At 37.7% G+C, this 69,347-nt stretch overlaps 5 protein-coding genes and 1 pseudogene across 5 annotated transcripts; 2 read left to right on the top strand and 4 right to left on the bottom strand.

Annotated features, from left to right (window-relative positions):
- Positions 1–12,832: 12,832 nt before the first annotated feature.
- crhbp (corticotropin releasing hormone binding protein) lies at positions 12,833–17,250 on the top strand. Its single transcript, XM_062434842.1, has 7 exons — positions 12,833–12,922; positions 13,037–13,130; positions 14,050–14,207; positions 14,703–14,913; positions 15,699–15,844; positions 16,885–17,002; positions 17,096–17,250. The coding sequence occupies exons 1-7, from the start codon at positions 12,833–12,835 to the stop codon at positions 17,248–17,250; spliced, it is 972 nt and encodes a 323-aa protein (XP_062290826.1).
- Positions 17,251–29,581: 12,331 nt separating this feature from the next.
- On the bottom strand, positions 29,582–32,050 carry s100z (S100 calcium binding protein Z). The gene is made up of 2 exons (XM_062435177.1): positions 31,907–32,050; positions 29,582–29,737 (listed from the first exon to the last, which is right to left on the bottom strand). Exons 1-2 carry the CDS (start codon positions 32,045–32,047, stop codon positions 29,582–29,584), a joined length of 297 nt encoding a protein of 98 aa, XP_062291161.1. The 5' UTR covers positions 32,048–32,050.
- A 9,807-nt stretch (positions 32,051–41,857) lies between these two features.
- On the top strand, positions 41,858–42,712 carry ch25hl2 (cholesterol 25-hydroxylase like 2). The gene has a single exon (XM_062435068.1). It carries the CDS (start codon positions 41,858–41,860, stop codon positions 42,710–42,712), a length of 855 nt encoding a protein of 284 aa, XP_062291052.1.
- A 5,562-nt stretch (positions 42,713–48,274) lies between these two features.
- LOC133995496 (proteinase-activated receptor 2-like) lies at positions 48,275–50,840 on the bottom strand. The gene is made up of 2 exons (XM_062434905.1): positions 50,673–50,840; positions 48,275–49,365 (listed from the first exon to the last, which is right to left on the bottom strand). Exons 1-2 carry the CDS (start codon positions 50,740–50,742, stop codon positions 48,275–48,277), a joined length of 1,161 nt encoding a protein of 386 aa, XP_062290889.1. The 5' UTR covers positions 50,743–50,840.
- A 3,767-nt stretch (positions 50,841–54,607) lies between these two features.
- Positions 54,608–58,438, bottom strand: LOC133995705 (proteinase-activated receptor 2-like). Its single transcript, XM_062435176.1, has 2 exons — positions 58,411–58,438; positions 54,608–55,668 (listed from the first exon to the last, which is right to left on the bottom strand). The coding sequence occupies exons 1-2, from the start codon at positions 58,436–58,438 to the stop codon at positions 54,608–54,610; spliced, it is 1,089 nt and encodes a 362-aa protein (XP_062291160.1).
- A 3,937-nt stretch (positions 58,439–62,375) lies between these two features.
- LOC133995704 (proteinase-activated receptor 2-like) lies at positions 62,376–63,429 on the bottom strand (annotated as a pseudogene).
- Positions 63,430–69,347: the final 5,918 nt, after the last annotated feature.

Below are 69,347 nucleotides of genomic sequence, written 5' to 3'. Positions count from 1 at the left end.
CCAGTTAGCCACACCCACCTCATCAACCACCTGTTCACCTGGGCACTCAGGTGTTCCCCATTAGCAATCAAACCACTATTTAAGCCTCTCCTGCGCACTCACTCACTCTTTGCCAGATTATTGTTCTTCACTCCTCATGCAAGACTCTCCAGCACTCACCAGTCACCATCAGATTGACTTCCCGGTTACGACTCTGCACTAATGAACTGAACTTTGCTGCATTCCTCTTGTTATCCTTTATACCTGCTATTATCTGCAATACATGTCATTACCAGCTCTACCTGGTGGTGTTTTTGTGCTGCAACTGCGTCCTACTTACCCTACTGTTACAAATTCTCCCTAGAAATACTAAGTCAGTCGTGTCTTTCTTGTCTCAAACACTAAATTTAGGCCCTCTAATAAGAGTGCTGGTGACTATGTTGGAAATGATTGGTCTGTTACTAAGATTTGTAGACTTATAGTAGCTTGATGTCTGTTGTGTGGATGTTGATTGAGAGTTGGCTCACCTGCTGGACTCGCACTGAGCTGGACAATTGTTCCAATATTTCAGTAAGTTTAACATCGCTTGATTATGCTACCTGCCCTGTTTTAGTGCAATTTAACTGAAGTAGTAAATGTTAGCCCAAGGGTGAACCAGTAAGTTACTGTTAGCTTTGTGTCAAGAGTGTGACAGGCAACAGGGTTAGGGAAAAGATGGTGCTGACAATAAGCAGCAACTTTGTCCTTCAAACTGGCTCCAATGCAAACCAAGGCATCTTTGTTTACAGTCTGTGGTTGTGTATGAAAATAGAGCTATTGAAGGCAGATGGAGAGAACCAAAATGAGCTGAAAGATGCTGAAATGGCTCCATTGAGTGGTGGGGAAACTGCAGACTTGCTGATGATTCTCTGTGGGTTCATCACTACAAGAGACTCCTTTTGATATAAAAGTCATGTGATCTAATAAAATTAAAAATTGATTACAGTAGCTTTAAGTTTTCCTGTGAAGCCTTTAAGAGAGACATTGAATAGAAGTACTGAGACTTCTCCGGAAGGCAAATTATTTACATCCACTTGCACTATTTTTGATTCATAAACGAGTCCAGGACACATATGTATGTATAAACAACATTATTGCTTGGCTGTAGAGAAAAATGGGTGGTTTTGTACTTCATGGACAAGATTCATGGTTTCTGTACCAGCAGAGAGAAGTCACCAACATCATCTGATGGGGCACGGAGTGCATCGATTAGTCTCAAGGCATCGAGGCCAGTGTCTTGTTGAGGTTAACCAATAGTGAAGCCTGTTCGTGGAATATGCACGTATTCATAGAATAAAGTATGAGGATGAAGGGGTTGGATTTCTATAAATACATCTATACTTGAGAAGCTGCTTCAAAGCTTTTCTTGGGAAATCTGAAAAGCTATTTCACCGCACAGGAAAGAAGTGTTACTTTTAAATCTGGACCATGACAGATGTCAGTGATGTTTCACAGCAAAAATGATAAAGCCTTTGATTCTGATTTTTCCAGATTATGTCTCATTTTTACATTTTCCTGGAAGAAGGTTTCCAAGAAATGTGGATCCTGGCTGAATGTCATTCACAAGAGATGAAAGGATTGTCATATTTTATGGTCACTGTCAACACAGCAAAACCAGGGCGAGCTGTCAGCTGCCTGTGTAATTGAATTGGTTCTTAATCCTTCAATATGCCCCAGATATATAATCGGTGTGCTTCCCTCGGGTTGTAGATGCAAAGATAAAGAGGACTGAAATATACTCCTGATGTGACCCATTAAACATGCAACTTTTTCACTTTTTTTAGCCTCGCTAGCAAAAGTGTCGTTCATTGAGTCGACAGCATTGGTCCGGACTTGCCATGAAATTTTGTGCAGACATTCATGATCTCCAGAGGATGAATCCTACTGACATTTCCATAGTGCTACCACAAGATTCACCCTTGTGGTTTTGAGTGAAATATTCCAACAATTCTTAGATATATTGCCATGAAATTTGGTACAGATATCCATGTCCACCTCAGGGTGAAATCTGATCTGTAGTGGCAACATCAGCTCTGAATTTCAATGTATTCAATATCTTGGTTTATGACTAAATACCTGCAAAACTCATAACATCCCCAGCAGCCTCAGCTTTACTTTATGTTTAGTTCTCATTAGCAATTGCCAGCATGCTACTCTTTAAGTTGTTGAACATTGTATCTTCTTTAAAAGCAGTGCAGTGCTTTTACAGCAACACATTCCCTTTCTTTCCTTTAAGATCCACTCTACACTGTCAGCATGATTCTTTACTATATACAATATGTGGTCTCTACATCTGTGAATGTTACTGTATGAGAATAGATCAATCATCTCCCTCTTGTGGTCGCTGAGGGAGACCTACACCCATGGATTCGCACTATGCATACAGCACATTAGCCAGCAGGGCTCCAGGTTATGGTAGTTAATGTAACACTTGCAAACTGGTTAATCCTAATCATAACTAATAGCAGCCTTAAATTGTGTATTTTCTGTTGTTTTCGGCAAGATTGTGTATAAGCACAATCTTGTTTTCTAGTCTTTCTGCTGTTGATGGCTCACTGGTTTTAAAGTAATTTTAATATATGTGATGTGGTAGAAAATCCTGCATCCTTGCTCTTTATGAAAAACACAACACAAAAGCCGTTTAAAAAATATATATATATTTCGAAGGTCCTTATATGTGTAATCACAGACTGCTACAGTGGTGGGATAGTGACTCAGAAATGTGAATTAATAGAAGAAAAAAAACGTATTTTGTCTAACACAGAATCACTAGCTTCAGCTAAGCTTTGTAATGCCTTTTTGCACAGGGTGATGACTTTGTGCCTCATCTCTTACAGTGGAATAACTTTAGGAAGGGATCTCATTATGGCTGGCATGAACAGAAGAAATGTTCCGGTTATGATATGAACCAGTGTGTGATTCATTTTGTGATTCAGCATCTGTTCATTTGGAGAGACGAAGTTACAGATTGTTCAAGACAGGACATATATCTATTTTGCTGAGTTTGACACTTCAGTTTTTAACCTAAGAAACAGCTGTTTACTAAACTGTCATTCCAGGTCCACTTACTCGCTTGCTCTTGACTGGACTTTTGAACTATATCACATGGCCTTCATCAGCAGACAGGGTTCGTTAAGTTATCACAGAACAATTAGCTGTTAAAACTTTCCATGACTCTGAGCACTTGCAGTACTTTTCATCCATAAATTGAGCTTGACAGTTCCTGGAAAACAGCAGTTGACAAAACAATCTCAACATAAGGTCCATTTAACTGCAGTAATTTGGTCCCTTTTATATGTAGGCCTACTGTAAATACCCATCAAATTACTCTTCACACTTATCGTGATCCATGAAATAAAAAAATAAAAAGATATATAAATAGTCATATTCATGGAATAGTATTTCACGATAAAAACTGTAAAATTATATTAAAGAAAATATAGCAATGTCCGCTCTTATTCGGACATGCCGGTCAAGTGTGAAGAGTAATTTGATGGGAACCAAGTGTCGTCCCACTTGGTTCAATTCAAGTGGAACAAAAATAGAATGCACCACCACATGCACCACTACTGTGAAGGTCTGTGATATAATATTTGTGCTTGTATTGTATAAACAATGGGGTTTTAGGTCTCAATTTGAGAAAAGGTCATTTTTGCACTGTCCTCAGCAGCCAGCAGAGGGCATGAGAGGTACAGTAGGTAAGATTTGACCTCTAAACAGCCTGAGCTTTGGGCTGTTTTTTTTGTGTGTTTTTTCTTTTAACAACTTGTCTGTTATCAGAGAACAGTATGTGTGGAAGGAAGTAAGAAAACACAGTGAAGACCTATTTTTTCCCCAGGCATCAAAGGCATCAAGCTCCAATCACAACAAAAGGAAGCAACTTGTAATAATGAAATGAAAAACAAAAGAATATTTAATGTGGCTTCCTCTTGTCCTGTTTCATTCATATTGGTTACTCATTATATAACAAAGTTAATGAAATAACAATACATTTCATATAATGTAAAATGTACATTAAAACAGCTGGGTAGGCCAATGCCCAAACAAAGGGGAAACACAGCTATGAGTTATAAGTGCTATATTTTTCTAATGACTGAATGATTTTTTTTACAAAGGTAAAAGCATTTCTTGGAAGAGACATAAAAGCTAAAGATGCTGAATGTGCTCTCATCCTGTTTCCAGGAAGCTGGATTTCAGTCTCTTCTGCTCAACTTGCAAGAATGTGTAGCTTACCCTGTTATGACATAAGCAGGCCTTTGTTTCCCTAAATCTGAATTATGCATGGCTGAACTGAATCCGTCTTACACACACACACACACACACACACACACGCACACACACACACACACACACACACACACACACACACACACACACACACACACCACACACACACACACACACACACACACACACACACACACACACACACACACACGGTACAGGCTGCTTATGTTACACTTTGATGCATGAAGGAGGCTTACACAGTTGTTTGAGTGTGCATATGATTGTCCATACATGCATGTGTGAATACATACAGGTCTGAGGTCATGAGTCTGTCACAGACCTTTCAGCTGTGAATCGGGGTAAACGCTGTCATCATTTTCCTTAGAAAGTATCCAGGAGACTGTGTGTTTTTTTAAAAAAAAAGCATGAATGTTTTGATGAATGATTTGTAGGTGGATGAGACAATTTTGAAGACAGTATAATAATATTTCCCCTGTTATCAGAGAAAAGAGACGTGTGTTATTTATGTTACAGATGAGGGCAGCGTAAAAATTGATACTAATACAATTTGAGGACATTTAAGGACTCATTTATTATAATTTGTGCTCACTCATTTGCAAGATTGTTCTTTTCATTATCAGCAGGCTTGTTTTTCTCTAACAAACATACATATCTGTGTACAACAATGAAAGAATATTTTTTCAGAGTCTAATGAGGAAATATGCAATATTTATTTGTTTTTACTTGCGTACTGTTACTGTTGATTTTACACTATTGTAATAATAACAATATTACATTTTTATGGTCAGTAAAACTGGCTCTACACATTCAAATATTTTAACCAAGAACATATATTACTCTCATCCTCACACCCTTGGAGATCCAGCAACCTTTCAATGGACCTCAGTCATAATTCATTTTTCTATGGTTTTGTACAATTTAATGAGCCTTTAATAACATCGACTACTATCAGTGATCAGTGAAGTTTATTTAATTTGCACATTTCATACACGCGGAATCTCAAAGTTCTTTACATAATGCACAAGAATATAAGAAGAACAATAAATAAGACTAAAAGTGGTCAAATTAAAAGAACAGTAAAATACATGGGTTTAAATAAAAAGTAAAGAAACATTAAAAATTCAGCATACAGGATAAAAAATATGAAGTGCAACAAGTCTGAATCTGAAAGCACACCAAGATTTCTAACCTGGTTATTATTCTGGGAGAGGCTGTCAAGGTGGTGCCAAAACAATTTTAGTTTTATCCTTTTTTACCTGAAGGAAATTTTGGCACATCCAATTATTGATTTTATGTAGATTTGGAAGCATGTAGAGATTAAATAATATATAGTAGGTCCAAGAATTGACCCCTGTGGAACTCCTTAAGTTCTGACTCGCTCTGATGTACAATTGATGCAAAGTAGGCCCTACCCTTTTAGAGATAGGACCTGAATGTAGCTGTAAAAGTAGCAGGTTCATTGTGTGGTTATTTGTTTTTCATAACACTTTTTTATGTTTGTGCTCCTTCCTGCATAATGTAATTTTTTTTTCTGTACTTATGTGACATACAATATTAGAGCTTGTACCCAAAATGTGATTTCTTTCATATCCTGAACAAAAAAACCTGCAACTTTTTTTCTAATCCACCGACACAGCTGGATGTCATGGCAAAGATTGTTATTGCAGGCATGGTGCTGGAGCTTAGTGACAAGCCCACCGAGATACGATCAAACCTGGACCCCTTTTTGCTCCTGTCTTACCTCTGCCATCCTTTATATTAGTCTGAGCATCAAAATGTATCGACAGGAGACTATCAGTGAGGTGTGACAGTTCATCTTGTGATAAGAAGTGCAATTTTCTTATTACTGTAAGTATAGAAACACCTGAAGAATTGAAATTTTGCAAAAGATTTAAGTTTTCATTTAACATGTAATTTCTGCTGAATGTGAGGGCTGTTTATCAGTGTCAGTGGGAGCAGATACAAGGCAATCTCACAGTCAAGTCACAGCATCTCAGTCACAGTGTTTGGCTCACGACCCTGCGAGGCAGCATGTTCAGAATTTATATCGGCATGTCTGGTGCTGTTAACTACTTTATGTTTATATGTTTCAATTTTTTAAATACATTTTTGATACTTAAACATTTAGAAAGATGTGTACCAAGTTGTGGCCAATTTGAAAAAGTAGTCAGAGTATATTTATTTGGCTTTGGTCTAAACAAATGTCAGGCACAGACGGAGGAAACGTCAAAAACAAAAACATTGGTGAAATGTCAGTAGCACAAAGCTCCAGGCTTTCTGTCTGACCTTTCATTATAAGAGGTAAGGGTCAGATTTATGTCGACAGGTGGAGGGTATGCGTGGGTCAAGATGCAAGATTTCAAGCTCCCATAACTGATGATTCATTATTATCTGAATGTTTTGTTTTTATTTTTTTTAATGAGGCTCAAATTGTTTCAAAGAGGCCACAGTTTTATGAGAAATTATGCTAAAAAAAAGGAATACATTTGTGCTATTATTTAAAGAAGCCTAATTAAGGATTAATTCAACCCCAATATCCAACCCAAAAGAGCTGAAACTCATGCACATGTGAATCTTTCAGTCCACAATAGCAAAAGCATATCTCGTTTGCTTAAGTGGACATTAATTATGTCAGAGTCCACTCCACTAAAAGATAATGTACATAATTTGCATAAAGGACACAATGGGGAGCATCTGATTTGATGGAGCCTAATGAAGCTTCATCACCAGCACTTAATGGATTCTACTATTCAGTCTGAGCTCTCAGGGCTAAATGAGAAACTACAGATTCCCTCGAGAGGTCGGCATCTCTGCAGATTCACTCAAAAACCAAATAAAACTCCCTCCGCACATTGCATCAAAGGGGTAGAAAATAGGTTCAATGACTGCTCAGATCGAAAAAGTCTGCATGCAAATTTTAAAGTACCTCAAATTAGTGTACATAATGAAAAGTGTGTGCATGGTTTAACAAATACATACCGCTCACATTTGAGTATAATAGAGACACCATACAATATAAACTGCTATATTTGCTGTAATGGAAAAGCCATACATAGAAATAATACACATAAACAAAAAAAGATATTGAAGCCTGCACAGAGCAAATGTTAGGTTTACTTTTTCTTTGTAGAGACAATTATTCCTCCAACCTGGTGAGTGGTTTCTAAACCTTTCCTGTTTACTGACGTACATTCATGCTTTTGCATCCAATGATAACATGAATGAAAGATGACGATTTAATTTGGTTTCCATAAGGAATACATTTTCATTACAAGTATGGACCTTGCCTCTCTGAGACTGACTTAACTAAAGCCTTGCGACCCCACTTGGCCATAAGCCACCAACAAATACTCTCCAGGCATCGCAGTCCTGTGGCCAATTTCTCCAGCTGTCTCCAAATGTGACCGGTTCTCTTCATATCTGCCTCCAGGTCAGCGTGTCAGGTGTTTCTTGGTCTGCCTCTTTTCCTTTTTCCTTGTGGACTCCAAAAGATGTCTTATGTTGTTGAATGCAGGCTTATGAAGAGTGTGACCAAGTGTGCAATATGTATTCCTCCTCTTAACTGTTTGACACAATCATACTGTAATTTTCTTAGATGTTTATTGAGTTTTTTAGGCTGCTTTTTAATTTGCTCTTACCTTCGTTTTTTAACTTCAAGGTATTTGTATATATTTATTTATTTATTTGTGTGTGTGTGTGTGAGCTACTGGATAACAGAAATTCTCCAAGGGGATGAATGACGTATCTATCTAGCCACTCCAGCGTCTTCGGCGTCTGCATTATAATCTGCATGATAATATCTGGCTAGATATTATCAGCCTCTCCAATGGGGCTACATCGAAAGTCATCACCTTTGATCATAAACTGCATCTTTTAAAATCTCTCTACATAGTGTGTGGCTACAAATATTTGAACTGAATTAAACTATTCAACTCTGCAAAGTGACTCATAATTCACACCCTTACCTGAACCAGACAATCTGACAATCACATCCACTTCACATAGCGATTGGCCAAATGTGCAGATATTAGAAAGTATGCAGGATTGGAAGGTTTCTCTTAAGCTGTCAGTGCATTCTGACTCACATTTTTCTACTTTTTACTTTTAGTACATGCTGCAGCTGCCCTTACAAAGTACTGCTGCATGCAGTATACATAAGTGGGTCATACTGCTTCACACACTACTTCAGCTACCATTGTGGCACCTGTCATTGCACTGGCTTCTATCACCAGTCTATGCTTTCTCAGCAGCTCAGTGGATGTGATGTATATATGTACACACATAGACTGAGATACACACCTTATCTTGGACAAACAAACATTTTTTTGTACCATTCTCCACCCAGAGGAAGGATTACACTGAGGCCCAATATCTGCATTTGAATGGGCTGGACTTTTAAACAGCCTGAGGCACCTGCGGACCTTAGGGAATGAGCTCAGACAGGTGAAAGATGAGTACTTTGTGTCCTTAACTTAAATAACGTCGGAGAAACCAACTTAAAACTTTGCGGCAATCAAGTATTTTGCTCCTAGCTCATTTAATTTAACTGTTAATTTGTTTTTCAGTTCCCATAAACAAGCAAATTATGCTTTTACAGATGCTGCAATGTAATTTTGAAAGAGGAGCCAGATGTGTGATAGAAACTTGTAATCTGGTAAACACTATTTTGCATGATGAGATAAATTACTCTTTATGTTTTCCAGTTCATAACCAACGACTGATTATGTGTACAATTTGGGATGCAACATGTTTAGTATTATGACATAATTGGTACACTTCATTCACATTCACATTTCATTTTAAACTCTCCTTGGTACAAACGTCATGGGACATTCTTTCAGAAAACAAAAACAAAACAGATAGTGTTGGTTTTTTTACACCCAGGTATTCATCAGAGACTTCTCACCACACCAAAATGAGCCAGACTACAGCAGTGAAGGGTCCAGGGTTTGTTAGGACCGGGACTGCTCATTGGTTTGAAGGTCCATCCGAAACTCCCGGCCTTACTTCTTTCCAAATTTCCGTTAACATGCTGCTTGATGTGACAGATCTGGGTTACCCTTTTAAAATGATCATTTACACGTCAAAATACACTAAAATATTAAGGGCAGAAATTTCAGGCACGGTGTGTATTTTCAGAGCAACAGGCCTTTGGGGCAGTGGGTTTATGTTTTTGGGATAAAGGACTAATGGGCTTCCAGTCCAATGCGAAGTTTTTCAAACTGTTGCCGTTTAAAATAATGGGCTGTCGGACCAGTTACATGGCATCGTCACACAAGGCAGCTGTGAAAGAAACATAGTGAATGTACTCTGGGTATAAATCACAACAGGTTGTTACATGAGTTAGATGTGACATATACACCAATCATCCAGGCAATATGAGAGAATGGACTTAATGGATATGGCTGGTGATTTTCAATATTTTCTTATTGTCATTGGCAGAGCTAAACCAACAACAGATTGATCTACTTACAAGTATTGTGTGTGTATCCAAAGCCTGATATATGTAATTCCTCTGTGCTTTAGACCTCCATTGCTATTAAAAATCCATCAGTGATCCACAGCGATGCACTAGGTGACATGTTCCTTCACCCCTAAGGCAATGGTAGCTGTAGTTTGTTTGGAAATGGCTTCAAACAACTATCATGTTTTCAGTCTCCAGATAGCAGTTCCATGTACGACTGGGCACATGTAGAAACATGGGTCTGTTTACAGTGCTTTATTAGCTTGCTGTGCTATCACACTTTGTACTGCAATGTTAATTTCTCAAATAACTACATCACAAAGTCAAGAGGTTGTGATATGTAGTACAATAAACTAACAAATGATGAACTGTGTTCCTGCACATGCAATCTGTCTTACATGGAACTACTCCCTGGAGCCTGAAAGCGTGATCGCCATTTGGAGCCATAATCTTCGGGATGAAGGAACATGTTGCTGAGTGTCATGATGCAGCTCACTGATGCCGGGTTTGATTCTTGTGTGGGACGGCTCATGACTCTTCCAGCGACAACTCTTCTGACCAATCAGCGGCCAGCAGTGTGTTGACGTCACATTTTAGTACTGGCTTGGCTCGCTTGGAACCTCACCAGAGCAGGTACTAAAAAAGTACCAGGTACCAGGTACTTTCCCTAGTGGAAATGCAAAAAGAACCGAGGCGAGGCGAGTCGTGCTGGAACTGTGTATTGGAAAAGCGCCAATAATAGATCAATTCATGGTTGGTTTGGCTCTGCACATGAGATTTGTTGACAATAAGAAACATACAGAAAATTGCTGCAAGAGGTTCCACTTCATGATGTTTGATGGTGAAATTGTGCATTTTTTTTATCACACTGCTGCAATAGCATACCAAAGAATTAAATACATTACGTGTATGAGAAATGTAAACTCATTCAGGTGGCACGTACTGGAACATAGGAAAAATAGCAACCAAATGAAGCCAATCCGTTTTTATATGTCAAACATCTGGTAACTCCTTGATGGGGCTACTGTAAATCTATTCTGATTCTTGGTTTATAGTCCCATCTCACACCACCTTAGTGCTAAAGCCAACTTCATTGTGATTTTGGTTTATACAAATAAAAGTGACTTGATCTAACTATTTAATTTTGAATCTTTCATGTTCAGTTGCAGCTTTTTGTATCATGTTTTAGTTCATGGTAGCCCTAAAGACAGTTTTATTTCACTGTATACTTTATGTTGTATGTTTACAAAAGGAGGGAATGACAGTATAGTCTACCTTGACCTTTGATCTCTGTTCGCCATGCTTATTCTATTAATAAAAATTATGATGAAACATACTATTTTACCAGACAACCTGACTTTGTCATTTGTCTTTTTGTCATTGTGATGGATTGGCTCATACATTTATTCATTTGGGCCGACGCTTTAGTCCAAAGTGGCTTTCAAATGAGGTACAATCCAAGCCACAGTAAGTCAAGGAGAAGTCAAAGGCTTTACATAAAGATATAATCTTTTCTATATGAGCAAAGTAAAAGCAGCAACACTTCACCTTCAATGTTCCACTGAGCTGGACTTTGAACACTGCTGCCACAGTGAAAAAAACCCAGCAGAGACTGTATTTCCTCAGGCTGCTCAGAAAAGCGGTTCTGCACTGTCGCCCTCTCACCCAGGTCTACAAAGGACTGATAGAGAGCATCCTCACCACAGGCATCACTGTCTGGTCCGGAAAAAAAACACAGACAGAGAGGAAGGCTATGCAAAGAGTCATAAAGACTGCAGAGAGGATTATCAGAACGGAACTCCCCTCCATGGACACAATCTACACACAGCGCTGTCAAAAAAGAGCAGAGACAATCATCAGAGACACACTACATCCGGCTCACTCCCTGCTCAAACACAAACACTGCACATACAACCTCAGACACAGACGAGCGGACAGCATCACCACAAACAGAACACGCTTTTTTAAGAGCTTCTTCCCTGCCACAGTGAGACTCTTGGCCAAAACAAAATGACCTACCTCATAGCACATCATATTATATTTATTATATTATATTATATTGTCTCCTGGGCCTGTGCAATATACCTGTTCAATTTACAATGCAACTTACAATGCTCTAACTTTCCCTTTATACAGGGTTTTTATGCACTTTCTTTTTATTTCTAGAGAAGTATGTGTTTTATGGATGTGTTTTTCTTGTGTGTCTTTTTTAAATTTTAACTTGACTTGACTCTCTGAACAAACCGCACAAAAGTTCCCATGTGTGCAAGCACAAATGTCAAATAAAGTTCTTGAATCTTGAATCTTGAATCTTGAACCTGACACAAGACAGCTGCAGGTGTGTGAAATGATGAATCCTGTGTCAGATGGAGCCGGTTTCCAATCATATCTTCATCAGCAGGGTGAGTGTGCCCACTTTGCATACAATTATAGATGTTTCATTTATATATAAAAAACAATTGTCATAATAATTTTTTTTCACATTACGCTTACAATGAGTGGTTGCTTTTGCCTTTATTTTAGACTGACCTTTGAAACTCAGATTTATGAATAACATTAAATAGATAAGAAGTGTGCAGACTGAAATAATACTAATGCTTAGACAAACATGAGTACTTAAGGTGTGTTTATCCACTATGTTCAATCAAGAATCTGCTCACTTTTATGGGTAAAAACAGAAATGTGGCAGTGTGTGGTGACATTAAAAGAAGCAGACATCATGCATTAGTTGTTTCATGATCAGCACTGTGGCAGGACTGCAGCTACCTGACACAGTTTGAAGGTACATGACGTCTGATGGACGTGTTGCTTCAGTTTCTTTAGGCATCAGCTGCCCATCTCTCTCTCTCTCTCTCTCTCTCTCTCTCTCTCTCTCTCTCTCTCTCTCTCTCTCTCTCTCTCTCTCTCTCTCTCTCTCTCTCTCTCTCTCTCTCTCAACTTGCCCGCTCCATCCTTGCTCTCGTCACAAATACGCACATGGTCGGGTAAAGGAGGGGGGTCCATCCGTGTCAGGTGGTCGTTACAAAACTTGGTCCTATAAAAGCAGCTCTGGTTGCGGAGCAGCTCAGACTTCCTCCACTCAGGTGCGTCCTGCAGACAGAGATGCGTGTTATGGAGCGCACTTTCCGGGAGCAGCTCTTCTTTCTGGTGTTGTGTCTGTCTGTCCTCAAAGGAGACTCCAGATATATTGAGGTGAGTTTTAATGATCAAGCACGTAAACTTTCTTGTTATTCGTGAAAAAGATTCTCAGATAAAAACTTCGAAATTAAACTTTTTTTTTTTGTTTTCTTCTTCTTCTTCCTGCAGAATAACGAGATATCAAAAGATGACTTATATTCATTTTTCAACACGGAACCTAAGAGAGAAATAGCAGAGGAATTAATGTACCGTCGACCTTTACGTAAGTGATGTGAAATCTGTACCTGTCATTTCCAAAGGCAAGACAATTTTATTTATATAGCACACTTCATTCACAGGGGCAAGAGAAAAGGATTTTAAAAATGATAAAAGACAAAAAAGAATAAATAAATGTATTGGCATGACAGATCAGAAACCTATATTGCAAAAGCAGTACAGAAACTTATTAATATTGACAGATGATTAGCACCATGTACAAAATGCAAATATCAACACACATAAAATACATTATAATAAAATGCTTTTTTTCAGATGTAATCACACAGAAACATATGACAGTTTTTAAAATATTTTACAGCTATTACTGCACATTTCCTGCAGTTTCTGGGGTTCCGGGAGATGGATAAACTTATGATATAGCCTACTTTTTCTTTTCTTTCTTTTTTTTTTTTTTTAAAGGAAAGCCTCTCTCAAATCCTTAAATTTCACACAACATGTAAAGGAAGAGAGATTCTGTGTCCACCTCTCTTTTAGGACAAAAAATTGGAGTCATAGTGCAATTATTAACAACAATTAAAGGCAAAGGTGAACTTCAAATGACATGATTGACAATTGGTGCAGCTGATGTGCAGATATTCTTTTGAGAGTGATAAATGTAAAGATACATTTGCATGACATTATATCATACCTACTGTCTTTGCAAGAAAGATTGTAGTAAACACTTTAAATCTGAAGTAGGACTTTTCAATTTCAATTAGCTTTATTGACATAATGTGCATTTATTGATTGATAGAATAGAGAAGGAAACATCAGGAGCAAGTAAAAAGGAACAATAAGGGGAGGGCATCTTTTGAGCACTGAAAAAAACCTCCTGACCTTATGCTGGCTATTTTTTTTAGTTAATTATTATATATACATTTATTCTGTTTTCACAAATACATCCATGTGTGATTGTCCCTCAGGTTGTCTGGACATGGTTGCAGTAGAGGGTCAGTTCACCTTCACAGCGGAGCGTCCTCAGCTCAGCTGTGCCGCTTTCTTTATAGCAGAGCCCAATGAAGTGATCAGTGTGGATTATGACAGTGTTGACATCGACTGCAGGGGAGGGGACTTCATCACGGTAAACTCACCCCCACTCCCACACACAACAACATTTACCCACCAAACTGCACCATTAATGTCTCTAGTAATCTTCCTGTAATCCCATTGATAATTCTGTATATATTTCATTGTAATGGTGATGAAATGTGAGTTTGTTTTTGTGTTACAGTCTCTGCCTGAGTTTCATGCCACCAAACACTTAGGTCACTCACTGTGCAGTAACTTGCATGACTAATCTTATAGAAACACTTCCTGATTAGAGGAAAAAGCTCCTTTAACTTAATGCAATTGTCTGTCTTACTATAGGTGACCTTCCCCTTCATGGCTGTATACTGATGCTTCTCACATGCTAAACTTAACATAGTGGTCTAAACCTTATAAGTATTAAGTTTAATGTCTTTCCCACAACACAAGATTAAACTAAACACACTCATCACATCATGTTAACCCCTTTAGAAAAAATCTTTGACTGAATCTGAAATCCTACTCTCACCTTCTCCTCCGCTTAATGAAGGTGTTTGACGGCTGGGTGATGAAAGGGGAGAAGTTCCCCAGCTCCCAGGATCACCCGCTGCCTGTGTATGAGCGCTATGTGGATTACTGCGACTCGGGATCTCTGAGGAGAAGCGTGCTCTCCTCTCAGAACGTGGCCATGATCTTCTTCCGCATTCACAACCCCGGCAGCGGCTTCACCCTGACCATCAGGAAAGTCATCAACCCTTTCCGTGAGTTTTCTGTATAATCAGATACAAATCCAACTTTTGCTTCTAGCCCACTCTGGGACTTCTTTGTGTATAAAGGGTTGATCAGATCTGTGCAACGATTAATGTGTGATGATACAAGCCTGGCAGGGTGCTTTTTAGTCATCAAGCGCACCAACAGGGGACAGTTTGCCATCACTGCATGTGTTTCTGGACCAGGGACATAATCACAGGGCAAATGCTGTCCTACAGTAACATGAAAGGACAGGACAAAAAAAACAAAACTAAATCTACTCTAAGAACCAAACTGAACCCAAAATGTGTTGATGTTTCAGTGCAATGATTTTTTAAAAATATGCATAATTTTTTTGATTGTAAAATTGATTTGATTCATATTTGACAACACCGGAGGAAGGTCTCTGTTGGATTAAAAAGTTGCTCAATTAAATAACATTTTCTGGCAGCAATCTGTGCAGCGACCTTTCATCAGAGTTTTACCTTCAGTTTGATTTTTTGATCTGTTTGCCTTTTAAAATAACCTTCAATTGTTATAAAATCATCTTCTCAATTTGAATAATCAGAAATAAAACTACCACTTAATTTTAAATGAATCTCTTTTAAGGCAGTTGCTCATCATTAATTCACCTTTTTTGACCCTCGGAACAAAGCATAGAGCCTGTACATGTTCTCTGTTACTCATTTGTATGTATATTATTCATGTATGTGTGCCCATCCTTGTCTATGTTCCTATTTGTGAATCCATTAAAGGAAAAATCCTGCTCCTGATGTATGTCCTTGTCTCCTTGCAGCCTGTAATGTCATCTCCCAGTCACCAGAGGGCAGTTACTCAGTGGTGATCCCGCAGCAGCACAGAAACTGCAGCTTCTCCATCATATATCCAGTGGCGATCGACATCTCAGAGTTCAGCTTGGGACACCACAACAACTTGCCAAAGGTGAACAAATGCATTGATTTCTATTTAATATCCACTTTACTATGAACTACAGTACCAGTCAAAAGTTTGGACACACTTTCCCATTCACATCAATGAGAAAGTGTGTCCAAAACTTTTGACTGGTAGTGTATGTGGTCTTGATTCTTCTCACCACACGTTTTCTCAAAGTTTAACACCACTTCAATGGAGATTAATGGAAATGTTCTCCAAAAATTGTACTTGGAAAACATCAGTAACTCCAACGTGTCTTTCCAGAAACAACGCCTCAGTCACATACTATTTTTGATGTTGAGTAGAAAGTAATTTAATTCAGACATTAGTTTGTTATGAAGCAACTGTGATTATATAACAAAGTGTTGCTAGCAGTTGCAAACTCACAGAGGAATATCTGCAATTCCCCTCAGATCAACATCTTTCAGCTCATTGGTTGTTTTGATTCATACCTGACCATCAGCTTTGTCTGGCAGCTTAGTGGGAAATTTCTAACAAAAAAAACCCCACTGTACATTACCTGCCCAACACCAAACAGCAAACAGACAAAGTTAGTGACAGACATAGTGAAGCATTTAGCAAAGTTAGAGACATAGAGACATATCTTTATCAGGAGTTGGTGGAGACCAAAAATAGAGCTAAAAGTAGCTGTTGCATTCAGGTCATAATGTGGTTACCCTCGTGTCTGCTGGACTTGTAAATAAACTGTTTGCTAAGAAGTTCACAATATCATCTTAACAAGGTAATGTTATGTTAATTTACTCACGCAAGTGCAAGAGGTCACACGTGTAAAGATAGGTCATTTTAGGCAGAGGGGGACTATTAAATCATAATACCTGTCCTAAAAAAATCATATGATCTTTTCTATATCTAAAACATAACTTTATTGACAGGATCCAGCAGGATTATTGTTATATTTCATATTTATGCTGTTCAGCAGTATTATAACAGATGCAGCATGTCAGTAAATTCACTGATGAATATCCACTGAATCCTACTGAAGGTCAGTAGTTTCCACATGTTTTAAACCCATATGTTGATCTCCACAGAGGTCCATGATGGGTTGTGCAGATTCAGGAGATTTTGTGCAGTTGCTGGGAGGAAATGGCATCGACACGTCCAAGCTGCTGCCAATCACAGACCTCTGCATCTCCTTCACTGGACCCAGTGAGTACACACTTACTCTGCCTTCCCTCCTCATTACACATTCATCACTGCGGTCGAGCCAAGGCTTGATATTTCCTTCTCCTTTCCCTGCAGCCCACATGAAGATCGGCTGTGATAACACCGTGGTGAGGATGGTCTCCAGCGGGAGGTTTGTCAACCGAGTGTCTTTCAGCTACAGGCTGCTGGACAGCCAGGAACTTCAGACGATCAAACTCAACAATGTGGAAGATTTCTGTTTTAGTAACTGACCCCATCAGGATCATAATGGGACAAATGTCATCGTTTGACTGTAAACATTTTTAAAAATTTATTTTATTAAAAAAAACAAAGATCCACCTCAGTCTGTCCCTATGATTAGGTGAAATGTCTTAAATCCAAAGACATAAACATAGAAGATAAAAGATGAAAATTAAGACACATACGGTCACAAAGATATTATAATAGTCAAACTCCAAAATTCACTGGATTTCAATTGATCTTTTTCTTTTCCCCACATTTTTATTTAATTCTGTTTGTTGCTTAATAAAGCTCCATGAAGTGTCCTTTTGTGTTTGGTGGAACTACTATTGTTTTTATTTTTGCTTTATTTAAAGGTGTATATTTATTAAAATGAGACACAGATGTTGCGTTATATACTGTATGGGTTCATGGTCTGCATTCTTGAAAAGGAAAGGTGCTAAAATGAATGTTACTCTATTTATTTTACTGAATGATACATGAGACAAGTACTTTCCTGCCACATGAGGGCAGTAGGTAGAGTTCGATATATTAAATAAAAGTATTCATTGCCATTATGCATTTAAATTTGTATAAAAAAACTTTTGTAATAAAATTATACTGCATGACTAAGCACCCAACTGGTTTTGTGCTTATTTGTTTTACGCCAAAGTGTTTTAATACTGAAGCAAAACTGAGCACTGCAGCACTCACACACATTAAAACACATAAACAGGCACAACACTGTTCTGTAGTGAAGTTAATCTGAATAGAAAAGCAAACAGATTTTTTGTGTAAATGCAAAAAACAAACAAACAATTACATTCAAGTCTCTCCAGGTGTCATTTTCTCCCCCTAAAAAGCTTTACTTACCTGTAATTTAGCCTCATCTAGCCCTGTTTTATAAAAAAATATCAAGTGTCACAATTGCAAAACACACTGAAAAATGTAAATCCAACTAGCATATATGTTACATTTTCAATTAGTTTTATCATCCGAGCCATTTGTCAGATTAATATTTGTATATTTTCCAAACATTTGTATTTCTATATTTAGATATTCGCCATTCTCAAAAAGGAATTCTTGCCGATCTGTTCTGTGCACTGCTCCATTAAATTACTTTCAATTCATTAGTTTCAGTGGAGGAACACATATGGGAGGTATTTGTTGCTCCACCTTCCCAGACAGCGTTGTTTCTGTTTGTTCAGTAGTGTATAAAAGTATATTGGGAAGACATGAACTCCACATTTTGAAACGTTTGAGTAACAAAGCGACTACCTTTATAGTGGCTGTTGTTCTTTTTTAATCCATCTTTAATGAATTAACCACCAATTTTTAAACATTCAGTTGAATTGAAGTCATACATGCACATGATCATATACAAGCCTTGTTTATAGCCATGCTTGTGATGCACTGATGGTCAGCAGGTCTATCACTTTTGGCCAGACTGAAATATCTAACTATTGGAAGGATTGCCATGAAACTGTGTACAAACATTAAAGCTGGGCTGACTATTGGTGCTTTCACAAAGTATTTACACAAATAGAGTTTTGATAAATAATCATCAGTAATGTGGATATAATGAGTAAGTGGGTTAAAGGGCAAATAATAGAAAAGCTAGAACAGCCTGGTAAGTTCAGAAAATCACATCATTTTACTGTAAAGCAGCCTTTAAAACCAGGAAAAGATGCAATATCATGATATTGCAATTTCCAATATCTAAGACGATATCTAGTCTCATATCACGATATCAATATAATATCAACATATTGCCCAGCCCTACCGAACATTCAAGATCATCTGAGAGCAAATCCTGTTGACTTTGGCGATGATTCCTGATTTTTCCTCTGGCATCCTCAGCAATTTACAGTCTTCACTTATCCTGTGAAACATCTTAACATCTACTACATGGACAGTGCAGACCTTGTATCCCTAATGACTTTGGTGATCTCCTGACTTCTCCTGGTACACCACCATGAGGTTCGAATATGTGGTTTTAAGGGAAATGTCTCAACAACTGTTGGATGGATTGTCATAGAGTTCGTTACAGACAGTCATGCCCGCCTTAGGATATACTGTATTTTAACTTTGGTGATCATCTCACAGCATTTATTAGCATCATCTCATCAAAATGTCAGTTTGTTCATGAGAAAATATCTGCAAAACTAAAGACATTCCCATCAGCCTCATATACTTTGTTTTACACTAGTTAGCAAATGTTAAAATACGAACATAGTAAACTAAGATGGGGAACGTGGAAAGTTGATGATCAATGTAACTGTGTTTTTATTGTAGGGATCTAGATATGGTTTCAGTTTATGTTGGTTTCCTTTTTTCGTTTTTCGGTTTGTAAAAGATTACAATCACACTGTTTGCTTAAAGTGATAACAGCTGGATATTTTAGCAACTTCTCAGTTTTCTTGCTTATTAGTTTTCAAGAAGATGTTTTGCTAATGAACATCTGACTTCCTGATAGTGATAATGAATGTGTTACATTCTCCACAAAGCAGCCACGTCTAATAAGGGAATGTGCTTTTTTTCATTTTAACCTTTAGATTATTACAGTTATAGACTCTTACACATCAGTCACTGCAGGAGGTATCAGTTATTTGCAGTAATGTACTTATTAAACACATTGGTTGCCTGGCAACCTGATGACGACGACAAAGACTCCGGGAAGTCATTGCAAATGAGATGTGTTAAGCTGCGTTGGAAGATGGTTTTTGTTATCCTTGAACAGAGTGCTTCCCGTCTCTATGCTAAGCTAAGCTAACCATCTCTTGGCTGTAGTTTCACATTATATCGGAGAGTTATCAATCTCCTCCTCAAGCTCTGCAAGAAAGCAAATAATTTCATGGCAAAAAATGTCAAAATATTCCCTTTTTTTTTTAAAATGTCAGGTTTGTTTTTAAGACACATGTAGGATGAAGCAGCTGGATTCAGTCTTGGTAAACAACCACAATGCCATTCATGCTGTCAGGGGAGCAAGTACCGCTTCATCATCCCTTAAGATGTGGAGAGTGATGTCACGGTCTTTGACGTCCGCCTCTCGTATAAAAAACACCCCTCGCTGTCATTATACAGAGAGAACAGCAGGCGCTATCTCTAAAAATGATGGTTTGAGTGGTAGAAGCCAATGGGGCGGCAGGTGATTAACGGCCTGCAGGTGTATTATCAATGACAGACACCTTCAGCTACAGCCAGTGATGAACGAGCTCGTGATGAAAACTGCATGTGTGTGATCGTGTGTGTGTGTGTATAGATGTATTTCAGTGATAAGCACCTCTACTGGTCTAGCACTAATTTAAATTTGAATATTACAGGAAGAAGAAGACGTGGATATAAAGCAAGATGTGCTGCTGCTTAAAGAGATAGTGCTCTGTTTTCAGTGCTATAGTGGGATAAAGGCTGTTTTTACTCTTATTTTTACTTATTGTCATCAAATCCAGTGAAAAGACCATAAACTTTATTTTTGTTTGTCTCTCAATATGTTATTGCATCATTCAAGGGCCACATACAGCCCAATTTAATCTCATGTGGGCCAGACCATTAAAAAGGAGGGAAGAAAAGAAGGAAGGGAAGGAAGGGACGAAAAGAAGACAGGAAGGAAAGATGGAAGAAAGGAAGGAGGGAAAGATGGGAGGAAGGAGAGAGGGATGAAAGGAAGGATGGACAAACAGAATGAAGGAAGGGAGGAAGGACAGATGGAAGGACAGAAGGAAGAAAGGGAGGAAGGACAGATGGAAGGAAGGACAGAAGGAAGAAAGGGAGGAAGGACAGATGGAAGGACAGAAGGGAGGAAGGACAGAAGGAAGAAAGGGAGGAAGGACAGATGGAAGGACAGAAGGAAGGAAGGACAGAAGGAAGAAAGGGAGGAAGGACAAATGGAAGGACAGAAGGAAGAAATTGAGTAAGGACAGATTGAATGACAGAAGGAAGAAAGGAAGGAAGGACAGATGGAAGGACAGAAGGAAGAAAGGGATGAAGGACAGGTGAACACAGGAAGGAAAGATGGATGGAAGAAAAGAACGAGGAAGGAAAGAAGGAAATAAGGTTGCCATTATTTTTATTTTTCATTTATATATATTTCAAGGGTTACATTTGACATATTTCAATGTTTTATTTCATGAATGTAGAATTATTATTCTATTCTAATATATTTGATATTTGAAAATTTGACCTATTACACCTTCTCATGCAGCTCCCATCTGTGCTCGGTGACGAGATGAATGAACAAGCTTGATGACTCGTTCACTTTATGAAATGAATGTGATAAGACACCATGGTCTATATGTCATTTTTATGGAGTATTAAACAGTATACATTATATATCTTCTACACCATGTTAACCCTTACATACTGTTCAGGGTCTAATTTGACCTATTTTTACCTTTGAGAGCAATAAAAACACCCTATACACATTTCTTTTAACCAAACTTTTCCTAATGTGACCCACAGTATAAAAAAAAATTAAAATAAAATGCATAATTTTTTTTGTTTTGTGCAGCTGATACACATTCAAATGTACAGAATTGACCTTAAAACATGTTGTATTCATCATATTCTATTAAATGTCTTTTCTCCATAAGATTATTTAAACATTTATTAATGACTGTTAGGGAATGTATGAATGTGAATTGGTGTAGAGACTAATTATGAGTCAGAATATGAACAGGATGTAAGGGTTAATACAAAACAGTACAAATGTTGCTCAAAGGAAGTGTGACAGACTGATTGTGATGATGACGGCTCTACTGATCTCCACCGTTACTCAGATTACAAATTGAGAAAAATCAAGCTTGACATTTGAATCTAGCTTTTCTGAGAGAGAATATTATCAATAATGTGTTAATCACTCAGCGGGGGCTTCAAGTAGATACAGAGACTCCATATTTAGAGTGCAGCGCCTTTGAAAGCACACCTCCTCTTCATGTTCATAAATCCATTTTAAACATTTTTTGCTTTAATAGCCTTAATATATCTTATTTCAATATGTTCTTTTCCTTTGCAGTTATAGGTCTTAATGTATCTGATAATGTACTCATCAAGTGGTTTTTATCTTCAACTTTTTAAACTACCCTAAATGCAAATATTTGAGCATCGGGGACTTTATGTGACATATTCTAAATCTTTGAACCTCCAATATTGGCTCAAATAGATGTTATTATTATTATATTTCCATGTGGATTACGTTAGATTTGATGTAATTATTCATTGTTATCTAAAAATTGGGCTGTTGTCTCAACACAATTTTTTCTGGTAGTATCTGTACTTTACTGTAAGTCACACAACAAAAGTGCACAACAAGGTAAAATTATACACTTTGGAAAATATAAAGAAAAAAGAAAAGAAAAAAAAGAATATATTGTGTTAAAACACAACTAGATTTTATGTTTGATGTTGATTTGATTTCTCCCATGACCATCATACCTATGAGTGTGGTATGAGTCACAGGAAACACTATAAGTGATGCAAAGCCCCTCCAAAACCGTTTTGTTCCAGTGTAGGAAACACGTCAGGCTGCACATCACTCAACGGGAGCTGCAGGACGGCATTCTTCACTGCTGTCTGATCGTCACCCCCCGAGGAATGGCCACACCGTTTTTAAGGAGAAAACAAGCTTTGTGTGGAAAATTCTGGCTCCACACTTTCTATGCTTTGTAAAAGGATCATCCTCCATCTTGCACTGAATGTGGTCAATATGAAATAGCTAACTAATTGTTATTATAGCCTAAAAATGCAAAGGCCCTGCTTGAGCTCATTAGCATATTGTTAAAAAAAACCCATTGGAGATAAAATGCAAAACTAAATACATTAAGCAAAAAATGTTATTCTGCACAACATATTTGTTCAGCACAAGCTGGCAGATAATTCATGTTTTTTTTTGTTTTTTTAAATGCGATTGTTGTGTTGACTTCTTTAAAAAAAAGCTAGAATCTACTTAAATCACACTGTCAGATACATTATTAAATATTTCATTAAAAACATGTTAAAATACATGCATTTTTACTTATATAATATGTAAAAACACATATTTTAGTTATACCCAAAAGCATGCTATGATGTCAGTAGGCTATATACTGTACTATTTTGGACATGATTTTGTACTACTGATAATATGCAGTATTTGACAACATGTAAGTGCACTTGACTGTGCTAAAGTTATAATTAATTATATTTAAATACTTTTTTACCTTAATATAGACCTGTCAAAAAAGGCGGGTTATGTGCATTAATCATGGGTGCACATGGAAGTAAACTACTATACTACAAAAAAGTATAATTTAGTTGTTGTTTTTTTAAACAAGGGAATATTCTTAGCTTTTACTGAGTAAAGAGTTCTCCTCTTGTCCTCTTCTTCTGCTTTTTTTCTCCAAATCTTGTCGATACTGTGTCTTGATGCAAATATCCTTCCAAAAATCTTCATAATTGCCCCTGTGAGATTCATCAGTGAGGTCCTGGATGTTAGTAGCCTGGCCAACAACAGCGTACAAATCCCTCACATCTGGTTGCCTCAAGAGCTAATTACAGAAGCCGCGTCCTGCTGTCTTAATAAAAATTATCATCCTCTCAATATTACTGTATCAGATGTAAAGTCTCCTTTAAAAATACATTTATAATACTTTTCCTGTTTCCGGTGTTTAGATGTAGATCTGGATTCCCGTATTGTGTCACAGTCACGCATTTGAAACATACATTTACTAGGAATAAATGTTAAATTTTACAACAGCCTATTTTATTTGTTTTATATTGTTGATTTAAAAATCTTAACAGTGCAGACTGATTCACACACTATAAACGCACCATGAATGTCAATGTTCCTTGTTAACACTTGCAGCTGTGTGGCCCCCTCTTAGGTCTAAAATGTGTAAGGTTCACAGAGTCCAAATCACATTCAATTTTCCTTCATTTTTCACTATCCTTATCATCAGCTGCGGCTGTATATAAAACGCTGAAAAACCCAGAAACCATCACACACACACACACACACACACACACACACACACACACACACACACACACACACACACACACACACACACACACACACACACACACAGGTCACTCCTAATGAGGAGTTATGACACAAACAGTGACGCACAAAGTGACGAAACGGGAGAACGGACAGCATGTGGGAGATAAGGGCTCGGGGCATATTCTGAAGACATTCGTTGCAGGTAGCAGCTACATTTGGATGAGTGACACTTGAAGTGAGGAGAAACTGTCCTCTGAACCAAAGAAAGCTCTGAATGTTATGAATGTTGTCTCTGAATAACTGTCTATATAGAAATGTTAATATATATGCCATCCATCTATGTTTGTTCATATACGTTAACCCTTACATACTGTTCATATTATGTCTCTACTCCAATTCACATTAAAAAATTCCCCATCAATCAATCCTCAATGAACAGTGCACTCTATTAATTTATAGAAAAATAACATTTAGAATCGCAATATTATGGTCCAGGAGCACATTTCATAGAATATAAAAAATATAACAACATGTTTAAATGCTCATTTTTGAATTTTCTAATGGACACAAGTCAAATTTGGACATTATGCATATACAAAAATGCGTATCAGTAGCATAAAAATAAAAATATTATGCATTTTATTTCCATTTTTGTATAATCTGGGTCATATTAGGAGAAATCTGCCTAAAAGAAATGTGTTTGTGGTGTTTTTACAACTCTCAAATGTAAAAATGGGTCAAATTTGACCCTAAACAGTAAGTACATTGGGAATTCTGCAGAAGCAGGCATTTAAAAATGACATATCAACAATATATTTATTTATATATTTATTATTTTAGGGCAATACTTGAATATTAGTTTATATGACAAAGACCATACAGATAAACATATTACATATAAACCTGTTAGTATGAGTTCAGGTTGTATCCATTACAGTGGTAGATGCATATAACACTGTAATGTTAGTAAAGGATTTCACTTTTAAAGCTTTTTTGCCAAGAAATAGGGCTATATTGTCAAAATATAGTCACCAACTTACATTAAATTACATACTTTGTCTACTTTTAACAGATTTGTAATAGCTTAGTTGTTCTATGCCGTTAGCATCTGTAAAAACCACAAACCTCTGCTCCCTTGCATCAATTTTAGTTAAATTAAATCATTAAATCTTCATGTTTCAAATGCATTATGCACACAATGGACTAACGAAGGACAATCTAACTACACAGAGTGAAGTTGAGCTGCAAAGTTTTCTGGCTGAAATTCCACTTCTACAAAATCACGTTTCACAATTTTATTAAATGATGATTTTCTTCTAATTGCAATTTGAGGAATTATGGCATTTGGTGATTGCTGCTGGGTTTAATTATCTAAAGCTAGTCCACAGCACTTTCTCATCATGACTATGGAGGTTTGACAGAGGAGTTGGGTTTATGTTGTTCCCCAACAGCCCCAACACCATATCCCACTTCAGACTAGATAACTTTGCACACTCACACTGACTACCTACCTTCTATTACTTCCTCAGGGGAAGTTTACAGCCGTCCCACACATTGACTGCAGCTCATTCCAAATTTATCGCATGCTAACGGTAATATTTCGCTGCTCTTGGATATTTAAGACCTCTGAATTCATTAACCAGATCATTTCGTCTATCCCTCCAAGGTAAGTGACATGCTTTCATTATTAGACACAAATGTGAGTTTAATTTAAGGTTACATAAGTCAAAAACTTTGGTAATAAACTCTGATAATTTAGGCAAAACTTGACATGTTTGAAATTAATGTTACACGCCTGTGCTGTAGCTTGTATGAAAAATGTGGCTGAATTTGGTTCCTAAAACTCTGGTAATTTAAGTGAGACTGCATTAATATAGTCGATGATCTACTACCACAAACACACAAATAATGGCCGTAGCCTTTATTACCTCAACTGCAGAAGGTCTTTATTACACAGATTGAAGAGTTTGTCAGTCAGTAGCCTCGAGGTAACTTCTGCTGTGATTTAGAGTTATACAAATAAACTTGACTTGACTTTCAAATCAAACATCTGGTTATGGACTGAACCTGTGAACCAATCAACCTGTCAATCACGACATAGCCACGCCCTAATTCATACCCTGCTTTATCGTCAAATATAAAATCAATGAGGCCAAAATTTCACAAATGAACATCATACTGCATTGAAGAAGGCTTTAAACTAGCGATAGACCATAAACACATTTTGAAAACGTTTACTGAGGCTATAAATCAAGCGAGAAGTTGGTGAATTCTCCTTTGACTTGTATAGAGACACCAAAACGGTCGCCCCCTGGTGGCCTTTTGATAGAATGCAGTTTTAAGTTACTTCTGCGTTGGCCTCCGTTCAGAGGACCGGAACTCCCCGCCTGGTTACACCATTGTTACATTACCTAACCAACGTTCTCGTCGTGGTAGCACCTTTCACTCAATGATAACTTTTAAACAAGTGAGTTATATACACATTTACCCCTTCTCGCATAATGGTCATGAGCGGGGAAATTAGCTACAGAGATTAATACAGTTTTTTGTACCAAGGTGTAAATTGGGGGGATTGACTCACTTTTGGAGCCAGCCTCAAGTTTTTGGCACTTCTGCATTGGCTTCATTTTTCAGCCCTGCGGGTGCCGGCCGCTTGGTTTTGACCTAGCCTTGTTTGTATCATGCATTCTTCTTCCTTGTTAGTTGTGTTTTGCTAGTACCAACTAAAACTAAAAGAATGTGTTCCCGAGGTCTGGTAAACAACTCCTCTGAAGAGTAGTGAAAACTTCTGATTTATGTTTTTAATTCTGATTGCAGGTCGTTCCATAATTATGAACCTTTTACTGAAAAATATGACCAAAAGTTGTAATTGATCAGTATATTAAGTCTTTTTCCTGTTTCTCTTCGTCTCCTCCCCAGCTTGGATCCACTTCTCATTTTAACCATCTCGCTATGTCAGAAAAATACATGAGCCTCATCTTTTCTTATTCGTCATATTTTCTTTGATGCTGTTTTTTTCTGCCTTAATAAAAGAGTCATGAAAGACACTTCTGACTTAACATTTTACACTAAATAACAGACAAAGTTTTGCTTTAGTCTTGACTGAGATTACAAACATCTGCCTCTCCGTCATGTCTGCTGGCTGGAAACGGAAACCTTGTGCAGCTCAGGTGCATTCATTGTGTTAAGCATTCCTTGATTGCCAGTCATTTTCTCCCACAATAACAAGGTGTCATGATTACATTGGTACAGGAAACTATTAAATATTCTCACATCATATGACTCAAACTTTACAATCATTAGGAGAAGTTTACTCTGCCGTCCTGAACATGACGCTTAGCCACAAGAAAATAACGACACAATTGAAACAAGTATTTTGAAGAGTGGAGCGTTGAGAGTTGGAATAAGAGTTGGAATATAAATACCCACATTTACAAATTATCAAATGATTCTTATGATTGATTGCAACCTTTTAGGAATTGAACAAAAAACATAATTACTGCATGGCATCATTTCATGGGAGATGGGTTGATTATCCTGCTCGATTACAGCCAATCATAGACAAATTGCATTGTAATGGTGACGGTGTGTGCAAAGCACCATCTGTGCGCATAAAACCTTCACACTTGCCACTGTATTTTGTTTCAGTAATTTTCCTTTACGTCACAGCTGAGAATGTCATCGTAAATTAACTGTCTGGTTTGGTGTTTTGGGAAATGATGCATACAAAGGAAAACCCTTAAAAAATACAGCTCCAGTCTGCACTTTTGTCCTCCCCAAGGTGAGAATATCAGCAGTTCTGCTGGAGGGGAAGACGTGTCTGTGTGATTGGCTGATGCTGCCGGACCCAGGTGGTGGGTGCGTAGTGGGATCGCCATGCGTCATCCAGACATGCTACACAGTCATTTCCCAAAAGCGCAACCTGTCTGTGGTGTCCAGTGAGTGAAAGCTGAATGAGAGGACACTTGCAGCAGTGTAGACTCAGACATGTTCGTCCCTGTCGCTCACACACACACACACACACACTCACACATGTCCAGTTTGTGGAAAGATGCTCAAGTACTTAAGGGTCAGTAAAATGTTGTACATTTACTTTAATTTAGTATTTCCATCCAATGCCACTTTATACTTCTGCTCCACTACATCTTGGGGGTAAATGATGTGTGTGTGTGTGTGTTTTCTTTGCAAAACATATTAGGAGTGTTTAAAATATAACATATACAGATTCAGAGTCCAGTTGGGCCCCTTTTCATGTCAGAATTAGTACTTTTAGTTTTGATACTTTAAGTACATTTTTTTTTATGCTTCTGTTATTAAGCATCGTTGTATTGGTACTTTTAAGTAAAGTATCTGAGTATTTACACACATACACCAAACATACATTACAATACACATTGTGTCCCAATTTTTCAAGAGAATATCATGTTTTTATTTACTGAACGTTAATTTCATTTTTACATGAAGTATCAAACAGTTTCTCAACTAGTTGTGATGTATTTTACTCTATAAGGTTGTCATAATAAAAGACGATGTTCAAAATCAAATATCGTTCAAAACAAATGTTTCATATTTAAATATTTATCTCATTTATCTCAGGAAAGAAGAAAAATGAAAAAGTCCACATTTTCTCATGCAACATCGAGTATGTTTAAAAGCACAGAGAGTCTACGGTGAAACGCTTATCACTCTAAGATAAGGTTGACTTATTGAGTTAAACGTCTGCATTTTTCCATGACTCAAACTCCACAGCAACGTGAGGATTTCTCCTCTGGGACTAAAGAGACCGACAGCGAGGCTGACGAGGGACAAAGACGAGACCTCGATAGGAAAATCTGGAATATTTAACAGCTGACACTTATAATCAAGCAAGAGGGAAAGTCTCAGCTGGGGCGAAAAAAATAAGAAATGATGACACAGGATTTAAAGTCACACTTTAAGCTGAAGAAGGTGACTTTTTAAAGGGAAATTAATCAGTAATAATGATGGTTCTACCCTGTTTCTCATACATAAAACCAGGAGAGAGAAGTTATACAGCTCTGAATATGATTATAGACCAGACCAAGACAACGCATGACAGACTTATCGAGAACACTTTGTAATTTCTGGTAACTAACATCATTTTAATATAAAAATGACTAAAATTTGGATGGGAGATCACAAAGTCACTGTTTAACAGCTCTAGGCTGAATATTGGTCGTCTACATTTAGAAATATTAAATTCACAATTCTATGCTTAGGGAAATACAAATTATTCAACTCATGGGAAATTTACTATATTGTTTTTAATGTAATGACATTTTTTCAACTTTTAAAAACTCAAGTTATATAAAGTAAAAATATGACAATTTGCAGTTGACGAAGGCTTCCAGTTGGTTTCCTGCGGACGTCTAATTGGTTTTCTTCTTCTTCTCTTGGAAGAAGTCATTGCAGGCAACGGTGAGAGCGGCCACCAACACAACAAACTCATTGAAATCCACCTCGTTGTCTTTGTTAGAGTCCAGGTCGTTCATGATTTTCTCCACCAGCATCGGATCCTTCTGAGACTGAAAAACAAAAACGGAAAAGAAGTGAATATTAATCCAACAAATAAGCAGCCTGGGCGATGAAACTCTGACATTTTTATACATTTTAGTCACGTATTTTTAAGGATTCTCGTGTAACTTGTCAACTAATTCTATCGACCCTTCGGATCCCTGTTTGTACGATTAAAAACACCTATATAGGTCATGATATAGGAAACATAAGTCTGTCCATGTAGGATGAGTAACATCCAAGATTCATATTGACCCAAGGCAAAAGCTGCAATTTGTGTCCAGAGGAGAGCAGAGTGATGTCGCTGTTAAATGACCCATGAGCTGCAGCTGATCACACATGACATTTATTGCTTTGCTCATTTCCTCCAGGATTGAGAAACAAGACATGGTTTTCATTTTCCACCTTCTGACCTCTGAGGCAACTGTGATCTTTTAGCTTTGTGGCACTCATTCAATTTGAGCAAAAGGTTCAAATTAAAATCTGACAAATGCACTAAAGGCAAAGTTGTTTATTTTAAAGGTCAGAGAAGCTAAAGTTATAGTCCGGAGACAAACAGTTTAACAAAATTTTGCATTTTTTTTAATCATTGTTACAAATTCCAGGAAGATCAGGAATTCACAATCTAAACTAGATTTATTTATTAGTTTATCATGATAGATTTGAGTTGCATGCTTTCTACTTTTCAACAAAACCCTGTTTCACTGTCAAATGGCAGCAATATACACTAATACATTTAATTTAAAAAAAACAACAATTAAGATGAAAATACAACAAATTGAAATAGGAGAATGGGAAATAATTTATTTTCTTTGTCTTCTGATGTCGTAAAATTTGTAGAAACATTTTCGACAAAGTTTGTGTACTGGTGCCCCTGGTACTCAACGGGATAAAGTGGGAGAGTAAAACGGCCTCCATCAGTAAGGGTCAAAGGAGAAGTCACCTCTAACAGTTGCAAAACAAGACATTTCTAATCTCAGGCCTCCTGTGAATTACTGACATTTCTACCCTGCACTTGAGCTCCCATAGCCGTCTGCTGATTGGTATATTTAGCTTAAGAAGAAAGAGAATTTAAGTCAAACCATAAATCAGCATTTAATCGTTTAGTTTCTCAGAATAATTCATAAATGTGGACATACATGATTTTCCTTGAACTGGTTGCCTTGAAAAATGAAGTTTGTCAAATTGTCTCAAATTAGCTTCTTCACTACTTCGCCTAATTTGAATAAGATTAAAGAAGTAGTACTGAAATAAACTTAAAATGTGATTAAATGAGAGCAAAGCTAATTTGAAACTGAACTGAATAATAATTTAAAAGTATGTAAAAAAATAAAGCTCTCCAGACACGGCTGTTCCTCTGCTGCCCCCTCCCCCCTCTGCTCTGAGTGTCAGTTTCCATGCATGAACGCGTCTTTTTAACACTACAGTATCTATTCAGTTTCTAAAATAAACAATGGTACAGCCTCGGTGTGCACGTGTCAACATTTTCTGTTGGGAGAAAGGGCGAATGTGCCTCGCTGGGGCACCGTCTATTCTCAGAGGTGACTATAGCCCACAGGGATGTGATGACATCATGGGGGTGTCTATATTTGGAGTCGATATGGGCCACTGATGATGATGTGTGAGCACCTGAGGCTTCCCGTCTGTATGAAAAAGGACAAGGAGCGAGAAGAAAGAATATATCTGAAGGCGTCAGGAGGCCTCGGCCGCTTTCGTATTGGTCTCAATCATTTGAAATCGCAGGTTTGTACACTCTGCTATCACACAGACTCAGGGGGCTTATCTGAAATGACCGTATCTATCTCTCTCTCCCCATCCTTTATTTGTGAGAGCCACCAGCAGTTACACTTTGACAGCAGGATAGCGAACAATGAGAAAACAATCTCCTTTAGACAAGGTCAAAATGCTTGTTTCTTAAATCATTTGGTTGTCGAATATCATTTTGAAGCAAGTCAGGAAACATCTGTGCGTCATCCAAGGGTGAAAACATGTTTCCTAAGTCAATTATTAGGATTTCTTTATTATAAATCAGATGAGCAAATACAGAACCACACTCCCAATAAATAAAAACTGTTGCTGAGAGTGAATATCAACCTCTCTGGATTAAATTCCACAATAGTTAACCTACAAATTCAGTATAAAGAAATAGAAGAACCATAATGTTGTAAAGTATAACTTACTGTGAGGAAGTCAGTGAGCTCACTGTGCAAGAGTTCCTTCAACTCGCCCTTGTTGAGCTTGAATTTGTCTCCGTCGTTTCCAGAGTAGTTGTAGAAAACTGATATCAGTGCATCCATTGCACCCTCGAGCTGTGTCGGCATTCTGCTGGAAGGATAATAACTCTGAAAATGAGAATGTATTAATGATTTAGGCCTTTGATTAAACAAGAACTAACATTATTTCAAGTAAAAGTAATAAACAGAGTAGTAATTTGTCCATTGGAAAGGCGTTCTTACCTGCTTAGAGTCCTGTACAGATGTGAGGAGAGAGATGTTGTGGCACAGCTTGTTTATTAGGAAGTGAGGGGAAGCTAAGTTTATCCAGGTCTCTATCCTTGTGGCGATAATTAATTCCACAGGTGAGACTCCCATGGTAACTGTCTTCTTTTCCATGTTTTAATCAAGGCCGTCAAGTGAAAAACAAAACATGTACCAGTGTAACCCTGGAGCCCGCCGCGGGGATTCATCAAACCCTGAGCCGTGCACGGGCTTCCTCACATGCATCTGCATCGTTTGCATCCATTGAAGGTACTCCAGCACTTTGCAATACTTCTTCACAGGGAGGACGGGTGAAGGCCTGTCAGAGAAATCGTACTTGGCCAGCGAGATCATCGGCAAGCAACAGTCCTCCTTATCAGAAATCTTTTATCTTTAGGTTTTAGGGACGGCTTTAGGGAGCTCAGAGCATCCTCTCTTCTCCTCTCAGGTCAGAGCTACAGGGTTTCCAGAGCAAAGTGCAATAGATTTCGATTTCCCTTTGTCCCTAGTGCAATATGCATGCTTAACGTATTCTTATCTCATCAAATACTACACAAAATCCCGGTGTTATTGTTGTACTGTTTGTGCGTATTGTCATTGTTTATCTGTGCTCTTCTGCAAGCTGAAATTCCCCCAGTGGGACAATAAAGTACTGAACTGAACTGAACTGAACTCGTATTTATTTAAAGGAGCGGATATCTGAAGTGTTGAATCTATTCCCTAATAATAGTAATGGCACATGTTGCACTTTTATGTCTGTTTTTAATGATTCAAGCCGTGTCTAAATGCATTTATCTTTGTGTATGACCCATGCAAACCGTTTGCTCCTTTTAGTATGCGAGTTATACACGGATGCTGTAATTTTATGGCTTTCTGTGGCCCCATGGACTTCACGTGAGGTAATTGTGTCCTTTTCTTCATGACTGTCCTCGTGGAAAATTACCACAGCCGTGCCCTGCGAGTTAATGAGAAGCAGCACAAGGGAAAATATTAACTAGAATAAATTTGATGTATTTTGCTCAGGGGAGAGTTGAGGTTTCCATTTTATTTTATTTTTGCATGAGTGGACCGACTGCATTAATTGATCCCCCCCCCCCCCCCCCCCCCCCTTAATCCATAATGGTGGAAAGTTATAGAACAATCATGAGTTTTTCTTGAGTATTTTAATTTTCTGCAACATATTTCATGTTCATATTTCAACCTCTCCACATTTCAGTGGATAATATTGCACTTTTGAAAACATTACTACAAACTTCTTTAACATTAGAAAGCCTTACTGACAAGTGCATCAGATCTGAAACACATATAGATATGAAATATATGTTATACAGTAAATTAAACCACCCAACAGTATATGAAATGCATCAGTTATTATGTATACAATAATTAAAGTATTTTTATGCTGATAATATTAATGTGCATTATTAACATTTTGAATACAGGACTCCTAAACACTTTAATTATACACTTTAATAAGTATTTCTTCTGTCACTGCTTCAGTGTTTAATCTCAAGCCAGTAAATACACTGGCAACGCTTTCTCCTCTATACTTTGTGGATACTGTATATGACACCTTTGCTAAATTATAACACTGAATGATGATTATACATCAGAAAACTGCAGCAGTCATCACAGTCTCATGGTTTCCAGCACAAGCATCTACACATATCCTATTATCAAAAACAATTATTACTTATTTGCCTGTCGATATTTAACGTCTTTGCAGGAACTAACTAACTAATGCAGAAAAAATAACATTTTGACAATAATTGATAATATATCAATAATACAGACACATCGTCAGAACTACAGTAACTAATGTTGGCACTATATATTAATAACTCCCTTTTCTTTTCTCTCTTATTTCACTTAATTATTACATTTTATTTATTTACTTATTTTATTCAGATTTTCTAATTTTTCTAATTATTTTCTCTTGTGTGCATTGGTCTTTTTATTCCTTTTCCTTATGTTGTCACTTGTTCTGTACCATTATCAGCTCGTCAATCAACTCATTGTAAAGCACTTTGAACTAAACTCGCCTGTATGAAAGGTTGCTGCATAAATAAAGTTTGATTGATTGATAGCTGAGGAACAACAGCTTGAACATTAATAAATAAATAAATAATTAACAAACAAATTCCTTGAACATAACAATAAAGCTGTTTGCTCTTTCCAGTTGAGAGACTACTCATTGACTCATTGACTCATTTACTCATTTCAGCATCCACCTGGTCACATCTGATGTCACATATATTATATAAAAAAGTAATTTTCAGCATGAAATATCTCTTAGTGACAAAAGGTTTGATTTTTTGAGCTTAACAGAGTGACATTTTCAGATGTATTAAAGCTTTCTATTAAAGGGTAATTGCACGAATATGAGGAGTATGACTCAGCCTGTGAAAGCAGTTGTATGATATCTTCTGTGGTTTTGGAAGAGAGAATTTAAAGTGCTGAAAAATATAACTGATTGTGCCATAGTGATACCAACAGAATTATCTCAGCCTGGGCTAGAGACTTGAAATGTATAACAGAAAGCTTTTATTACAAACTGGGATGTTGTTTTTGAAAGATGTGGAAGTTTACCAGACAGGGAGATGCTACGAAAGATCTTCACATTAAAGTCCAGCCACTCCAGTGACTTGCAGCTTCTGCTTCTTCCTGTACCTCATGTCAGGACTGATCTTGGAAGGATGGCTTTAAGCATTAGTGCAGCAGAGTCGTGAAATATCTTGCAAAGTTGCCTAAAACTGAATACTCTCATTCTTCTTGGATGCTTTAGCAAAGTACTTAATAACTGTATATCTGTATATATATGTTATCTACCGTTTTTAATGATTTTGTTTGATAATTGTAATTGATTGAATGATTGTAATCTTGGCATCATAGTAAATGAGGGTCACTATCAACGACTATTTCTCTAAGAATCTTAAATAAAGGTTGAAAGAAAGAATATTTTATCAGTTGTACATCATGATAACATTGTCTTAACTTTGTCTGCTGCAGTTATTTATCTATTAATTTCTCTTTGAGGTACTTTGTTTTCATTTGTGCCCTTTAAATAAATCACACACACATCAAACTTGCACTTGACTTTCTTTGCTTGCTCTCAGTTTCACCTTCTGATTCACAACCGTCACGTTCACGTCGTGTCGGTTTATTTTTAGCGACAGCAGGTTTCATCCTTTGTCATTCTGTGTCCGACGGTCCCCCTCAAACACGATCGTCCCTCCTCCGTCACTGTGTCATAACTGACAATGGAGAGAATAACACTTCTCTTTAGCCCTCAGCCCCCAAACACAACACCTGAGGGATGTTAGCTGTCAGGTGTGCTTGCAAACTTTTCTTCCACTCGCAGCCACCGCCACGAAAATAAGTTTCCATTTATTAAGGTGATGAAACCGTTTCCCTCACAGCTGCTAATAGTGAATACTGTGCAGGAAAGTGACCCATGATTTATCTTAAGATTCATGTCTACCCCCTAGAGGTTAAACAACAGCACTGAATAGATAAATAGATGAATATACAATATACAAGGAATCACTATACAATCATTTACTACTGACTAATACCGTGAACACATTGTATTTTAATTCATATTTGAAGGTGCTTGTCTCTAAAAACAGGGGGATTTTAAAGCACTGCATGTGGTCTTTAAGGTGTTAAAAAATGGTCTCCTATATACCTGACAGATGATGCATCATTTTATGTCCCTCAGGTTCTCTGCAGTATCTTCAAGGTTGCCACAAAGACAATGGGAGATGATGCTTCCACCTATAGGCTTTGAAATGTTTTGTCGCAATACAGACAGACAGGCTCAATAAACACTGAGAGAAGAGAAGATGTGTTTTTACCCTCATGTGTACATTTTTTCACTTGTGCATCAGATTTCACACTAAATATTCTCATTTAATATGATAAAGAAAATACTGTATGTACGTAAGACGAGAATGCATGTATGTATAAAGAGGATAAGTGTGTGTAAGATAAGGATGAATGTGAGAGGATAGTGGAAATAGAAATAAGGTCATTCTGGTCACTGTGCTGTGTGGTAAAACTAATACTACACATCTTGGAAAATGGATTCTGTACCTGCATATTGATTTGTGGCTGAAAGAAATGAGACGCATTAGAGAGACTGAGATTTTATAATGAAAACAAAGGATGTGTTTTTCGATAAGATTTGGAACCCTGTACTGAATGTTTTTTCAGCATAAGGGTTAATGGGTTGTTGTCAATGTAAAGCACCTTGCTGTGTACTCTCCTTTTCATTCTTTCATTTGTTCTCCTCAAAGAAAAAAACAGGTAGCGTACATATATTCAATTAGAAATACTGCCTTGTGAAGTTGTAGTTTACACCCATGTTTATCTAAACTCATTTAATATTTTTAGTGAAGAGTTTGAAGGAATTTAATAAAAGGCATTAGGTGTTTTTTTTGTATGTGTTCACATGCTTGGCCAATAAAGATTCTGATAGAGCACAAAGTTTCAGCCATGACCATAGATGATGCTTCAGATATGGATGTTCCTGCAAACTTCTAACACGTGGATGCTTCACACACATCTTCAACTCAGCAGCACAGAAGATCTAAACAATCACTTAAGTTTCAAAGTGGGCAGCCAAGATTAGTGTCACCAGTTCAGTATCTGGCCAAACATAAAATATGGTCACAATGGTCTCTGCTTCTGTTCCTGAGTTACAGCGCTGAGTAAATAGCCAGAAAAGTGGGGTTCTTTTTGCACAACATTATGATGTCACAGCAAAGCTGACCTTTGACCTTTTACATATTAAAACATCATCACTTCATCATTTTATCCTATTAGACATCGGTGTGAAATGATGTCATAATTAGAGTGTCAACGTATGAGCTATGGCCAAAAAACATGTAATGTGAAGTCTCAGTGACCTTTGATCTGTGTCCAAATTTTTGTGCCAGATGTAATGAAATTCTCCTCAAGCGTTCCACCCAAATCTAATCAGTACATCCTTGAGTCCAAGTGGATGTTTGTGCCAAATTTGAAGTTCACGAGAATGAGAGGGACGGACGTACGGACAAACTGAAAACATGATGTCTGGAGCAAAGGCATAAAAATAAGTACTACATTAAGTTGTTAGGAGTATTAAAATACATTTGAAAGGCTTTTTAAGGATTCTTATACCTTACGAGGTTTGGCGTGACCTCAACAGAAATAGGGGCAACACAAGACTAAAGGACCAACTGGAAAAACTGCTCAGGGGCCCCAAAAATCCCAAGTTTCCTCCATACATTGATAAATCACAAGTTTGTTAGCAAATTGCAGCACTGAAGCACAAGTAGTGTACTTCAGTGTGTGTATATGAGTGAAAATAAATGCATGTAGTGAATGTAGTGAGAGGGACATGCTCCTCTTTACTCTGACTGTGCAGGGGATGTTGAATCTGAATCACAAATTCATTTAATTGCCTTTATTTTGTCTCATATATATGCAAACCCACTGATATCTCACCACTGACTCTGTATTCTCAGGTTCTTTCATTCCTCTGGTCTGCTCTGTGCTCACTGTCTTCTTCTCTTGCAGCGCTGTTTGAATGGATGTAGTCCTGCACCTGTTGATGCATCCTGACATAGCTCTGTCCTTTTCATACCTTCAGTGCTGTTAACGTACGCTGTCACAAAGCCTCGAGGAGCTGCTACACAGAGAAAGAAAGAGTTCTGAGGATGAAGAATTCCAGATACTGATAGCCTATTTTCATACCTCTGTATCTTTGCTCACATCTCAAATTATTCCTCTCTTATTTCCAGCAGGAGATCAACAGGAGGAAAAACTTCTGTTCCCTATCTGACAATGAATATGCACCATTACTTATGCCTGTCACAGCAAAACAGCTGAACACGAATGCAGGTAATGAAAACCTTGAACAATGTGAGATACGATTGTATTCTTGCTTGACATTTAATATTGGGGAAACGCATTCAAAATCTTACCAAAATAAAAATACTTAATTATAATAATGTACTTAAATTACTGCCATGTTATAGTATGCTATCAATCATTCATTAACTATTCATGCATCTGTTATGGACAGATATGTTAATAAAGGCATAAAAATGATCTTGCAACTTCATTAGAGTGTGTTACAAACCATTTATTAAGGTTATATTAATGTTAAAGGTAAGTGTAACCAAGGAGCTTCTCTTCATCGTCTCTGCAGCTCTCACCCTGTCAGGGTTAGTTAAATATCTGCTAGAGCATTTCTCACTGTTCAATGACTGGCCTTGATTAATTTAATCCTCTGAAATAAAGATACCTCCTTATCCACAGTGTTATTGTCTCAAACCAACATGTTTTAGCTCAAACTGTAACATCAGTCCATTACCGCAATAGTTGTGTGTTGTTACTGATTTGGTTGTTGAAGTAGGAGCCATCTATTTTATATATCTATCTATTTTTTAAAGTATTTGCTTGAGCCTTGCTTTTGTGATCGTATCATAGTTGTATCAATTGCTATGACAAATAAACACACCATTACCATTATACATCCGGGCATTACAGGCCAGATTAGTTTCTTCTGCAGCACAAATGCATCATTACGTGTTGAGATCGAAAAGTGCATTAAAGCTATTCTATTCACTGATGTATGAGCGTGTTTTGGGATGAGCTGTGGCAGCAGAGCTCGATGGATATGAAGGGAGGAGTGTCACACCTTGTCACCCTCTCCTCAGACACCTCATGGTGCACGTTAGTGAAGTGGAGTTCCACTTCCACTCATTTATTCTACCAACACTTGTCCAGCAAGCGGAAACATGGTTTGTGACCGTTTATATCCACTCAAACAGCTGATTATTGTGACGCTGACACAACTTCTCCTTATCATGTTTGACAATGTGCCAACACTCATACTACTTCCTGAGAGTCAAGTGGCAGTACTGTTGTTATTTGAACGCTCAGTCAGACAATAGTGAGACCTTCCACCTCGAGCTAGTAGTTATTTTTGTCTCCAGTGATGTTCACAGTTTTTCCTTTGGGGTTTGACTTGATATTAAAGCCCCAAAGGAAGCATTAAGCCAGAGGCTGTTGTAATAAGAGTCTCCAGACAGGCTGCAGCACTCAGCACAGCCATTGACCTCTACAATTACACTGGCCTTTAATGACTCCCTCTTTACATATTTGTGATCCAGTCTTCCACCCAGTCTTCATATCAAATTCACTTTTGAACAGTGTTGGTTGTTGAAACAGGAATTTCCTTTACGTCACCCTCAGGCACAGAAAAGGGTTTCATCAGCTGCAGCTGTTGACTTCCTCCTCACTCATTAATGCCAACTGCTTCCTGTGCATGTTTCATCACTCAGTTGAAAATGTTGAACACTGTTGTCTTCTCTATTAAGTCCTTCACCTGGTAAAATTATTTTTCAGATGCAGTAGGAATGATTTTTTATTCAGCCTGTTTCAGACAGAGGCTGAACTGAAGGGCTGCATAAAGGACCAGTATAAAAGTTTTTTTAAATTGTAAATCATGCAGAGATATTCCAGTAGAGCCCCAGAATATAAATATAGACCTGGTAATATGCATGATATTACCCTTTAAAAGCTTTTATTTAGTTGGGCATATTGTTTAAAATGAGTCTCCATCAGGGCAGAAACAATACAAACAGATTACTTACACCTGGTACTCTAAGTGGACAATACACCAGAAATAAACAATACTGCATCACATGATAAAGTGACCAATAGACACAGAAAACAAGCTATCACAATAATCAATATCACTTCATATTAATTTAAAAATAAATAAATAAACATACAAATCATATCACTCAGAACGTTGCTTCCCCATCAATACGTGCAATTAAGAATATTAAGAATGAGCTTGAATATATTAAGGCATCAAATTAAAAACCCAATAAGTTTCCCTCTAAAACAGCTTGTTTAGATGATCACCCTCTCTTTATTTTTCTCTTTATTTTTATTGTGTGTCAGTCTGTGGTGAAGACTTGAGTTTTACTGCCCTCTATTGGCTGATCAGAGGTATGTGAAACTGTGCTGCCTACCTTACAATTTGTAATCTGTTCTTACTCTCAATCATGAGTCCTTGTGTTTGGCTTTACATGTAGCCAGGTGTCAGGTGTATAAATGAGTATTTTGAGCTGTACTATTCTCTGTTCTCTATTTTGTGCCACCTATAGCAACTCCACACTGTTTACACTGAACACAGCACTACTCACATCCTGTTTCTGTTACACCATCCACCGATGGCATGTTTACAGGGAACTTTGTTCTTGTCTTGCTAAACTATGTTTATTGCAAAACTGCTGTTTCTGAGGTCAAGTTTTAAGCCACATGGACCAGAAATCCTTAAAGGGCTTAGAAAAGAATTACAAATATTTGCCTATCTATAATTTCATGACGTCTGCAGACTCCAGGTGCTGATGAAGGACATCTGATATGATTAATGTAGCATGTGGTGTGATTGTGTGAGGTGGTGATTAAATCATTCAAGACTGTCCTGCACCTCCTGTTAAGTGACAATTTGCATTAATTAAATAGCAAAAGAAAGAAGCAAATGTTGCTTTGGCATTAGCTTGCAGTTTCAGTATTGTGTACTGCTTGTGTATGCATTGGCCCTATAGATCTGTTTATCTGTATTCGTCTATATTTATATCTGTCTGTAGATTTGTATATCCCCTCCATTTACACATGTGGTTGTATTCAGCCAACTCTGAATCAAGCACTCAGTTCACCAAAATGATTCCTGTCTCTGTGTTTGTTTAATGAATGTGGGGGAATCAATAAACTTGACATGTATGTTTTTATTGTGGTGAGATACTGCTTACATGCAGCTGTTGATTCTGATGCAAACTAAGAAAAAATGAGTCTTAAGAGCAGAAAAATATTAGTTTGATGACATAATGTCTGAGTATAAAGCTCATGACAGAACCTTTGTTTTCACACCATAGAAACATGAACTGTGAGCATGAGCTGTTTACAGTTTTCAACAATGAAATACTTTTTTCCATTAAAAAAAAAAAACCCAACTCAAACTAAATGCCAACTATAATCAAGCAATGGAGAGGAAGTTCTTTTGAATGAATGTCTCATTTGACAGCTTTTCAGTGATTGATTACTCTCTTGGACCCATGTTGTGTGTGTATGTGTGTGTTTGTTTGTTTGTGTGCTTTTATATGTTTCTGTTGATCTGAGAATGACAACAGCAGAAACATTAAAATACTAATTATAAACCTGTGAATCTATAGTTTGCTGTATTATAGTTTTCTTTCTGTTAATGTTATCGGCTAAAATACACTGCCCCTTGTTTTATGTAACGCAGTCAAATTCACCAGCAAACGGAAGCTCTCGCTCCATGATTTGGGTCAAAAATGAGAGCCGTTGTGGCCCGGCTCCTGAGTCCTGGCTGCAGTCCTTGTGCCCATGAAAAAGGGCATTTACAGAGTGCCTTCTTTTAAAGCACAGGGGGGTGGGGGGGGGGTGTGGAGGTGGGGCTTGAACATACATAAGAGCCTAAGACAGTCCGGCAGTCCAATTTGGCACAACACCACCAGACAATTTGCCGTTACTTAACCTATATAAAGACTGATTGGATCGTTCGCTTCATTTAGATCCTTTTCATCCTCTCCTCTGGGCTTATTTTGAAAGAGAATCACTGTCTTGGTGATGAGCACAGGCCGGTTACTTAAAACTGAGGCTTTATCCTGGATGTCGGATGGGAGCAACATGACTGGGGGCCTGTCCCAGGGTTTGGTCCTGCAGCCTGCCTGGGACTACCTCCACCAGAACCACCACGACCTCCTAAGGAACCCTCTCTTCCCTGTGGTCCTGTCCGTCACCACCTACTTCTTCCTGGTGGGGGTCTACACCGTGTTGGACCTGCTGGCTCCTACCTGGCCCTGCATCAACCGCTACAGGCTCCATCACGACCGTCCTATCACCTGGCCTAACATCTGGACTACCCTGAGTGTCACCATCTACAACCACCTGCTTTACATCTTCCCTGCTGCAGTCGCCCAGTGGCTGTGGAGGCCTCCTACCCCGCTGCCTCGTGAAGCACCCACTCTCTGGAGCTTCTTCCTGGGCATCCTGGGCTGCATGGTGGTTTTTGACTTCCAGTATTACCTCTGGCACCTGTTACACCACCGGGTTTCTTGGTTGTACCGCACTTTCCACGCCATGCACCACCAGTACAATCAACCTTTCAGCTTGGTCACCCAATACTTATCTGGCTGGGAGTTATTCAGTGTTGGGTTTTGGGCTACAGTTGACCCCATCCTGCTTCAGTGCCACTGCCTCACAACATGGAGCTTCATGGTCTTTAACGTCTACGTGTCCACCGAGGACCACTGTGGCTACGACTTCCCGTGGGCCATGCATAACCTTGTGCCCTTTGGCCTCTGGGGTGGCGCGCCCAAGCACGATGCTCACCATCAGCGGCCCGGCACTAACTTTGCCCCATTCTTCTCTCACTGGGACTGGCTAGGAGGCAGCCACACTGTGCCAAATCCGTCCAGCTAAACTGCCCCGGGAGAGCCAGATGAGATAAAAGGGAATAAAGACTAGAGAGCTTGATTTAATCTCTCATTGACTCAAATTTCCTCTTTTGTACCTACTCTCATTCAAACATGCTCTTTTTGTTTCTCTCTTCTCTCCTACAAACTATTTCCTCTCTTTCTCTTTGTGTCTGCCTCTCCTCTCCTTTTGATATTATAATCTCACCATACTCTGAAATCTTCTCTCTAACAGAACACGGATATGCTTCACAGTTTAGGAGCTGATTATCACTCTAACATTTCTTGACTGTCTGGTAAGTTGTTGAGAAGTATTACAGTATATTTTGTGTCAGTTTTGTGTACAATGATAGTATAGTGTAGATTATCATGTACTGTTGTATCATGTACATTTATCTCTTGTTCATAGAGATAGATCCATTTATTTTAATGTATGGATGATGTATTGTTATTTTGTCTCCATGGCATTCTCAGGTCAGTTTCCATACATGTGTAACATGCTTTGAGCTACCATGAAAAATAAAAGTAAAAAAATAATGAATCCACTTACTTGAGAGTTGTTTTGTTACATTTCATTAAATAGATCGTATTATTTAGAGTATTTGCTGATGGCCCATGGTTTACAGCGCATACATTCTTCCTCTCTCTCCCTCCTCAGCACCGACCCTCTCACTCACCCGCATGAATAGCAGTCTTTTAGCTGCGTCCCAGTATGATGCGTGGGACCAATACTAATCCATCGTCCTCTCTTTGAAAGTAAATTCTTTTACTGGAAAAGGAGAATCTGTGTCATGCAAGATCTTCAACTTTAAAAAATAGAAACTAAATATTTAAAGGATGTTTTTGCATCCATAGCAGCAGGGTTTTTTTCCTTGGGACCATGTACAGTGTTAAAAATAAATGTTACCATTTGATGTACTGTACCAGAGTTTGCTTATAGCTCATTTTCATTTGCAGTACCTTAAGTAGGTCAAGATTATGTAACAGCACAATACCAAACAGTACAATGCAAAAAAAATACACAGGATAAGGCTACAACAAAATAAAAAGCTACATACAATAGCACATCACATACAATGTAGAATCAGTGGTTACAGATCTGAGAAGCTTTTAGCAGACTTTTTAAATGTGTTCATGGAGCTGCAGACAATATCTTACTGCAATTCTCCTGTAGAGGTGAATTTGTGAAACAACTGTTTTTAAAAATTGGATTAAAACATAAAATCATGAGGCTTTTTGAAGTCAGAATTTCCTCAAATAAAGGGTAATTAAATTAAATTCCAATGAACTGCTAACCTCTTTACTTTGTGGGACCAGTCTCTTTTACTTGTATTGGGTATAACTTACACTTCCACAAACACACCAGCAGATGTCACTTTTTATTATACAACAGGAATCAAAGAGCAACAAGGCTTCAAACAGTACATGACAAGCATAGACAAAGATCTACATCACCAATTTATATCAGTGATTCATAGAAGAACACAGACATACAAAAGACACCATTTACACACCCACACGTCTATATTTATATCTAGAATCACATCTGTTGATTCATAGTGAACTCTGACATACTTCACGCTGGGCTCACACTCTGTGGGTCTTCTCTCTTTGTTGTTATTCACTGGAGACTGGTATGTGCAGAACTGGTTTGGCATGTTTCTGTTTTTGTGGCTGTTGCAACAGCTCAGGCTTATATGAGAAAAGTTCCATTCAGATGCCTCAGGCGTATGTGTCCGCTTGGATCCAAATTAAATTAAACAGGTTTTATTCCCATGTATGGTAATGAAACTATTTCCACCAATAGTCTTCTTTTAATACATGAATAGATTTACCTATAGGGGGTTTAAGTTCAGATTTTAAAGTGTTTCCCATCAGACTGTGTTGACATTTCAACATCTGCTATTTGCGTAATCTACCAGCATCCTACGTAAGACACATATGATAGATGCTGATAAATGCAACTGTGGCACCAGATCCTATCAGTGCAATTACTCATCAGAGTATCTGTTTTAAAATAAAAATTCTTTTAAATGACTATATGTTAATTCTGTGGTTGCAGGATCGTTGCAATTTACAAGAACATAAAAGCATGCTGACATTTGCATTAGGGAAATGTGCAACACAAACACAAACACGCAACACAAACGGCTGTGTGTGTGTGTGTGCAACTGCAGAAGTAACTCCACTGGCACTTTTTTTTCCTTTTCTTTTTTAACCATAATGAAGTATAGTAAAAACACTGAATTATAAAACATTGCTCAAGCTAAATAAGATTAACAGACTTTAGTTTAACATTTCCATGTTCATACTAATATGAACATATTGATACTCTTTCATGATTGTATGGAAAATATGAAGATTTAGAGCTAGCAGAAGGTTATATCTTTTGTCTGAGCACACATTTGCTTTATGTTTAAGTCATTTTAAGATATCAATGGAAAACACTTGATTCTAAAAGCAATCTTTAATACATTATATTAAAGAGTAACACGTGCTGCTGTGATGGTAAAAACGTTTCTAAATATTCCATTGATCTAAGTAACACTGAAGCTATGTGTTGCAAACAAGTGTTTCACAGAGCAGTGAAATCTGCCTGTACATGTGAAACTCTTACAACCTATGATAATGGGTGACTATCCATGCCTGCCATACCAGAAGTGCTTCTCATGGCTGTTGCAGTAAAACCATGCTGATACTGATTTCGTCATGTGGAAACATTTCATAATTGCTAGTCAGAGGAAAACTGTGTGCACACTTCGATCACGTACACACAACCAGTCATTGTTACATAATAATAGTTGGTCTTAAAGTCTGCTAAAGGAAATATCACTACCTGCTTAACTCATGATGCACCAGATCTTCAACACTTGTATGGAAATTACTTGTAGGGTTTCAGATCACCTTAAGCCTTTTCTTTAATGTATCTCATAAACTTGTCAATTAATCAAATTTCTCTCAATTGATTATTACATCAATTAAGTTCAACCATGAGACAGTTTTTTGCAGGATGTTTCATTTGGGGCTATTAAGTAGCTAGTAGTAGTTATGTTTCAGGTTTTTTTTGTTTTGTCTGATCAATTATTTTAAGAATAAAATTGGTTTATAGCAGTTTAGGTTTGTATCTAAAGGCAGATGTCATTTTCTTTCTTCACAATGGCTAACAGAGTTTCTGTTTATTTTAATACTCATTTGGCTGTAAGTGACATATGTTGTACGCACTTTATTGGTTATCCACACAAATGGTTGACTGAAGGTCTGTTGTTATTGCCTGAGGGAAAATGGCATCAGCACACTATTTCTGTTTGACTGCCTCATATTTTGTGTTTGTGAAGACCAAACCTATTCAGGTCCAACAGGCTTAAGTTGTGGAGTTACAACAACTGTGTTTTTGTGTCACACACTTAAATTTAATTTCTGGCCAGTTTATTGGACTTACTATCAGCACTATGCACTATTCAAACAGCACAGTGCAAGCATAGTTTTAATGCCCCTCATCATGTGGGAGCAGTATCAGATGTTACATTTGGATTAACAGGAGCCTTGTCTTCATTTTGTTAACTACTGTTAAGAGTTGTGGAAAGTTCTGTAAAAGTTTTAATGGAATTTACAAAAATCAAAACAGATTGGCAGCTATTTACCTTCTCTAAACTTCATTGTATTAACTGTTATGCTTTGTAGCCATAATGAAAAATGTGTTCTTGTTCAGCCTTGTTCACACAGAGTAACTGATTAATACCTGAAAGGTCCTGTGTGAATGTAACATGGTCGGGGAGTGGCTCTCTGTCCCCAGAATGTGATAAGAGTGCTGACAAAAGGTAAGACGACCCTTCACAACAATCATTTACCTCTGCCTGAACCAGTCATTAAATAGGAAGAGATCACAATTCACAGCTTGTGTGTTTACCTGGGGGAGGAGGACGACTCTTTGGGTGGGGTTTAGTGCTGGAGACACACATGTTTATTTGAGATCTAGAGACAAAAGACCAAGACCATTCACTTGAGTTCACACTGCCGCTTTGTCCTCAGTATATTTTCTTTTAGAGGATAACATGTGCTGTATTAAGCAGATGAAAAGTGGTTTGAATCTTTACTGTTACCTGCATTTCACATACGGGTGAAACACAGCCTGACACACTGAAACTAGAGCGAGGATAACCTATTTAACTCATCCTCACAACGTGCCTCATCATGTTATTTTTACATTCTTTAACTCTGACCTCCATTTCTCTCCATTTTTTCCCCCTCAGAATACAAAAACACAAACTGAGTTAATCTTTAAAAGCATTTCAACTGGTCTGTACACTTTCTGAAGATCCACTTAACATTCCTCAAATTCCTCACATTTTCAAAAGGCGTAAAGGATCATCCGTGACAGAGAGTCTCGTCACATCTCTGTCCAAACACATGATGAAAACAACACAGTGACTCACTCACTCAAGTCATAGTAAAAGGAGTTTCACAGATACTGTAACATGTTTTATCATTTTATTTAAAAAACAATGTAACAATGCAATCATTTGGTTTAAATTCACACACTTCATAATAAAGCGCAATGCACACACGGTTTAAAAGAGATCAAACTTCAGAGGCAGGAATGCGCTGAAAAAGCACAAAAAACCAAACAAAACAAAAAAGCCAGAATAAATATCAAGTTGGCCTTCTCTGTTTTTGTTTTGATGGGAGCAATATTGACACATGAAGGTTATAACTAGAGCTGTAATGATCAGTAATCAATCAATTGAATCTACATTTTAACAGTTTTAGTCCATTTCCAAGCAAAGATGCCAAACATATCCTTGTTCTAGCTTCTCAAATGTTAAAAGTTACTTTTTTCACCTCATTTAACATGATAGTAAATTGAATATATTTGGACTTAATGTTGATTGGACTAAATAAGACATATAGGGCAAGTCTAGTCCAAGAATAGTCTTGTTTCTCCATGGACATTTTCACAGAATCTTGTCTTTAGTCTAGGTCTAGTCTTAATCTATGTCTTGGAAATTGGACATTTTGACTATTTTTTTAATGTTTTGTGGACGAAATGATTAATTGAGAAAATAACTGGCGGATCAATTAAATAATTAATGAAAATAATCATTAGTTGAAGCTCTAGTTATAAAAAGCATAAATGCTCGTCCCATCCCCTTAGAGCACATTAAGTCCATTTGGATGTTTTATTATTGGTCTTATGTGCTTTAAATTGTGTTCAGTGCTTTGAACTAGTCAGTCATTTCTCACATTTATCAGACACTACAAAATATTTTTGTGCACCTAAGAGCACTAAACACTAAACCTGACAGTTTGTTGCAGTCTTTAACCGGCCAGCTTATATAAAAAAAAGAAAATATCACATTTTAATTCTGCTTAACAGTAACTAAACACAGTTCATCTTTGGTTTGTGATGATTGAGGTTACCTGGTATCTCCAGTATCACAGACTTATCTCCTGTGTCCCAGTGGCACAAAGCCTGCACTATGCCATTTTTTCAGTACAAGTACAGGCGAGTTAGTACAGGAACAGGCATGATCCTTCTCATCCCATCAGTCTTTTCCCTACTTTACTTTGACTAGCAGCTACTGCTCTGAGTGGTCCCACTATCCGATAAGTATGTTTTACTCTTCCTGGAGTATTTCATGGAACTGAAAGAAACTCTCATCCTCTCTACAGTTCTGTTGCTCCTGCACAGCAACGTGTTCTTCACGTGGTTTCTGAAGTCCTCAGACACAAAGTAGTAGATGAACGGGTCCAAGCAACTGTTGAGGCTGGCAAGGCACAATGTGGTGATGTAGAAGGCATAACCGTTATTCACTACTCCGTCCTTTAGCAGAGAGTAATGCAACACCAGCATGATGTTGCTCGGGATGAAACACACTAGAAAGGTCACCAGGACGGTCACGATCAACATAACAGCTTTCTGACGGTTCTTAGATGCTGTGCTGTCGTCAATGCTATTCCCGAGGGTCTTGAGCAACAGAATATAGGCCACGATGATCACAATACAAGGCACGAGGAACACAACCATACCCATGAAGATGAAGTAGAAGTATGGGAGCTTGACAGAAGGGAAAGGATTGAGGGTATCTTCGATGATGTTGACATCGTGGCAAGTGGTGATGTTGGGGTCTTTGAGCTTGGCGGTGTGGCTGTACAGGTACAGAGGCGTCGTGGTGAGCCAAATGAAAGCCCAGATGGCCACACAGACACCAACAGCCAGTTTATTGTTCTTCCTTTGCTGGGACAGAGGGTGAGCCACGACCCAGTACCTCTGCACACTGAGGCAGGCGATGAACAGAATGGAGCAATACATGTTCCCGTAGAAGAAGCTCACCAGGACTTTGCACAGCGGTTCCCCGAAAATCCAGTTATTGCCGTTAAAATGGTAGGCAATCTTTAGGGGCGTCCAAATGACAAAGAGCAGGTCCGCCAGAGCCAGGTTGGCCATGTAGATCGATGACGGGTGCTTCTTGGATCTGAAGAGAAACACCCAGATGGCCATGCCGTTGGCAGGCAGCCCCACTACAAATACGATTATGTAGATAATTGGGAGGAAGACTGTAGTGAGGCCACTCTTCAGTGTGTCGGATGCTGCCTTGTCCACAGTAACAAGGTCTGAATTTTCAGGGTCTACAACCCCGATGAACCCCCGTCCTTTTTTTCCTGTTAGAAGACACACAAATGTCAGTACATAATAGAATATAATAAAAAGGTAAAAAGTTCTGCAACAGCAACCAACAGTACTCCAGATAAACATTTTGCTAAATGTAGGACTGTAGAGGGTTATTTTCCTAATCTATTAGTAGGTAGTAGATTGTTTCTTTAATCAATGATTTTGGAAAGTTATAATATGGGCCAATGACGTCTTTTTGTGTCCACGTGGTTTAGTCAAATTTAAAGGGGTTAAAATGTGAAAATAAACGTATGAATAACTTGCACACATTCTTTTTTGTAGAACCATCATAACATTTCTATTTTGAGAAAATATATTGGAAGATTATGGCAAAAATGTCTAAGTGGTGTAACCATAAAAAACTTTGAACCAAATAATTAAACTTGCTTAAAAACACTAAATTCTCAATAAAACACCATATCAACTAGTTTGCAGGTCGATGAGGAACCATTTACATTTTTTTTTAAATTACGTAATTATTAGTATAAGTACACTTAAATACACTGTAGGTGGATAAAATATTTATATTTATCATTATTTTTGGGTTATACCATTTGACATTTTCAGGAGCATTTAGTTTTGGTCAAAAAAAATGGTGCAAATGTCTTTTCAAATGACATAAAACCAACAAAAATTAAAAAAAAATGTACATTTAAACAAACTGCTTTTAAGACAATGTTTTAAAGATATATTTGAATTGATCACGTTGCAAACCCTTATTTGTCACTGACCCATAAAATAAAATGGTACATAGTTGTTTTCAGAGCACTTCTCTAAAACTCAAAGATACCTAATTTACAATTATATAAAAGGGGAGAGGAACTGCAAAACCTCACATTTTAGAGGTTTCAAAGTTAAAACAGCAAACAAATAGACCACAAATCCGTAGATCACCAAATCTATTGACTATTTGTTTCAGCTTATAAATATATAGGTTAGATATACATTTATAAGTTATTCTTGATTTATTATTTATTATTATTTTCCGATTACATTTTTAGATGTTTAACCTACATTTCCTGACACTCCTGTCTGTGTGGGAGCTGACCACAATCCAAGGTGAGAACTATAATCTGCCAACAATTCACTGTAATTATGACTGATCGTGTTTGACAACTCTCACCTTATAGTTAAATAATAACAGAGTTGGCCTGGAGCTTATTAATACTGTCGTGGGAATACAAAGAGACTAATCGTGTCTCATTAGGTCGGTATGAAAGCAACCCAACCCCAGGAAACCACACACACATATACACACAAACAAACACACACACACACACACACACACGGGCCTTACCTGGTGTGGCATTTGAGGCAGAAAAGCAGCAGAAAATTAAAAAGAGCGACAAAAAACACTTTAAATCCATGTCTGCGATGTTCACACTGTCTCCTGCTCACTTGTGTTTTACCATTTCTCCCTCCAACAGCTTCTTAAACGTCGTAAAACACCTCCGACCTTGCAGGATACGCCCCGAGACTACCTGCAGAGCTACGTTGACGTCATTTGCTGGACCGCCCACTTTTGACTATATGTAGAGCTCAGTGTTGGTTGACGTAAAAACCAGCAGCTTCGTCATATTTTTCCACAAGACATTACAAGTTCTAGTCATACTGATCTTCTGCTTTACTGTAAGTATTTGCTGGGGAAAAAGTCTGGTTGCCACATAAGTACAAAACCAACCAACTCTTATCTACAAAGACTGAAACCTTTTTTGTTACGAGCACAGAGTTCCTGTTCTCACACTGTGCAGATATGGACTAAACTGCCATGTTGCATTTCTGATTGTATCTACCCCAATTTTAATTTACTTTTCATGCATCTTACTTTTTTTCTTTCTTCAATCTCAGAATGCACAAACAAAACAAGCTGTTAAAACACACAACCTTTTTAAGCTTTACAAGATTTTCTTTTCTTTATATATTGACTTTTATTTTCTTTCTATCCTCAGTCCCCCCTGGCATGGTTCATGTGTCTTATTCTGCGACTGTATTCATTATGTTGTATACTTGTTTAAATAGAGATATGCATTAAAAAAAGAGGCAAAAACCAGCTGGTATTTTAAAAAACAGACGAAAGAGACAGTGTGGTCTTGAGGTTAGGAGTTTCACAGATGTATAATGAGCCTGTGAAACAAACCATATTTCCCTTTACATGGCTCTATATTTTTAGCCTGCCAGTGCTGCCACCTTGTTTCTCGGAGAATGGGTTTGTGTGGGTCATTGGTGGGTCATTGGTACAGACATTCATGACTACCCAGAATCCCCCTCGCTTCCCCTCAATGCTCAGACTTCACATTTAGTACCACCATGTGGTTGAAATTTGTGGTTTTGAGTTTACTTCCTGGAAAAAAACATCTGGTCAGTTACTACGAAAGTTGGTACAGATATTCATGGCCCCCGGAGGATGAATCACACTGACTTTGGTTATCCCCTGACTTCATCTGTAGTGCCACTATGAGGTTGAAATGGGTGATTTTAATGAAATGTCTCAACAGTTATTGAATTGCCATGAAATTTGGTACATGTCCGCCTAATGATTAAATATTATAACTTTTTTGAACACTTCCCCCTAGCCTTTCATCTAGTGCTACCATCGGGTCAAAATGTATTTCTTGTTTATGACCAGACCACTGCTATCATCCCCATATTGTCTTTGTGTTTAGTACTAATTTAGCATGCTAACACACTAAACAAAGATGGTAAACATAAGACACCTTCCTACCAAACATTAGCACCATAGCATCACTGTTAGTATTTAGTTCAAAGCACCACAATCTTAGACTTTAAGTTCCATTAAAACTGAATGTGGTCTGTTCAATAGTTTCAGTTTCTGTGGCAAAAGGGTCCCCTGGTCCTCTTGGGCTGTAGGGAGGATTTTATGAATACAGAGGTCATGAACTGAATAATTGTGTAAGTTTAGCCTCAGTACTGTCTCCTACACTTTCAAATAAGACTGTAACGATTAATTTTTGTCATGATCTTTTAATATATTGAGTATTTTCTCAATGAAGCAGAAAATAATCTTTTTTTACGTAAGGAAAGGAAGCCCATCAAAACTTCCTACAAATGATAATGAAGTTAACTAGTAACTAATGTAAATATGTAACTGATTGGTATGACCGCACCTACTATGATTCTACTCTGAAGAATATGAACTGCTCCATTATGGACAAGTTGAAGTTGTGTCTTTGGCTCTAGAAGCAAGGCATGCTGATAAAAGTATAAAAACGGTTTAAATTTCAAGACATACACCCCTAAATAATGTAATCATCATTATTTGGTTATATTAGATTGATAACGGCTGTGGCTCAGGAGGTAGAGCAGGTCGTCCACTAACTGTAAGATCAATGGTTTGATTCCTATGTCAAAGTGTCCTTGTGCAAGATACTGAACCCTGAATCACTCCCGATGGCTGCGCCAGCACTATGTGGTAGCTTACCACCACTGAATGTGTGTGTGAATAGGTAAATGTGTCCTATGATGTGAAAGCGCGTTGAGTGGTCGGAAGACAAGAAAGGCGCTAAATAATTGCAGTCCATTCACCATAACAAGTTAAGATGACAAAACATATTTCTTCAATACGCTGATGCCATTCCAGAAATGGAAAAAAAAGGTCAAAGTTTCACCAAATGGCAGCAATTGAGTTGATATTTTTGCTCTTGGGCAAAGAAAGACATTTGTGATATTATAGGAGGTATGAAAAATCTTCCAATGAAAGTTTCTACACACAGAACAAATCATTGGGATGAAATGTTGTCTTGGAAAAGAATATTTTAAGAACATAACCCTGAATTGCCAGCAATGGTTAGTAATATCAGGATTGTTTTGAAAACAAGAAGTACCTGGATTGTGTGCGGGATTTTTTTCATGTACCTTAACTTCTGTAAACACCTAAGCCTCAGGCATGTTGTTAAATCAGACAAGATACCTGGTAGTAAAACTGACCGTTTCTGATCTAGTAGGGGGTCAGAAAAGGTTATTCCTTGGTTGGTTTCTGTACTTTATTACTTTATGAATTGTTACTGTGTTACTTTATGACTTGTTACTGTGTTACTTTATTGCCTTCTCTTATTCAAATTTCCGCTAGGAGTTACAGTATAAACGCTGAAACTGTTCGTTGTTCGGTAGACGACTCTGTCCTTCTCCGTGCTGGCATGAGTAAAAGAGAAAGATTCATCATTCCGTCGTCTTGGATTCTTCAGAGAAACTTCTAGTAAAACAATTCTACTACAATTGACCTTTGCCAGGCCAACCTGCCCACAGTCAAGAAACAGCTAGTTAGAGAGTTAATTTTATTGATACACTAAAATATAGTTATACAAGTAAAAATAATACGTAAAAAACACATACAAACTTGTATAATATTTAATAAAACATGCTAATTTTGCCCCTTTAAGGTTTGGGTCTCAATTCTGGCACATCAAAAGTTCACAAAATGCATGTCAATTAAATTACAACATGGACTAAAAGAACATACCTATTAAAAATGAATAAACATATTCATTTATACCCTGCTGAATCAAGTAAAAACAGCAGAGGACTGCATCAAGCAAAGTGCATAAAACAAGTGTATTGTAAAATATATATTAAAAAAAACAAAATGTATTTACAAAAACAACATAAGCAGTAATCTAGACAGTTCAAAGCCCAAAAACAGGAGGTCATTGTCAAAGATGACTCCTAAATTTCCATAAATATACTGAGCCAAACCTGAGGTGGAGGAAGTCACAGTAGAATAAGAACCAAAAAAAAAAGTATTACGTTCACGGTCCGTTCATTTTCTACAATATTCTAAAAGTAGCTGCTGTGTACAGTAACTGTTCATTCTTTGAAAGGGTTATGTCATTTTTGATATGGAAAAGGATTCATACTGTTCTTAAGATAGACTCAAACGCTTATATGTAGTTTGACACTGAAAAGTAAGTTTTTTTCTGTTCGTTAAAGAACTATTAAGAATACAAGTTTTACAAATGAACAACTATGAATCCACATATAATGAGTGGGTACATACGGACTATAGCTACTTAACAGTTTTTTCTTGTGCACCACCTCTCTTTCTGGAAAATGTCCTAAAACATAACCAAGTCAAACCTGCAAAGTTCCAGGAAACTACTATAAAAATGAAGGGACCTGTAAAAAAAAAAAAAACAGTTTTTCCAAAATAATAACATATTTTACACCTGAGAGTAATCTGTGATCAGGATTAAAAACAGCTTAATAATGATCAGTCCGCTAGCATTCAGTGCTCCTTGTGTTCCCTGAGTCAGACGTGTATGTGCTGTTCTTCTTGGAGTATTTCAAAGCACTGAAGGACACCCTCATCCTCTCCACTGTCCTCTCGCTCCTGCAGAGGAACGTGTTCTTCACATGATTCCTGAAGTCCTCAGAGATAAAGTAGTAAACAAAAGGGTCAATGCAGCTGTTGAGACTTGCCAGGCACAGGGTGGTGATGTAAAATCCATACAAGTTGTTTTCGGCACCACCCAACAGAAGGATGTAGTGCGCCAGCAGCATGATGTTACTGGGAGTGAAGCACACCACAAACATAACCAACACTGTGATGATCAAGACCACAGCCTTCCGTCGCTTCCTGGCGATGGCAGCATCTGTCATGCTGTTCCTGAGAGCTCTGAGCATGAGGACGTAGGATATGATACATACGACAGTGGGAGCAACAAATCCCAGAGTTCCCATCGTCAGGAAGTAGCCAGCTGCTATTTTTGCCTGACTGGGCCTGGTGACATCATGACAGGTATAGATGTTTGGATTGAGGTTTGTTACTTTGACCTGTTGCTCATACAGGTAGAGAGGGATGGTGATAAGCCAGACCACCACCCAGATTGTGACAGAGACAGCAACAGCTACGCAGGTGTCCCTCTGCTGCTGGGACAGCGGGTGGACCACCGCCCAGTAACGCTGGACGCTTATGCAGGCGATGAAGGCGATGGAGCAGTACATGTTGCCATAGAAAAACGCCACCAGCACTTTGCACAGCCCTTCCCCGTAGATCCAGTTGTTGCCGTTGAAGTGGTACGCTATCTTCAGAGGGACCCAGATGATAAAGAGCAAGTCAGCCAGAGCCAAGTTTGCCATGTAGATCGATGATGGGTGCTTGTTCTTGGTCCTGAAGAGGAATACCCATATTGCCATGGCGTTGGTGGGCAGACCCACAGCAAACACAATAATGTAGATGATTGGGAGGAAGACAGTTGTTAGAGAACTGCTCAGGACTTTTCTTGCTTGGAGGGTAACATCCACCCCATCTTTGTTCTCTGTACCAGTAAAGCCTCTATCTGTGAAGGGACAAGATGAAAACATGAGAAAAGCAGAAGAATGCAAATTCACATGCAGGAACATATCATAATTTTATCTACATCTGAAACTAAAAAGAAGAAGGGACGCCTGCACACTGTCACCACTTGTTCAATAAAGATATTTTGATATATACACAATGATCTGGCCAAAGAGCTTCTTCAAGTATATGCTGACAAATAGAAAGAAAAACTGTGATATATGGGTTAATGATGTGACGCTACTTTTTATGTTTCCATGTGATTTAGTCAAATGAAACTTGAACCAAATAATTACACTTGCTTAAAAACTCTCAAATTCTCAATAAAACACCACATCAAGTAGTTTGGCATAATCTTACATTATTGCTTGTTCATATTAAATAAAGGTCAATGAAATACAATTGTTCCAAATATTAAATTTAATTTGGGGAATCATGTCAAGTCAAGTAAACCACATGAAGTGTCTTGTAGTGTAACCACCAGTTAAGAGGCCATGTTGTTAAAATTGTGAACAAGGTCATGTAACAGGAAGTGGTTTTACAGAGAAGGACTCCTGATAATCACAACTGCTGCCTGACAAGGCTAGAAGCTCCTAACAATTACTCATAAACTGACTTTTTTTGGACTTGGTCAGGTTTGCTCAGTTTACATGTCAAATGGTGTAACCCTAGAAAAAACATTGTTAATTCATAAAAACAAATGAAAAGGAATGTTTACTTTAAAAAATACATTTCAAATATTGAGACCAGGTGTTTACACAGGATTCAAATTTGATTTTAAAATTAAATGTCAATATGGTATAACTGCTAACACCATTTGAGTCCTATGGTCCCTTTTACAGTAGAAGACAATTTTGTCAAATATATCAGCAGTTTATGATGTGAATTGTGTTAGATATCAGTAGTTTACCATACTAATGTTAGATCTCTCTCTCTCTCTCTCTCTCTCTATTCTCATTGTCAGGTTACATGTTTATCAACTGTATTCACAATAGAAGACAAGTTATGAGTTGACTTATGACTTCTTTTGTCGGGTGATTTTTTCTTTTTTCTACGATACAAAACACAAGTTAAATTTTAAGATGAAATTACCATGATTGGTGTAAAATGCTCTTTTTTCAGCACATAATTTACAGTTAAAGAAATTAGCTCATTTATTAAACAGGAAAATGAATGTGAACTAAAATGCGGAAAAATAATGTTATCCACTTTTGAAACGCAACACTATGTTTTAACACATTTTACATAATTTGTCACAATTATTTAGAAAAAATTGTTGTTTTTAGGATACGTCCTGCTCAATATTGACAAAACACATTAAAATGTTAATGAGGAAATACTGCAAATTGTTTCTTAGCATTTGATGTTTTAAAATGAAGTCATTATTTTTATAAGTACACCTAAATATACTGTAGGTGGATAAAATATTTAATATGTATCATCTTTTGTGGTTACACCATTTGACATTTTCAGGAGCATTCAGTCTTACCTTTGGTTTTTTTAATGATATTTTTGAATTGCTCATCTTGCCAACCCTTATTTGTCACTGAATCATATACAAAGGCAGGGATCACAGTGACCAATTATTACACAAAGTGGCAATGTGCTGCACCTTGTGGCTCAGAGTGAACTCCTACAGTTGGTCTCAGCCAAGTCATTTGATATCAGTCAGATACAAATCAATATGATACATCTTGAAAATACTAAAAAAAATATCAATAGTAATCAGCCCAGTAGCAATTTAAGTAAGTCAATTATATAAACAAACACATAGAAAACATTATTTTTAAAAAGAGTAAGGATAGAATCAAAGTCACGAGGAGTTTATGGAAAATAACTGAGAGTGGAGACACTATGAATAAAGGTCAACATGAGGGAAAAGCTTTCAGATATGTTTACATTATAAAGTCACATTTAGTAATAATCCCTTATTATTTAGCCCCTTAAAGGAGATAATTTGTTATGTGTGGATCCAGTAGGCTTCACTTTGCTTCAGCAGAGGATCGTGGTTTATTACCCCCCTCTCTTGGGCGGGAAGGAAATGTAGAAATATCACACAGTCATTAAAATGAACTGCATCTATGCGGATTGAACTTTTTCTATTTCACTGATCTTTTGCTTAAATTGTCTAGCCGGTTTGCCTACATATGCAAATCCACAGGTGCGACGTGTCAAGTGTAACACCTGAAACTCAAATCTGAGTAAGATTTGTCTTCCTTTGATCTGTGAGCACTTTGACCCATTTCCTACTTGTCCTCTGAGTTTTGAGTCAGCAAAAGTACAACATCCAATTTTTACCTGATATATTGTGATCAAGGTAATTCCTATCTACCCTTTAAAAGGCAATTACAAACTAAAACAAACAAACAGGGCTTGTATTCTTCGTATGTTCACGTAGAAACACTTGTTATAGGTGTTAAATCTACCTGAGCTGAATGTTTTCATGACACAACACAAACAGTAATGATAAAAACAACAAAGCGATATCTTACCCTGGCAAAGACAAGTCCAGACGCAACATAAAAGGAGAAACACGTGAAACCATCGTATCCTCAAAGTCATGGCTGCAAAAGTGGGTAGAAAAATATAAAATAATAATGTGCAATGTAATGTCCGCCGGTGTGGCAGCGTCTGTTCACTTCTTCACTGATTTTACTGCCATCCTCTCTCTACATATAGATAGTTGGGACACCTGCGTGATGTCACTCAGTCAGGTGACTGCGTTTAACCAGTCGTGACACACCTTGGTTGATTTCGGTAATCTCACCCATGAGTTCATCTTCCGTATGTTATTAATAATTAAAGGACGCATTTCTCTTCCTCTGCACTGCAGGAACATGAAAGTCAAATTCTGATATCTCTGAACTCCTAATATGTATTCAGAGGATATTATTTGGTGATGGTTCTCCTTCTATTTAGATCATGTATCGAGTTTTAGAAGTAACAATATGTCATGCATTAAAACTATTTAGTACATATGAAATTCAAAATACTCCTTAGGACATGGCCGGATTTACCTCCTACAGGGGTCTGGGGCAAAAGGTAGTTTTTGGCCCCAACTACACATGGGAGTAGTACTCTAGAGATGAACATATTTGTTGATTTGCTAATATGATAATATGATTTTTCTTGCCATAATCATTCCTCCTTACACTGTCCATGGGGTCCAAAATCCACTCTCTGTGAGTCCAAGAAATGTATTTAAAAGTTGATCTGAATCTAATATGACGCTTCAGTGATCCAAATGAGTCAAATCAAGTAAACATGTTTCAACGTTAGTCTTTTTTTAGTGCCAAAGTCCTTCTTTTTGTTATTATACTTCCACCACAGCTCAACATAAAGAGGGAATCTGACTCTAAAAAGACTGTAAATGTGGCAGATATCGACTTGATAAGACTAACTCAGACGGCTGAAGACGCTTATAAGCTTTACATCTACTTTTAAATGACTGTGTGCACACCAGGGTTATTATAGTTTTGAAATGTTCAATAGTTTTTATATTTTTATTTAGTTTTTCAGTTTGCTTTTTTATTTCAGTTTAGTTTTAGTTAGCTAGTTTAACAAGTGATTAAGTAGTTTTAGTCTTAGTTTTAGTTTTTCTCGTCATCACTTTACTTTTATCTACTGCAGGGTCGTAGTAAAAATATTCCCATATTGTGCTATGAACTTCTTTATAGAAAATAGTAAAATGCACGTCAAGCAGGAATCCTCTCTGCTGCCACCTACTGGCACCAGCCCGTTATCTCAAGAAGTCAAACTGAACAGAACAGTAAAAATCAAGGGAGAAAACAGAAAACTAAGCTGATTTTATCTACAATTCAATTTAGTTTTAGTTAGTTTTGCATTGTTCATTGTAGTTTTTATTTATTTTTACTTTTTTTTTTTAAACTATCTTTAAAAAAAAAAATTCAGATAACTGAATTATTTTTTCACTGCTAGTTTTAGTCTTAGTTTTAGTTAACTATAAAGACCCTGGTGCACACACTGTCGATTTTGGTCCCCATCGCTTCCATTAAAAGCACATTTGAAGAACTAATAATCAATATGAAAAGGAGGAATAATTACAGCGAGGAAAACCTCTTTCATTGTTCATATGGACGCCTGACTGTGAAACAGAAGCTATCCCTTACAATATAATATGTGAACTTGGACTTCAGTGAATAATGACAATAATTTTAAACTATCTGTGGAAATGAACATACATAATTGGGGCAAAATAGGAATGATTTTCAATATAATGGACTCTAGCACACCCCCGACTACAACCTCAATAATAGTGGAATTACCACCTCTCTGACAAAGTCATCAATAACTGAAAATGTATAAACATAACAGTAGGATTTATGCCAGAGCAGTTGTATTGGATTGCATTGGATTAGAAAAGTGCTCCTCATAAAGTGTTTAGTGAGTGTACATACAGTAGATATTGCACATTTTTCACCAGCAGGGGGCAGCATTAAACCAACTATGCCAATGAGGGATGTTTGCTGATCACATAACAGTTGCTTCTTAGTTGCCTTTATTTATCACAATGATCACAACTTAAACATACTTAGATGGAAGCTTGTTTTGTTTTAAAAGTGGTGTACATTTAAAGAAAATACAAAATATTCGCAAAATACCAAAGTCTCTGCATTCATTTGCATATGCACTCACAGTATATAAAATTTTAAGCTCTTACATACAGTGCAAACATTAACATTTCATAGTCATCAAACATACAGCAGAGTTTTTCTTATTTAACTCAAATTTCCTCCCTTTCTATCAGACAGCTGCAGCTGATTCAGACACTGCTGCTCAAGTCGTCACTAAGACCAAGGAAGACGATCATGTCACTCCAGTTCTCAGAATTTTATACTCCCTTCCTGTCTGTCAGAGGATAGACTTTAAAATACTACTGTTGGGTAATAAAGCACTGAATGTTTTAGGGCCAAAATACATTTCAGATGTGCTGCTACATTACGAACCCTCCAGACCTCTCAGGTGGTCTGGGAAAAGGTCTGCTTTCTGTCACCCAGAGTCCAAACTAAACATGTGGAAGAAATGCTCACTGTTTAAGCTCTACATATCTAAACAAACTCTCAGAACATTGCTGGTCCGCTCCAACTCTCAGTTCTTTCAAATCACAGCTGAAGACTTTTCTGTTTGCGAATTAAATCTGAATTTTAGGGTTAATATCTTACACTGTACTGTAACTTTTTATTCTCCTGTTTTATCTGTCACACTCTACTTTATTTCACTTTTAATAGCATTTAAATTTCTTTTTTATTTTGCCATGTGTTGCTTTTATATCTTGCCTTGATGTTTTATGGAAAGCCCTTTGAATTGCCTTGCTGTTGAATCCAAACAGGGGTGTCATGTAATAGAAATCATATGACTTTGTGGGTATGATGTCATAAATGGGGTCAGGAAAATAGTCAAATAGGAAGTACTTCTTGTCAAATCCATTTTAAGGTCAGTGACATAGGATTTACACAAAATCAAGGTTAAGGATATAAATCTGGCATGAATAAAACACTGTTCTTTATTATTAAATTATGTTTATGATGTATTAGAGCATCCAATGATGCATACGCCTAAAAACTAGTGTCCACAAAATCTGAAACCATTTGGCACAAGGAACACTAATATATGTGCCATTTTCCCTTTGAGTACAATATCTAAAAAAATGTCTTCTGATTAAACTGAGGAACATCTTGAGGATTTCATGATATAAGGAGTTGATATAATGTATTGGATTCATATGTAAATATGGTACACAAGTCAGAATGGCAAGACTTGTCCCACATTACCTTAATCCACCCTACTATACAAATAAAGTTGCCTTGCATTCCCTTGCCTATGTAGTCCCTTATTATTCAGTCAAATGGGCATCTCTGTCGCTTCACAATCTTTGCTATGAATGAAAGACATCTCAAACTAACATTTAATTTCATTTTTAACACTTGTTGGCATTGTAGGTTCAGCTGTCCTCCATTTCGTCTAATCATGACAGAAAAACATAAAGGCTACACCCTACAGGTTTTTTGCTCATTACTTGCTGTAACTTGAACTTCATAATACAAATATTTATATTGTTTCAGTTAAGTCATTAAGTCAACTTGACCAGATTGTTAAAATTAAATGTAATCATTTTTTTGACCTGTTCCCCAAGCCTTTCATCTCACGCCCATCATCAGGTCAAAATGTATTTCTCATTCATGACCAAACCACTGCAATCATCTGCAGCTGTGAACTAAGATGGGAAAAATGGGAAACCAACTAAAGTCTGCATGTTAGCGTCATTTTGAGCATTTAGTTCAAAAACTGCTGTATAGACTTGTTCCATTAGCAGGCAACTTCTGCACAGTTTCACGATTTCCTCAGCAAAACAGTTACCTCTGGTCCTCTCGGGGTCATAGCGAGGACTCTTTAAATGCTGAGCTCATGAATAGAAGATGACTCCCAAATTTCCTCATATGAACTTAACCAAAGCAGAGGTGGAAGAAGTCTTTATGCTGCAATTTCTACCAAATTACAGTTCCTCCCTTTCTAGAAATATCTTGAAATGTAACCACATCATATCCACAAATTATCTACAAATTCCCAGGAAACTTCTATAAAAATTAAGGGATCTGTAAAATTAAGTGTTATTGGAAAAAAAAAAAATTTTATACCTGAAAGCAGTCAGTGATCTAAATTAAAAGCAGCTTAATAATGAACAATCCTCTAGCATCCAGTGCCCTGTGTGTTCCCTGACTTAGATGTGTTTGTGTTGTTCTTTTGAAGGTTTCAGAGCCCTCATCCTCTCCACTGTCCTCTCGCTCCTGCAGAGGAACGTGTTCTTCACATGATTCCTGAAGTCCTTGGAGATAAAGTAGTAAACAAAAGGGTCAATGCAGCTGTTGAGACTTGCCAGGCACAGGGTGGTGATGTAAAATCCATACAAGTTGTTTTCGGCACCACCCAACAGGAGGATGTAGTGTGCCAGCAGCATGATGTTACTGGGAGTGAAGCACACCACAAACATAACCAACACTGTGATGATCAAGACCACAGCCTTCCGTCGCTTCTTGGCGATGGCAGCATCTGTCATGCTGTTCCTGAGAGCTCTGAGTACGAGGACGTAGGATATGATACATACGACAGAAGGAGCAACAAATCCCAGAGTTCCCATCGTCAGGAAGTAGCCAGCTGCTATTTTTGCCTGACTGGGCCTGGTGACATCATGACAGGTATAGATGTTTGGATTGAGGTTTGTTACTTTGACTTGTTGCTCATACAGGTAGAGAGGGATGGTGATAAGCCAGACCACCACCCAGATTGTGACAGAGACAGCAACAGCTACGCAGGTGTCCCTCTGCTGCCGGGACAGCGGGTGGACCACCGCCCAGTAACGCTGGACGCTTATGCAGGCGATGAAGGCGATGGAGCAGTACATGTTGCCATAGAAAAACGCCACCAGCACTTTGCACAGCCCTTCCCCGTAGATCCAGTTGTTGCCGTTGAAGTGGTACGCTATCTTCAGAGGGACCCAGATGATAAAGAGCAAGTCAGCCAGAGCCAAGTTTGCCATGTAGATCGACGACGGGTGCTTGTTCTTGGTCCTGAAGAGGAATACCCATATTGCCATGGCGTTGGTGGGCAGACCCACAGCAAACACAATAATGTAGATGATTGGGAGGAAGACAGTTGTAATAGAACTGCTCAGGACTTTTCTTGCTTGGAGGGTAACAACCACCCCATCTTTGGTCTGCGTACCAGGGAAGCCTGCAGCCCTCATCGGATATTCTGAAATCATATGAAAAGCACAAGTATATAGGTTAATATGCAGGAACATTTAACATTTTAGCCGCTATCTCAGCAGAGCCTATACAGACAGTAGACACCAACAACACTGCTACCAACACCAACAAACATTAACATTGCCAACAATTCACATCATCATTCAGCTGTGAGCACTTTGATCTGTTTCATACTTGTAATAAAACCTGCACCACTCTTTCCCAAAGCTAGAAATCAGAGAGTGAAACCCAAGCTCATTGATGACAGGTATGAACCAGAATATAAACCTCATTTTGGTGAAGGAACTCACTCAAAAAAAATGTAATTGTTGTAAAAGTTTATAACTTAGATACTGTAGTTGTCTCCTTTGTTCATTCATGTTACCTAAATGTCACATAAATTAATTGTATGTGTAACTCAGCAAAATTCTGAATACATTTTCTGTTATCATCAACCCGGGTCGTCACATTTTCCTGAAGGAGCTGAGTACTTAATTCGGGCGGCTGTTCTTATATAGGTGTGCTTGACTGTAACTGTGGTAGGGAGGAGATAAGCCTCCTGAATTTGCATTTAAATTGTGGTTAGAACTCACATTCATAATGTCCACTGCAGCCTCCATGATCATTAATAGGTGTTGTAGAATTTTCAGACTCCCCAAAAAATCTCAAAATAACGTAATACATGAGTAGTGGAAGTCCACGTATCTCAGAAATGATCTCAGCAGAGTGAATTTGGTGTGTGTCACATCTTGCATTTTTTATTATAAGAAGGCAGTAAGATTTTGTTGAAGGAAAAAAGGGACTCAACAACATCTGACTTGCCCTCAGTATCTACCTTGTTGCCACTCTGTGTGATTTTGTGTCCAACTATGAATTGTTCAATAGTTGTGGAGACTTGAATTTCGTATACTGAAAGTAGTGAGACCAAACAAAGTTAAAGGAAACCCCTCATAAAAACAAACATGTCCTTACTATTCTTTCATGATTCATTTTCCTGCAGCAAACCGACAATAATAAGACTATAAGAATAGGGGCATGAGAACAAGCACATAGTTAAAGCACCCCAAATAACCATCACTCTGACAAAACACTCATACTGAGTGAAAAATGAGAGTGAAACAGATGAAAGGGCAAGGGAAGTCAACAGATCAAACATCCCAAGATATGAGTGGAAAATATTAGTTTGCAAAATGCATTTGTAAAATGTTTTGACTCAAACGTTTAACCATGTCTTGTCATATGCTACTTCATTACACTTTAGCCGCAAATATTACTGGGACCACAGATAAAAAGAGCAAAGCAATAACTTACCTGCCGGGCAAAGACAAGTCTGGACGCAGCAAAATAGGAGAAACAGGTGAAAACATTGTGTCCTCAGAGTCATGGCTGCTGAAGTAAGTAAAAATAGCTGTAATGTGGACCTAATGTCTGTGGGTGTGACTGTTTTTTTTATTTGCTTCACTGTTTTCCTACTGCCATCGCCTCCTTAAATATGTGGCTGCGTAACAACTGCAAGAGATTAAGGAGCCGCCTGTCTGATGGTAATCTATAAAAGGAAACATTAAAACAGCATTGAATAAAGTAACTAAACACAGTATAAGTAAAAGTCATACATTAAAACTAATACTTACAGTAAAAGTTCATACTTATTGATGCAGTAAAAATACTCTAATATTGCTTTTAAACCTAATCTAAAGCATGCTAGCCACTAACCTGCTAGACTTCAGTCTGCACCTTGATAATGATTTTAATTATGCAGCCCATACATCAATGGAGAGAGTAGACAGGAGTCCAGGATGTCTTGCATTGAAATGGTTTATTTACTTGATCAAAGAGAAATGAGCGAATGATCAGTACACGTTATGTTCTGATGCTCCCTTCATATTCTGAAGTTTCTCTTCTCCGGGGATAGACTTTAAACCACACAGATAATGCCCAAGGTTGAGCCATGCCCAAATATGGGCAGACCAACACATCTACAATATACAGAATGTAGTCTACTGGTCTATAGCCAAAACATTGCTTAGACCTCACTCAGGACCTTTGTCCTACACCCAACACTATATCAAACCTCTGACTCCAGTTACCTTTACCCCATTCAGGGAAAACAGTCAAAGACATATCTGACCTCGGCTGCTATAGCAACACTATCAGAATGCCTCCTGTTGTCCCCAAAAGGAGCAGACTCACTGCTTACCACTATCTCAAGGGGAGATAGTGTCTAAACCCAATATTTTGGTGTGGCCTTGCTATGACCGCAAAGCCTAGTTTGACCCAGTGCATATTAGTTATGGAAAATTCCCTAACACACCTCACTCTCCTTTCAACCAGCCTATTCTCCAATCTCTAAGGTTTGGGTTTGTGAGCCTGCTGCAGCCTGCTTGTCCTGAGCCAGTTCCAGCCCTTTTCTTTGACTTTTGAGTGTTGATTTTATGTGTATACATGCATATTTTTATCTTGTGCGGACAGTGCATTTTATTTATTTTATTTTATTGTATTGCTTTTAATCTTTCTATTGTGTACTTCATCTTTTTATTGTGCATCTATTGTGTTATCTATTTATTTTAGCAGATCAAATGTTCTTTGAAGATGGAAACATGGAGACTTTACAATAATCCTGACACTTTCAGAAAGGTACTCAGTTGAAGGAATGACCGGCATAAAGCTGCAGTCCCAAAATCAAAAATGAAATTAGGCACAATCTCAATATGCTTACTAACCATATTAATACCAGATGGGGAATTCTTTCTGTTTGGCTAAATCATATTTGAAATACTAAATCTAATCCATTATGAGGATGTGATTTACAATAGTAGAACACCATCTTGATTACAATGAACTGCACAATATAAGGTCCTTGAATTCAGACCATGTGGATTTTCATAAAATGAGGTCAGTCATCTTGTGTGGTTTGGTATTCTGGAAATGTTAATCACATATTTGAAGGATTTGAACAATGCCTGTAACATATTATAAAAACGCCCTTTTTAATTAGTCATATGCATATTAATCATATACGGCCTTGCTGAACTGCAAAGGAGCTAACTCTGCTGTGAAACTTGTTTCCCTTGCTTTTCAATTGACCCCTCGCTGACCACAGGCTGAGTTCATTTCATCACCTGTCATGTTAAATGAAATGAAAATATCAGCAGGAAGCACAGAGACTCAGACTGCCTTCAGAATAATTGTAGTGTCATTTCTAGACCTCTAATCATCTAAGACTGAACTTAGTTCTTCTAATATCTTTCAGTAGAGTAGTCCTGTCAGTAGAAATTAGTTTACATAGGCAAGTACTTATAGTAAATTATGCACTGACATTTTCTCAGGAGATGCACTGCCTGTTGTAGTGTCAATACTGCACTTAAGTACAATTTTGAGGTACTTTATTTGAGTATTTCTATTTCATGATACTTGTGCCTTCTCCATTACATTTATTGGACCACTTTAGTTACTTTTCAAATAAAGATTTCACACAATGGATAATATAGCAAGCTTTTGAAATACAGCTCATTGCTAAAGATGAAAGTACTTTCCAACCTTTTTGGCTTTTGATGTTTAACAAAAAGCAGTGTGGAGTCAGTCAAATTTCAGATGCTTGAGTTTTTAACAGCTCAACCAAAGAGTGATTTTCCTTCAAAACTTGTTACATGGTTTAATTTCAATAAATGTTTTTTTTTTTTAAATCAAAAGTTCATCAAAAATTAAAGGTTTCATAAAAAGTCAAAAAACTGAAAACCGATTTGTGTAACAGGACTTTGTTTTCCTTTTCTCTCGCTCTCATCTCACGGCCCCTCAGATTAATCTGTTGACCCTTTGGAGGAGCCCGACCCCTAGATTGGGAACCAATGGATTTAACTAGCTAATTGTAAACTAGTTGTAACTATAGCTCTACCTCTAGCAGCTACAACAATAACATGCTGTTTATGCACTGATGCATCAGTATTAATAATCTAATCATATATAATAATACATCAGAGGGACCAAACATCCTCTTTTACTGCTATATTTTAACTACATTTTACAGCTCATACGTGTATTTTTATTTATTTATTTACTTAATGCAGTATTTTTACATTGCTGTGTTAGTACTTTACTTCCACTTTTGTAAAATGTCTTCTGGGCTGGTTTTATGTTAATCTTCTTGGCTTTGGTATTCGGAAAAGTCACATCACAGGCAACAGAAGAGTTGAACAAAGCCTGCGCGCTTTTTTCAGGAAAGAAACCTTCACTAACACTCTCACACGTGACACACTCAGCTCCCTGTAACAAATATCAAACGCACCCTTCGTTTTGGCGGGCTATTTAAACGTACGTTACCCTGCTTACGCCTTTGGTCTGATTTGGGTCGCCCCCTGGTGGCCTTTTGATAGAATGCAGTTTTAAATTACTTCCGCGTTCGCATCATTTCAGAGGACCAGAACTCCCCGCCTGGTTGAAGTCCAAGTTAGCAAACTGTGCTTTGACATCGCTGAAAAACACTTGCTGCTAATACTCATGATGCTGTCACTCATAATATTGCAGTTAATACTTAAACTAACTTTCCTATGGACAGTCATATATTTTCCCAACTGTCGTTTAATCGTTTTGGACGGCTCCTGCTAAAGAGTTACCTGTTGATGCTACTTTCACCAAAGTAAGTACTTGCTAATTTATGAGCAAGTTGGCGAGCAAGTTGACTTGGTTGGCATGTTTTGTAGGCCTGTCTGTGCTGGGCTGGCTGGTTTTACTACCATATTACGCTTGTTTGGCAATGTTTTGTCTACTTTCTAATAATTTCTAGTTTTATATGCTGCTGTGTTGAGCATTTGCAATTGTTACTACTGTAAATTATGGCTTCTTGTTGTGATTTAGCCTGTATTGTGGCGGTTGTTAAGCGGCTGTGTTATCATGTTTTATGTTGTTGGTTTGCATTGGTGTGAATTATGAAAATGAACGTGTATGTTTCATTATTGTTTGGATGTTGGCTGGTTTTATGGCATGTTTCCCCCCTTGATTGTTGCCTTCTTGATTTCAAGGATTCACACACGTTTCTCAGTAATCATGGCTTAAAGGGAAATTCAGCATTTCTCTCATCCAGGCTACAAGTAATCAAATGCATTCTATGCTTTTTATGCTGCTATTATACTCCTCTGCACTCATTGCCAATGTTGTACAGCTGGTAATCTGCTGCTTATCACACTACATAACGTTTCACAAGAGGAAACTGTCTGCTTCAAGCCATAAATTCTTGTGGTTTTAATGGTCAATAATTATCTGATGTGTCTTCGCCTGCTGCATATCAGATCGATTTATGCATTTAGTATATTGCAGTATGGTTAAAAATGCTTTATTGGTGAAAGGGCCCACACCACATTGGAGCTGCCAGACCACGTATATTAGATTGCTCTGTTATCTCATGGTGTCAGGGAATTCATTAATGCTACTCTCGAAGCTCTGACATGACTGTATGCTTGTGGGACTCACTTGGTCACTGCTTAGATGCAAAATAAATATTTCTGTATTTATGTGAATACTCAGCTCCTTGAAATTTCCATTTTTGCCACTTTTTACTTGTCATTAACCCCCCACTAGGAGTCATGTTTGCCCCAAGTGTTTATATTATCCTTATGTTTAGTTTATGTGGAACATTTAAGCACTTGTCACGGCACTGTTGAATAAAAGTAACACATGCACTTTTTGACTGAGACTGCTGTTATACAAATTATTGCAGTAAAAGTTTATATATTAAGTTCTGTTATCAAACAGTGTCATAGAAAGTTTGGCACTAGAAACTGTTTAAACTTAGTAAATAGAAGTACATATCCTAAATATAATATGCTTATAGCTATAATCTTCTATGTACACGTGTGATTTTACCTGACTCACTTCTGAACATAGTTAAGAAATAATAAATCAAATACTGCACTGCTAGATAAAG

This window comes from Scomber scombrus, chromosome 15 (assembly GCF_963691925.1).
Source record: "Scomber scombrus chromosome 15, fScoSco1.1, whole genome shotgun sequence".
Lineage (NCBI taxonomy): Eukaryota > Metazoa > Chordata > Actinopteri > Scombriformes > Scombridae > Scomber > Scomber scombrus.
The sequence above is the reverse complement of the archived record's forward strand: the minus strand, read 5'-3'. Positions and strand labels throughout refer to the sequence as shown.

Bases quoted from the DNA above. Each gene is read 5' to 3' on its own strand.
- crhbp (XM_062434842.1), top strand. From the start codon at position 12,833: ATGCGTGTTATGGAGCGCACTTTCCGGGAGCAGCTCTTCTTTCTGGTG. The intron at 12,923-13,036 runs GTGAGTTTTAAT...TTCTTCCTGCAG, and splicing joins GAGACTCCAGATATATTGAG to AATAACGAGATATCAAAAGA. The intron at 15,845-16,884 runs GTGAACAAATGC...TGATCTCCACAG, and splicing joins ACCACAACAACTTGCCAAAG to AGGTCCATGATGGGTTGTGC.
- s100z (XM_062435177.1), bottom strand. From the start codon at position 32,047: ATGCCGACACAGCTCGAGGGTGCAATGGATGCACTGATATCAGTTTTC. The intron at 29,738-31,906 runs GTAAGTTATACT...TTTGTTTTTCAG, and splicing joins AGCTCACTGACTTCCTCACA to TCTCAGAAGGATCCGATGCT.
- ch25hl2 (XM_062435068.1), top strand. From the start codon at position 41,858: ATGAGCACAGGCCGGTTACTTAAAACTGAGGCTTTATCCTGGATGTCG.
- LOC133995496 (XM_062434905.1), bottom strand. From the start codon at position 50,742: ATGGATTTAAAGTGTTTTTTGTCGCTCTTTTTAATTTTCTGCTGCTTT. The intron at 49,366-50,672 runs GTAAGGCCCGTG...GTCTTCTAACAG, and splicing joins TGCCTCAAATGCCACACCAG to GAAAAAAAGGACGGGGGTTC.
- LOC133995705 (XM_062435176.1), bottom strand. From the start codon at position 58,438: ATGGGTGAGATTACCGAAATCAACCAAG. The intron at 55,669-58,410 runs GTGTGTCACGAC...GTCCCTTCACAG, and splicing joins GATTACCGAAATCAACCAAG to ATAGAGGCTTTACTGGTACA.